The sequence below is a fragment of the Miscanthus floridulus genome, chromosome 17, assembly GCF_019320115.1.
Source record: "Miscanthus floridulus cultivar M001 chromosome 17, ASM1932011v1, whole genome shotgun sequence".
NCBI classification, from domain to species: Eukaryota; Viridiplantae; Streptophyta; class Magnoliopsida; order Poales; family Poaceae; genus Miscanthus; species Miscanthus floridulus.
The window spans coordinates 10136390-10208478 of NC_089596.1; the positions used below are offsets into that span (position 1 = coordinate 10136390).

Genomic DNA, 72089 nt, shown 5'->3' on the forward strand with positions numbered 1-72089 from the left:
GTGAATATGTGTATATATATCTGCGGGTTTTGGGTATCCATTCGGGTTTCGGGTATCCGTTCGGGTTTCGGGTATCCGCGGGTTTGGTTTTGGTGATGGATTTCCACCCGAATCGGTTTTCGGGGCGGATTCGGGTTTTGATTTCGGGTTTCGGTTTTCGGTGCACGGAGACTCCACCCGATCTGAACCCGACCCGTTACCATCCTTACTTGCTACAAGCATAACCAAGTGCCAACTCAGTAAGTGCACGTTCAAAGTATAAAATCATCTGTTCATGCGAGTTCGCAACATAGACCTATCACGTAGTCTTTGTTATGCAATCTGTTCTTGTTAAAGGTGTTTCTTGTGTAAACAAAGACCAACACCAACAACACAAACCACTGATTCCTTAGGTATGAACTACAATGAGGACACAACCACTCATTCCTCAAATATGAACTACAACAAGGACACATATAAACACTGGGAGGGGTGAGCGGTGCGATGAACTCACAGTGAGGACACAACCACTGATTCCTTAGATATGAACTACAACAAGGACACAAGCAAACATTGGGAGGGGTGAGGGGTGCGATGAACCAATGAATGTCACATGCTTATATAGGCAAGATAAGCCTCGGTAGGCATGCGAAGTTGTAGGAGGAGCGGGCGTCGAAAAATCTCTGCATGTAAAGGAGAGGCATTAAATGTGCCCACTTGCTTTCGACCTACTTCGCGCGTGTAAAAAATCTCTGCATGTAAAGGATGGCATTAAATGGTCCCACCTTCTTTCGACCTTCTCCAAACATAAAAAAATATATTGGCATGCAGGGTGTAAAGTAAGTACTGTTAGTTTAGTTACAGAATATATGTCTCTCGTGAATTTAGCTGGAGAGATGTGTGGTAATACTATGATCCTAAAAGTCACGACCTGTTTTTACTCACTAATAATACATTTTTTTGAACTTACTCATAGTAAATTTCTATTTGTACAGGACAACAAGCATTAAATGTTTGTCCACCTGCTTACACCAAAGTTGTGGATGGTGGCGGTAGATGGCGTACATGCTCTTCTCGTTTATCCACCTGCTGCATTCAATGCGCATGCGCCCACTTGGATGAGTTGTTGGTTTATCTACCAATGTGAATGGTTCAATGCATGCAAGGACAACAGAGTGATTCATCTAGGCCGTGCAGTTTCTATCCAATGTACCACTCAAATGAAGCTTAGGACGATTGTTGTTACCGTAGTAGGACATGGACGGCCCCCGCGGTGCTGCTAGCAACGTCCCCTCACTGCTGATGCCACGCTGCTGCTTGCCGCAGCCATAGTTCATCACCTGCAGCGTGCAAGAAACAACAGCGATGGCAGAGCGATGGTGCGGTGTAGAGACGAATGGGATAGAGGGTGTGGTTTTAAAGGCGCAGCCAGAGATAGAGTGATGTGATACTACCTGGCAGTTCAATTAGCAAAGTATAAAGCATTCGTCCAGCCACTTGCTACAAGCATAACCAAGCGCCAACTCAGTAAGTGCACGTTCAAAGTATAAAATCATCTGTTCATGCGAGTTCGCAACATAGACCTATCACGTAGTCTTTGTTATGCAATCTATTCTTGTTAAAGGTGTTTCTTGTGTAAACAAAGACCAACACCAACAACACAAACCACTGATTCCTTAGGTATGAACTACAATGAGGACACAACCACTCATTCCTCAAATATGAACTACAACAAGGACACATATAAACACTGGGAGGGGTGAGCGGTGCGATGAACTCACAGTGAGGACACAACCACTGATTCCTTAGATATGAACTACAACAAGGACACAAGCAAACATTGGGAGGGGTGAGGGGTGCGATGAACCAATGAATGTCACATGCTTATATAGGCAAGATAAGCCTCGGTAGGCATGCGAAGTTGTAGGAGGAGCGGGCGTCGAAAAATCTCTGCATGTAAAGGAGAGGCATTAAATGTGCCCACTTGCTTTCGACCTACTTCGCGCGTGTAAAAAATCTCTGCATGTAAAGGATGGCATTAAATGGTCCCACCTTCTTTCGACCTTCTCCAAACATAAAAAAATATATTGGCATGCAGGGTGTAAAGTAAGTACTGTTAGTTTAGTTACAGAATATATGTCTCTCGTGAATTTAGCTGGAGAGATGTGTGGTAATACTATGATCCTAAAAGTCACGACCTGTTTTTACTCACTAATAATACATTTTTTTGAACTTACTCATAGTAAATTTCTATTTGTACAGGACAACAAGCATTAAATGTTTGTCCACCTGCTTACACCAAAGTTGTGGATGGTGGCGGTAGATGGCGTACATGCTCTTCTCGTTTATCCACCTGCTGCATTCAATGCGCATGCGCCCACTTGGATGAGTTGTTGGTTTATCTACCAACGTGAATGGCTAAATGCATGCAAGGACAACAGAGTGATTCATCTAGGCCGTGCAGTTTCTATCCAACGTACCACTCAAATGAAGCTTAGGACGATTGTTGTTACCGTAGTAGGACATGGACGGCCCCCGCGGTGCTGCTAGCAACGTCCCCTCACTGCTGATGCCACGCTGCTGCTTGCCGCAGCCATAGCTCATCACCTGCAGCGTGCAAGAAACAACAGCGATGGCAGAGCGATGGTGCGGTGTAGAGACGAATGGGATAGAGGGTGTGGTTTTAAAGGCGTAGCCAGAGATAGAGTGATGTGATACTACCTGGCAGTTCAATTAGCAAAGTATAAAGCATTCGTCCAGCCACTTGCTACAAGCATAACCAAGCGCCAACTCAGTAAGTGCACGTTCAAAGTATAAAATCATCTGTTCATGCGAGTTCGCAACATAGACCTATCACGTAGTCTTTGTTATGCAATCTGTTCTTGTTAAAGGTGTTTCTTGTGTAAACAAAGACCAACACCAACAACACAAACCACTGATTCCTTAGGTATGAACTACAATGAGGACACAACCACTCATTCCTCAAATATGAACTACAACAAGGACACATATAAACACTGGGAGGGGTGAGCGGTGCGATGAACTCACAGTGAGGACACAACCACTGATTCCTTAGATATGAACTACAACAAGGACACAAGCAAACATTGGGAGGGGTGAGGGGTGCGATGAACCAATGAATGTCACATGCTTATATAGGCAAGATAAGCCTCGGTAGGCATGCGAAGTTGTAGGAAGAGCGGGCGTCGAAAAATCTCTGCATGTTAAGGAGAGGCATTAAATGTGCCCACTTGCTTTCGACCTACTTCGCGCGTGTAAAAAATCTCTGCATGTAAAGGATGGCATTAAATGGTCCCACCTTCTTTCGACCTTCTCCAAACATAAAAAAATATATTGGCATGCAGGGTGTAAAGTAAGTACTGTTAGTTTAGTTACAGAATATATGTCTCTCGTGAATTTAGCTGGAGAGATGTGTGGTAATACTATGATCCTAAAAGTCACGACCTGTTTTTACTCACTAATAATACATTTTTTTGAACTTACTCATAGTAAATTTCTATTTGTACAGGACAACAAGCATTAAATGTTTGTCCACCTGCTTACACCAAAGTTGTGGATGGTGGCGGTAGATGGCGTACATGCTCTTCTCGTTTATCCACCTGCTGCATTCAATGCGCATGCGCCCACTTGGATGAGTTGTTGGTTTATCTACCAACGTGAATGGCTAAATGCATGCAAGGACAACAGAGTGATTCATCTAGGCCGTGCAGTTTCTATCCAACGTACCACTCAAATGAAGCTTAGGACGATTGTTGTTACCGTAGTAGGACATGGATGGCCCCCGCGGTGCTGCTAGCAACGTCCCCTCACTGTTGATGCCACGCTGCTGCTTGTCGCAGCCATAGCTCATCACCTGCAGCGTGCAAGAAACAACAGCGATGGCAGAGCGATGGTGCGGTGTAGAGACGAATGGGATAGAGGGTGTGGTTTTAAAGGCGCAGCCAGAGATAGAGTGATGTGATACTACCTGGCAGTTCAATTAGCAAAGTATAAAGCATTCGTCCAGCCACTTGCTACAAGCATAACCAAGCGCCAACTCAGTAAGTGCACGTTCAAAGTATAAAATCATATGTTCGTGCGAGTTCGCAACATAGACCTATCACGTAGTCTTTGTTATGCAATCTATTCTTGTTAAAGGTGTTTCTTGTGTAAACAAAGACCAACGCCAACAACACAAACCATTGATTCCTTAGGTATGAACTACAATGAGGACGCAACCACTCATTCCTCAAATATGAACTACAACAAGGACACCTATAAACACTGGGAGGGGTGAGCGGTGCGATGAACTCACAGTGAGGACACAACCACTAATTCCTTAGATATGAACTACAATAAGGACACAAGCAAACATTGGGAGGGGTGAGGGGTGCGATGAACCAACGAATGGCACATGCTTATATAGGCAAGATAAGCCTCAGTAGGCATGCGAAGTTGTAGGAGGAGCGGGCATCTCTGCGCGTGTGAAAAATCTCTGCATGTAAAGGAGATGCATTAAATGTGCCCACTTGCTTTCAACCTAGTTCGCGCGTGTAAAAAATCTCTACATGTAAAGGATGGCATTAAATGTGCCCACCTTCTTTCGACCTTCTCCGAACATAAAAAAATATATTGCCATGCAGGGTGTAAAGTAAGTACTGTTAGTTTAGTTACAGAATATATGTCTCTTGTGAATTTAGCTGGAGAGATGTGTGGTAATACTATGATCCTAAAAGCCACGACCTGTTTTTACTTACTAATAATTTTTTTTTGAACTTACTGATAGTAAATTTCTATTTGTACAGGACAACAAGCATTAAATGTTTGTCCACTTGCTTACACCAAAGTTGTGGACGATGGCGGTAGATGGCCTGCAGTACATGCTCTTCTCGTTTATCCACCTGCTGCATTCAATGCGCATGCGCCCACTTGGATGAGTTGTTGGTTCATCTACCAACATGAATGGCTGAATGCATGCAAGGACAACAGAGAGATTCATCTAGGCCGTGCAGTTTCTATCCAACGTACCACTCAAATGAAGCTTAGGACGATTGTTGTTACCATAGTAGGACACGGACGGCCCTCGCGGTGCTGCTAGCAACGTCCCCTCACTACTGATGCCACGCTGCTGCTTGCCACAGCCATAGCTCATCACCTGCAGCGTGCAAGAAACAACAACGATGGTAGAGCGATGGTGCGGTGTAGAGACGAATGGGATAGAGGGTGTGGTTTTAAAGGCGTAGCCAGAGATAGAGTGATGTGATACTACCTGGCAGTTCAATTAGCAAAGTATAAAGCATTCGTCCAGCCACTTGCTACAAGCATAACCAAGCGCCAACTCAGTAAGTGCACGTTCAAAGTATAAAATCATCTGTTCGTGCGAGTTCGCAACATAGACCTATCACGTAGTCTTTGTTATGCAATCTGTTCTTGTTAAAGGTGTTTCTTGTGTAAACAAAGACCAACACCAACGACACAAACCATTGATTCCTTAGGTACGAACTACAATGAGGACACAACCACTCATTCCTCAAATATGAACTACAACAAGGACACCTATAAACACTGGGAGGGGTGAGCGGTGCGATGAACTCATAGTGAGGACACAACCACTGATTCCTTAGATATGAACTACAACAAGGACACAAGCAAACATTTGGAGGGGTGCGATGAACCAATGAATGGCACATGCTTATATAGGCAAGATAAGCCTCGGTAGGCATGCGAAGTTGTAGGAGGAGCGGGCGTCTCTGCGCGTGTGAAAAATCTCTACATGTAAAGGAGAGGCATTAAATGTGCCCACCTGCTTTCGACCTACTTCACGCGTGTAAAAAATCTCCGCATGTAAAGGATGGCATTAAATGGTCCCACCTTCTTTCGACCTTCTCCGAACATAAAAAAATATATTGGCATGCAGGGTGTAAAGTAAGTACTGTTAGTTTAGTTACAGAATATATGTCTCTCGTGAATTTAGCTGGAGAGATGTGTGGTAATACTATGATCCTAAAAGTCACAACCTATTTTTACTTACTAATAATACATTTTTATTTTTTTTGAACTTACTGATAGTAAATTTCTATTTGTACAGGACAACAAGCATTAAATGTTTGTCCACCTCTTTACACCAAAGTTGTGGACGGTGGCGGTAGATGGCCTGCAGTACATGCTCTTCTCGTTTATCCACCTGCTGCATTCATTGCGCATGCGCCCACTTGGATGAGTTGTTGGTTCATTTACCAACGTGAATGGCTAAATGCATGCAAGGACAAAAGAGTGATTCATCTAGGCCGTGCAGTTTCTATCCAACATACCACTCAAATCAAGCTTACGTGGACATGCTGGGAGGCCGCCTAGACGACGTGCCTTCATGTCTCTAACTATATACAACAATTTATGTAGAGACCGAATTAAAAATTTACAATAATTATTCAGATCATGTAAAAAAATAAATTTATTCATGAAAATGCTCTCTGGCCACGTACGTACGTCGTCTTTCTCCAGCTCCAGCACCAAGATTACCGTCAGGGCGTAGCCGGTGTCGTAGTGGCCCGAGCCCGACACGGGGCTCCAGTCCATCTTCGTCGTCACCTCCGTCAGGTTCCTGTCTGCCTTCTCTCTCTCTCTCTCTCTCTCTATATATATATATATATATATATATATATATATATATATAAATAACATCGACACAAGCATGTCGGTCGTATATTGACAGAGAAGGATGTGAAAGCAAGGCAACCATCACTAGAAACACAACACCTCCACCAGAGTGGCTTCAACTGCATCACAACTTCTACAGTGATGCCACCAGTTTCACCATCGTCCCTCTCTACATCAATCAATGGGACTGAATCATGAGTATACCTCGACATGGAGGAACTGGCATTGGAAGTACCTCAGTAGATTCATTCTACTGGGATGGTCGTGATCCTAATCCTAGCAGCAGTAGCAGCAATACTGGGAGCAGAGGAAGCAACAGTTTGGGATTTGAACCACAGAGCACAAGCTCGATTCTGGAGAACAGTGTCTTCCCATGGACAGGCATCAGACAAGAAAGAGATACAAGGGCTCACCTAAGTAGATGAACTTAAGTGGTCTGACTTGCCCCCATATGATGACGTGATCAAGGCAGAGAGCCAATTCAGCATGGAAGGGATATCGGATATGTGCTTCTTGGCTCCAGAATCAGCGGCCACAGCACCGGTTGCAGGCAGCACCAGACATGTATGACAATGTCATGGACTTGCACAGAATGCAACTGTCTTTTGAGATATTTTATAGGCATTATGTTCCATTTCACCACATGGATCTTCCAACATCTTAAGAACTTGGGAAATTATCCATCCAAGAAAAACTAGATTGAAAATTCTGTTTTACCCGTAGATTTCTACAAAATAATCATATCCTAGGGTTCTAGGAAAACTAGGGATCCAAGAAAAACTAGATTGAAAACTGTGATACTGCAAAATAATCCGCTAACTTGCAAACCATCTGCAACAATCTACACAGATTATGTACAAGTTAATTGACCAATGCGTCCCCCTCTAGGCCCTACTTGATCTGTCAATCCCTCCCCCCCCCCCCCCCCCCCCCCCCCCCCCCCCCCCCCCCCCCCCCCCCCAAAAAAAAATGAATAAATAAAATCGTGAAACAAGCTCAATTAGAAAGCCAAGGATTATGGACAAACAACAATAGAGTTGAGGGTCGTTGCAAAGCTGACAGAAATACTACCAGTCATATGTTTGCCAGGATTAGTTTTAGCATACATATGATAAACTTCATATGTGGTACATAGCAATATCATTGCATACGATTAGTTCAACACATAAGGACTCGTAGTTATAAAGAAAAGCTCATACACTTTTTTATCCTTCTTCACCCTAGAATGGAGCATCGTCAACAAAAATCTCATTTACGACCGCACCGTCGTCAACGATGTCAACAATGTCTGCACCACCACCAACCTAGTCAAAATTATATTAAGAGAAACAATTAATTTCTCTTCCAAAACGTTCAAGATTATGCAGAGCCATACACATACCTCAGTAGATATTCTTTCAACAAATGCTCGCAAAGCCTATCAGATGATAAGCATAGCAAAATCAGTTAAATAATCATCATAACAGGTCAGATTGGCTTACAAATAACAGCAATCAAGCACAATAAAAAGATGTTCCAATCACTCTAGTTAATTAGAGATAGGAGAAGGATGAAAGGCTGGCCCCATAGTCGGCACATCATGTGCAGATCAGTCCATTTACACGTCATTATCCCTAAGATTATATATAAACATCAAATAAATGGCAATACAACCCCAAGTTATGAAATACTGCAAGTCTAAGGTTGGAAATGGTAGCTAAAAGGTAGCAGAGCTCAGAAATGCCAGAGAATTACAATCTTAGAGCAAGAGTATGTTGTTTGTTGCAAATTAAGGACAATGTTTACATAGCGCAGCTCAAGACACAAAACAAAGTGTGAATGTAGTTAAGCAGGAACTGAGCCTAGCACAGTTGTTGGGACGCCACCACCGAAGTTTAAGTGCAATGCCACCTAGGTTATTATGTAGTTAACCCCTCATAACTCGTAGATTATTTCACGCTCATTGAAGACACAACTGTGCTATATATACTAACAAACAGTCAAACATGATTGAGAATTACGATAACAAGAGGGGAACCAATTATACCTCTGAGTTTGCTAAGACAGGATCCATTGATGCGAACTGCCTCATCAGTGACAGTGAGGTCTGGTTCCTGAAGTCATCCTCCGAGGGCATAGACCAAAACTTACTGCAGAAGAACAAGTGAAATCTGTAAGACTCAGAGCTCACCATCTACCAAAAGAAGAAACAAACGCGACAAAGCGACCAGGGAATCGAAGTACCCAAAAACTTGATGAAGGTGGATCCACAAGGCTATCTCCGGCCCATCAGGATTCCTCCTGAGAAAATGCAGCATCTGCGCCGTCATCAGCACAGTCTTGGCCGTGCGCTTGTACATATTCCAGGCATTCGCGAGGCACAGCCAGCCTCCGCCGTATGCTGGCGTGAGCACCAAGAACCGGGGCTGTTCGCCATCGAGCTCCAGTCTCCAGGCCACCACCTGCTTCAACAGCTTGAGGCCCCCAGCGGTGAACCCCGACAGGTATAGCGCCTTGTTGCCTTCGGGAACATCGGCGGCGGCAGCCCCGAACCGAAGCGGCAGGCTGGAGAAGCACACAAGCTCGTAGTTGTCCTTGGCACGGAAGGAGTACTCGTCAGCGATGCCAATAATGTCTGCGCCACCAACCTAGTCAAAATTATATTAAGAGGAAACAATTATCGCGTGGTTAATTTGTCTTCCAAAACATTCGAGATTATGCAGAACCATACACATACCGTAGTAGATATTCTTTCAATAAATGCTCGCAAAGCCTATCAGATAATAATCATAGCAAAATCAGTCAATTAATCATCATAACAGGTCAGATTGACTTACAAATAACAGCAATCAAGCACAACAAAAAGTTGTTCCAATTACTTTTTCTTTAATTATAGAGACAGAAGAAGGACGAAAGGCGCTGTGGTTGACATATCATGTGCAGATCAGTCCATTTACACGTCATTAGCATCTAAGAGTATAAACATCAAGAAGCAAGCATCGAAATAATGGCAATACAAACCCAAGTTAACAAATACTGCAAGTCTAAGGCTGGAAATGGTAGCTAAAAGATAGAAGAGCTCAGAAATGCCAGAGAATTACAATTTTAGAACAAGAGTATGTTGTTTGTTGCAAATTAAAGACAATGTTGACATAACCCAGCTCAAGACATAAAACAAAGGTTGAATGTAGTTAAGCAGGAACTGAGCCTAGCACAATTGTTGGGAGGTGTGGGTGTACACCCCCAGCCCACCACCTAAGTTTAAGCTCTCTTCGCCTCGACTTGGGTGTCAAATTTTCTACTAATTTACAATGCCACCTAGGTTATTATGTAGTTAACCCCTCACAACTGTGCTATATATATATATATATATATATATATATATATATATATATATATATATATATATATATATATATATACATATATATATATATATATACATATATATATATATATACATATATATATATATATATATATACATATATACATATATATATATATACTAACAAACACGATTGAGAATTCCGATAACAAGAGCGCAACAGATTATACCTCTGAATCTGCTAAGACAGGATCTGTTGCCGCGAACTGCCTCATCAGTGACAGTGAGGTCTGGTTCCACAAGTCATCCTCTGAGGGACTAGGCCGAAAATTGCTGCAGAAGAACAAGTTCAATCTGTAAGCCTGCCTCAGAGAGCTCACCATCTGCCAAAAGAACAAACAAACACGACAGAGCGTGGCATTGCTGAAGTACCCAAAAACTTGGCGAAGGTGGATCCATAAGGCTGTCTCCGGCCCATCAGGATTCCTCCTGAGGAAATGCAGCATCTGCGCCGTCATCAGCACCGTCCTGGCCGTGCGCTCGTAGATATTCCTGGCCTTCGCGAGGCGCAGCCAGCCTCCGCCGTCTGCTGGCGCGAGCACCAAGAACCGGGGCTGTTCGCCGTCGAGCTCCAGCCTCCAGGCCACCACCTCCTTGTGCAGCCTGAGGCCCCCGTCAGTGCACCCCACCAGGTACAGTGCCCTGTTGCCTTCGGGAACATCGGCGGCGGCGGCGGCTCTGAACCGGAGCGGCAGGGTGGAGAAGCACACGAACTTGTAGTTGTCCTTGGCATGGAAGAAGTACTCGTCGGCGATGTCAATAATGTCTGCACCACCAACCTAGTCAAAATTATATTAAGAGAAACAATTAAAGTGTGGTTAATTTGTCTTCCAAAACGTTCAAGATTATGCAGAATCATACACATACCTTAGTAGATATTCTTTCAACAAATGCTCGCAAAGTCTATCAGATAATAATCATAGAAAAATCAGTTAAATAATCATCATAACAGGCCAGATTGACTTACAAACAACAGAAATCAAGCACAACAAAAAGTTGTTCCAATCACTTTTTCTTTAATTATAGAGATGGGAGAAGGACGAAAGGCCCTGTGGTAGGCATATCATGTGCAGATCAGTCCATTTACATGTTATTATCATCTAAGATTACATTATAAACATCACAAAGCAAGCATAGAATTAATGGCAATACAAACCCAAGCCTGCGACTCTAAGGGTGAGAGTTGTAGCTAAAAGACAGTAGAGCTCAGAAATGGCAGAGAGCTACAGTTACAATCTTCGAGCGATAGTATGTTGTTTGTTGCAAATTAAGGACAATGTTGACATAACCCAGCTCAAGACATAAACAAAGTTTGAATGTAGTTATAAGCAGGAACTGAGCCTAGCACAGTTGTTGGGAGGTGTGGGTGTACACCCCCGGCCCACCACCTAAGTTTAAGTTCTCTTCGCCTCCTAGTAGGTTATTATGTAGTTAACCCCTCACAACTGTGCTGTATAGTTTATAGTATATATATACTAAAAAACACAATTGAGAATACCGATAACAAGAGCGGAGCAGATTATTATACCTCTGAATTTGCCAAGACAGGATCCGTTGCCGCGAACTGCGTCATCAGTGACAGTGAGGTCTGGTTCCTGAAGTCATGCTCTGAGGGCCTAGGCCAAAACCTGCTGCAGAAAAAAACAAGAGAAATCTGTAAGACTCAGGGTTCACCATATACAACAAAAGAAGAAACAAACGCGACAGAGCGACCGGGGAATTGCCGAGGTACCCAAAAGCTTGGCGAAGATGGATCCATAGGGCTGTCTCCGGCCCATCAGGATTCCTTCGGAGGAAATGCAGCGCCTGCGCCGTCATCAGCACAGTCCTGGCCGTGCGCTCGTAGAGCTTCCTGGCCTTCGCGAGCCGCAGCCAGCCTCCGCTGTCTGCTGAGAGGAGCACGAAGAACTCGGGCTGCTCGCCGTCGAGCTCCAGCCTCCAGGCCACCACCCTCTTACACACCCTGGGCCTCCGGCCGGCAAATCCACGCAGAAACAGCCGCTTATTGCCTTCGGGAACGGCGGCGGCGGCGTCCCCGAACCGCAGCGGCAGGGTAGAGAAGCAGACGGGCTCCTTCCTGGAGGACTCGAAGTAGTACCCGTCCACTGCGTAGATCTGGAACTCGGCGTCTGCCTCTTGAGACACCACCGCTGCTGCTGCTGCCAATGCTGCCATGTTCTGTGCGAGCGACCGGCCTCAGGTCAGCGTCCCCAAGTTTCTCGGCGAATCACTTGCCGCAAAATGCAACGAGAAATCCACGACGACCTGGTGAGGGAGAGAAAGAGGGATGAGATTTCGGGTTCGGTAATTCGGGATGAAACCCCAATGCCCCCCACAAATCCGTGACAGATAGCGAGCGAGCGAGGGTTCTTCCGTCTTACCGAGGGAGGGGAATCGATCCCCTGGTCTCCGCTCCGCTGCACGGCGACCAGGCAGCAGGTTGGAGGGCGGCGAGAGTTGGTGGCTGGGGGCAGCTTTGACGGCGCGCGCGGGCGGCGGGCGTGTGCACTGCCAGTGCACACTGTGCACGGGCGCTGGGGGCTCTGGAGAAAGGAGAAGGGGCACCGCACAGAGGAGAGGCAGGCTGAGAGGGACGGCGTGCTCTGCTCGGAGCTCGGGCGTCTCGGTCTCCTAGTCCTAGTGCGTTGCCGAGAGTGGGAGCGCTTTTTGGCCACGCGGCCGACGGCGAGGCACTCCGGGTGGGGACTGGCCGACTGGGGAGAGGAGACGGCGGCCACGCGGCGAGCTGGCGCGCGACGCGTGGGCGGCGCGCGCTTGACGGCCTCGGTTCAGCCCGCGGCCGAACATGAAACGGACCACGCTTTGGTGTGGGATGCTGGGCCGGTTTTGGGCCGGACCCAGCCTGAATAGTGAACAACAAACACACATGCTGTATAATATTTTTCTTATTGTTTTATTTTACAATAAAAGTTCCCCTAGCCCAGTAGCCCTCACAGAAGAAAGGAGGAATTAGGTTTTTTTTGGTAATTAACTGTTGTCAGCTGAAATTATCATTCACCAGAAAATAAAGTATTCTTTGTTTTTACTCCTAAATCCTGATACAGTATTATGAGATATTTGACACATATTCAAGTAAAATTGTTAAACATACCTAGAAGCTTTTAGGAAATTTGAATCTCTGCACACTCAGGGCAAGATCATGTTCTAAAATGTAAATGCATGCAAGCATCTAAGTTCAAACTTGGTCAATATGAAAAATACAATATTAAGGGACAATGAAATAGTAAGACAAAAAAAACTTGCCTTGTCATGCTATTGCAGCTAATCATAAGTTGATAAAAAAAAATTGCAAAAAATATATAACACGTCACACCTAGAGTTGTACAAAGTTACAAAAATTTAGAAGCTTTTTCATAATGGTTTTTACTTTTTTTTAACAAAAATCATTCTACACAGGGATCTTCGTGCTACTCACCCTACTACACCTCACTCCATTCCTTAAAGGAACCACCCAATTCACTAAATTAAACTGAGCTATCAACCATTAGAACGGTCTTATTACGCCGGTCGTCCCTGAAAGTAGCACGCTCGTTTGTTCTACTATGCATGGATTAATCATAGCAGCCATGTAACGTCACATAGCGCATCACGTGTTTTATTTGTACATAAAAGTATGGCAGAATAGCTATTTTAGTCCTTGGACTATTGCTCGAGGCTTATTTTCGTTTTTGAACTTTTATAAATGGTCGGTTCAATCCTTAAACTTTATCCTTTGCCTTAATTTCATCCTAGGACTATTAAAATGCTTGTTTCAGTCATCAAGCTTTAGAATGGCTTGGTTTCATCCATAAACTATCAAAATGCATTTCAGTCCACAAACTTTTATTTTTAGCTCAATTTGGTCCTTACATGGAAGGCTGCACTGTCGTGCCTGGTTACCTCCAACTCCTCTGATTGGCGATAGAAAAATAATATGCATCTAAACTCTTTAGCAGCCGTTAACAATTCTAATTTGTCATTAGTAGTAATTTTTTTACAGAGTGCATAGTATGGTCATTGTCACAGAGTAACTTTTTTTTATCAAGTAGCATGGTCAAGTAGTACTCCATCGGTCCTAAAATAACTATCACCGACGGTGTGTGTGCCACAAGTTTGACTCGATTTGTAGAAAATATGTATAATATTTTTCCAATAATAAATTTATTAAAAAAAACTAGACCCAAATATCTTTCCAATAATACTAATTATGTGCCATAAATATTAATATTTTTAATATATATTTAGTCAAAGTTGTTTCTCGGGAAGCGAAAACGACAGATATTTAGGGAGAGGGAGTAACATTTTTTTTCCAGAGTAGTATGGTCCCTGTCACAAAGTAACTTTTTTATCAGGTAGTATGGTCAAGTAGTAACTTTATTTTTTATCACAGACTTATGATCTATCTAATGAACGTTGAGAACCAGGAAACAAGACAAGTTTCTTCTGCCTGCCTTGCGAACCAGGAAACAAAGGTCCTATTTGTTTAGCTGAAATTTAATCGCTGTCGATGCTGATTCGTTACGAGAGAAAAATATTATATGTTCGCTGAAAAAATGATGAAAAAACATGGTGAAAATGACACGGCCGCTCACGCCTCCGCCTTTTCTCCTGCCGTCGTGGTCCCCACGCATGCATGCGCACGGCCCCTACGAGTCCACTCCACTCTCTCTCTCTCTCTCTGGTGAAGCAAGGTGCATGCACGGGCCCCGCCCGAAGCAGCAAACGCACGCGCCTCTGCGATCCCTGATGGCTTGGTTTCATCCATGAGCTATGGAAATGCATTTCAGTCCTCAATTCCTGAGGATGGCAACGGGTCGGGTTCGGGTCGGGTGGAGTCTTCGTGCACCCAAAACCGAAACCCGAAATCGAAACCCGAACCCGCCCCGAAAACCGATTCGGGTGGAAATCCATCACCAAAACCAAACCCGCGGATACCCGAAACCCGAACGGATACCCGAAACCCGAATGGATACCCGAAACCCGCGGATATATATACACATATTCACATGTATAAACAAGAGGCAACAAATAATAAATATTTTCATGAGTCAACTTTAAATAAATTTAATAATCTAAGTAAACAAATTATTATTAGTATATTATAAAACATGAGTTTTAATTCCAAATGATTTATTTCGGATATTCATTGGATATCCACGGGTGGAAAACCAAACCCGAAACCGAACCCGATTGGTTTCGGGGCCCCGAACCCGAAAACCGTGGGTGAAAAACCATCCCCAAACCCGAACCCGCAGAACCCGAAACCCGCGGATATCCGCACCAAACCCGATCCACTGCCATCCTTGTCAATTCCTGTGCTGCATGCGGGCACCTGGTGGCTACTGCCGCTGCGACTGCGAGCCAATTTGACCGAACGTTGGTCGGGGTCGTGCAGAGAAAAGATGAGGGGCCTAGATGCAAAGCGCTGGTCTTATATATGTTTTTCTTTTCCTTTTACGTAGAAATCGGCTGAGCTATGAAAATACTCAAGTTCTGTTGAGCTCCACGTAAGTAGATCTATGCAATGAATACATAATATGACATGTCTCAGTACAAAGTTTTTCTGCAGATTTATATCTATGTCTTTTTAAGGTTTCCTATGTTTAAATTATAGAGGTCGTGTCCATACTCCAAATGCACTGAAGTGACCATATTGTCCCTAGTATAAAAATGACAGTTAAAACTAGTTAAATTGTTCATACACTTGAAGGCTACTAAAAACGATGGAAAAATCACAGTATGTGAAACACACCAAAATAAGGCTACATTAAAAATATCATCCAAAAACAATAAAGTTTGTATATGGAATTTAATTTGTGTATGCATGTTTCACTTAAGCATATTGCATATCATTTAGGAATGATGATAAACCAATGGATCAACTGAAGGATGCTCGCGTCGAACGGGAAGATGGTATAATGGTGATCATCCTGAAGATTGGAATACTAACTTTCTATTATGCTATTTACCTAGATAAGCCCCGGTACATAACCTCTACTTTTCAGCACTTATATTATGTTGTTGTGCATTAACTTTTGAGCATTTGAATAGAATCCACCTGCATATATATTGCTTATCATATGAATCTTACTAGTATGACAGGATCATGTAGATTACCCCTATAGTACTCCGGTAGAAATCGACTGATTGCCTGTCACTCACGATAGATAGAAATACATATTACTTTTATTACTATCACATAAAAGTACGGTAGAATAGGCATTTTAGTTCCTAAATTATTGACTGGGGCTTAGTTCCATTCAAAACTTTTAAAATGGTTGTTTTAGTCTTTAAACTTTATTTTTTTGGCTCAATTCATCCAAGGACGATCAAAGTAACCATTTCAGTCCACAAACTTTATATTCTGAGCACAATTTCATCCATGAACTATTAAAGTGCATTTCAGTCCTCAAATTTTTATTTTCAGCTAAACTGCATCCTTTATCCTACATGGAACGCTGAACTTTCGCTCCTAGTCGCCTCCAACCCTCCAACTGTTGGTGATAGAAAAACAATATGGGTCTAAAAAACTCTTTAGTAACCATTAATGACTCTCATTTGTTATTCTTAATGTTACCTTGTAATGGTACCATTTACTATATATCCTACTATAATGTTTTGATGGGAGCAATTATAGTTGCTACGAACATTATTTAGTACCTTAAGAACACATGATAAGTTAAAACAATAGCAGATCTATGTTTTTTCCCCTTTGCTACTTCCAGTGTTAGGATCAACTAATAATAAATTACGGATAAAACATAACATTTTCCCCATAGACTGAAAAATAATCTATATTCAAGAATATTCAGATATATACATTTTAAAATCTAAATCTAAAATCACTGTCTATATAGTAGTGTGTTATTATTAATTAATCCATTTTTTGAGTAATGAACACTCGGTGCATAGCAAATTATCGCAAGTATAATGCATAATATTCTTGTGTTAAAGTACACATAGAGGCACGGTCCACCATAGTCTAACTGGAGGGCACGCACGCACGTCAAATGAGGACATGACATCATCGGATATCACTAGTCAAAACAAGTTGACGTCCAGAATCTGTCAGGGCGCTGTGTCGTCGTTTTTTGGGTCATTGGGCCTTGTAACATGTTGGGACACCTTTAGGACGTAAAGAGGGGGTCCTTGAACACCCTAGGCTATATAATATGTCTTTAAACAGTCGCCGTTATCGGCCTCTTCCGAACTCGGCGAAGAGGCCGTATTGGCCAGATCAGATTGCTTTACGAGCTCGGGACGCTGGTAATTACAACGAGGGGTCGCCCTCACTGAGCTCGATGATTTGATATGATATCTGCCTGGCGCGAGCTCCGCCTCCGTGGGTAGAAACTCGCCGTGTTGAGGACGCACGAGTTAATGCTGCCCCGCTCGAGACACACGAGACAAGAATGCCTCGTTTTGTTATAAAATACCAACGCCGGTGTAACACCATCGGTGTTACATTATATAGTTTTTGCTAGAACACAGCATGTGCATCATACTTGTGTGTAAATGTGTGTGATATAGAGTATAAATCAATGTACGGCACTCGAAACATTCATCTGAAACAAGAAACAAATGTTACATTTTATGTTGCTTTATATCGGTTAGGGTTATAAGTGATTTTTTATCGAACAAAAATGCTATAGAATGTTTATGCGAACTTTGGTAAAGTGCATAGTACGAACTTCGTAGGCAACGATGAAATATGTGCGGGTGAGGACGAGGTTCGCTAGTTAGTATATCAAGTAGCTCGGAAAAGGAATTCGACGCAAAACCGTTCGAGGTTAGTCATTTCGTGTAAGTCGGTGAATGGGTCGACGAAGCCATGATCGGCAATTTTTGTAGAGCGATCGGCTTAATAAGTGACGAGATGTCGTGGCTTAGGTCGATAGCCCTACGTACCCCCTTGAAGATAGAATGGCTGGATTGGTTTTCAGATCATCGAATTGGTCGTGGTAGCGGCTTTAAAAAGCGTGCATGGCATGTCTTTCACTTCCGGGCACGGTCACCACCTCCGCTCGGCCTGGCACCTCTGCTCTGGCCTGTCCAGCGCGCGCTGCCGCGCTGGCCCCGTCGCCACCGTCGCGCCTGTGCAGTCATGTCCGTGCATGTGGCTCCCTGCGCTGCTGGGCACGGCTTCTTGCCGCCATGTTCTAGCACAGCTCGCGCACGCTGCCCGTGCCCAGTCGTCACTTCCCGCCCATCGTCGCAATGCGCTGGCAGTTCGGCCATCACTGCTGTTGCGCGCCTGGCTCGTGACTCGTTCACACACGCGCTCACTGGGGTCCGACGGGTCTAGATGCTCTACCATCCCATCACGTCCGCCAGCATCACTGCTCATCGTCGCGTCTGTCGACATGTTCGGCTCGTCCGAACCAATGTCGCCACTCACCCGAGCACGCTCACGTGCACCGCCTGCACGGCCGCTGTTGCCGTTGACACTCGCCTACACACGCGTAGCCTTGCCCGCCTAACTTCGTAGTCCCATCTGCGCTTCGCGCCATGCCACGCTGCAGTTCCGGGGCATGCCAGCCTCTGCGACGCAGTGCCCTGCCGCCCTCGCCTTGCGTGTCATGGAGCTGCGGCTGCGCGTCGGAGTGCCGAACATGTGCGCGTGTCTAGAGGTCGCATTGATGTCCAGCGTCGTGCCAAGCCCGCTGCTGTTGCAGCCTTACGTTGCCAGGGTCTCAGTTGGAGTTTTCCCCGCCGCCGAACCCATTTAGCCGAGCACCGGCACCCACCAAATTAGCCGAGGTGCAGCCCATCCCTTTCAATTCACCGTGCGCCTAAATAGCTAGTGTAGTTAGCTTCCTATTGGAGTCATCTCGACGGGTTTCCTCCTTCGGTGAGGTAATGGGGAGAGTTTTCCCCTCGGCAGGCCGTCATGGCCGGCGAGATGAGTTCTTGGCTGGGATGCTGCTCCTTGCTCTTTTGTTTCAATCAAGCACGACTATTGCCTCCCCTTGACTCTTTTGTCTCGCCCATGCAGTGGCTTCGCCGACGGTGCTGCAGGTCGCCGGGAACGTCTTCTCCACGGCCGGCGTGAACCCAAACCACCTCGCGCGCGTGGCCAGCCCATTGCAGTCCCTTGCGACTTCGTCCAGCTCGTCCGTCACACCGCTGGTGAGGTCCTCTTGCTCCTAGGGTAGCTAGTTGACTCAATTAGGGCCAAGGTTCGCCGAAGCGCGTGGCCGTCCCCGGTGGATGTAGATAGATGCTGTTTTCGTGGCCGACGCATTTGAATGTAGTAGCGGTTCAATTAGGACTTCTACATTATTTAACGCAGTCCATAGATGGTTAAGGAGTAGCAGTTGAGGCGTTAGGCAAGGTTTATTCACCGGCATTGGCGCCACCGTAGCCAAACACCGCCATGGTGCGTGGGCATGCCTCTGTGCATCACCAACCAGGTTGTTTAGTACCTCTATCGGATGCGCTTAGGTTGAGGAGTGTCATGGTGGTATGAATCGGGGCCGTGGAGTTGCGTGCTCACCGGCGTTAGGCCGGGAGGGTCGCGGTCTCTGTTAAGTCCGGCCAAGGACCTCGCATTGTAAATTTGAAGCAAACCAGGGGGTTAAATGCTAGAGTCAGTGAGAGAAGGGAATAGTGGCATGGACTGCGGTTCCATTTGTTTGGAACCAGAGGGCTCTTTTGATTAATGTAGCGCGCGTGGGGGCTTTCCTTCCATGGGCCGTTGGCTCGCGTGGGTTGTCCCGCGCTGGGCCGCGCCGATGGGCTACGCGAGTGCATGCGCGAGCGTCGCGGGTTGGGCCAAGTCGCTCGCGTGGGCCGCAAGTTAGAAATCAGTTTCATCTTTCCAGTAAAGTGTAAATGGTTATTCGATTTAATTTTCAAGCTGAACTTTGATAATTTGTAGTAAATTATGTAGTTGTCCAAAAATAGTAAAACCAATTTTATTAGGTTCACAAAAATACCATCTAGTTATTAGTATAGTTAGATTACAACTAGTTATGACAATGGTAGGTTCATAAATTCAAACTAAAGAGCTTAGTATTATGTAGATTAATAATTGTAGGAATTTTTGTGGTAAATTGGTGATAGATATAGCCATGAAAATTTTATAGTAGGCTCACTAGATTATTGTGTACTTGTTGTAAATTTTGTATCCCTAGAGTAGGTTGATAAGTAGAGTAGCTATTATCCTTGCTTTATCATATATAGCGTAAATCAGCATCAAGAGTAAGAATACATGTAGTTGCTCTAATAATGTATGCCACACTTCATACTTATTAGTGGTAACAATAGGTAATTTAGTACCATGGCCGATAGCGCTAGCTTAGTAGTTAAACAGATGTACTTTTAGTTTAAGAGTTGTTGTTGCTATATTACTAAGCATTGCGTCGTTATTTCATGCATGTAGATCATGAGCTAGTAGAATTTGTGCTCGTCGACGAACAGGAGTACGATGAGGTGATTGAGGAGTACGAGGAGGAGATCCTCGTGCAGGAGGGAACCCCGAAGCCTGTTGGTGCTGACCTTACTAACCCGTCGCCTGCCCAAGGCAAGCCCCGGTGCATAACCCGTATTTTTAATCACTGAATATATATATGGTGTGCATTTAAGTTACAGGCATTTTATGGAAACTACATGCATAAATATATCTACCTACGAGTCCTACTAGTATAGGTTGAGTAGCTGCTATGCTCAGGATCTCGGTAGCATGAGTAACCTGCCGTTACTCACAAGTAGGTGATAAATATGAACACTCATGATAAAATGTTGTAAAGGTAAATGGTGATCGGGCAGTGATATGGTTTGAGTATTGGTGGGTGTAAGGGGTTGTGTCCTATGGCCAACAGGGCATAGCTCGGTTACACTTTTCCCTGTTTGTGTCGATTAAGGACCGGTCGTTGCATATGGCTCTAGGCAAGTCACAGATCTATTATCCCGAGCACATACTTGGGTATGGGCGCAGAGAAGACTTGTTGCTCTCTTGTTGTAGATCCGACTCTTTCTGGACTGATTGATTGGAGGCGGAGATGGTGGAGGTCCTTGCACCGCACTAAGTCTGGGACTTAGGAGTGGGGGCTTGGAGTCCAAATTTGGATGGGGACCTAGACACCCAGGACATGAGAGTGATGGGTTGGTCCTACTTGTGCCTAGGGTATAAGCGGGGCGTGTGTCTTTGGGGCTGATGTAGACAAGGCCCAATCTTTCGAAAGGTATGATAGCGTCGATTGGTGGAGACTCAACGTTCACGATCTAGGCTTTGAACCAAGACTGATTCAGACCCCCGCAATCGTTACACCACTGCTCCATTGGTTATCAACCACGCGAACGCGATTGACCTCGCCTAGAAGGCTTTCCTATAAGTGAGGCTTATGAAAACAAGAAGGAGTTTAAGTCTTTATTCGAAAGGACTAATCGCCACATGCAAACAAGATCAAGAACTAGAGCCCTGGTTCACAGCAAGCAGTCTTGGCGACATAGTTTGTAGCAAAACGATGTCTATTTTATGAGAAAATCAAGAACTAAACAAACTCAAACCCTAAGGAGAGCGACAGCTGCTATTATAGAGTCTTGGGCATCACCCCCCTAGACGCGCCCCCTAATGGGCCCAAACACGATACATGGTCTAATGGACCAAAAGACGGTGTCGTAGCACCCTGGTAGATTCTAGACGCTGACTTGTTTTGATGATTCCCATTGATTTTGAAGGGCTTTTGACGTGAGACCACCTGCATTGGCTTCCTTATCAAATTAGCTTTCCAACCATATATGGATCATTGAAAATGGAGTCCAAATGCGTCCTGGGTGACCAGTTTAAGACAGACTGGTCCTGAAACCCGAGATGGGCTCCAACTTCAGTTGGACTGGGCCTCCACCATGAGAAAGATAAATTGGACGCCCATGCTGGATCTCCTCCTCTCCTTGGCTTATATGCGACGAAGCAGTGATGTCCTCATTATCCTCCCTTTCTTAAATTGAAGTCGTCCTCGACTGAAGTAGATCGTCTCCTCCATTGGATGACAGCAACGATGGCTCTAGAAGAAGACATTCATCTTGGCACCCAATCCTTCGCAAAGGTGCCTGCCATGGTGGCCTCCTTGCTAGAAATTTATCCTCCTTCTCCTGCAAAAGGTTAGTACCAACAAGAGGCATAGCACTAGAAGCAGGACCAAGTGGACATATAAGCGACGTACAAGTTAAAGCATAACATGGTTCATCATGATCAACAAGAACAGATTTAAAAGCAAATAAAACTTCTTTCATGTTACTTGATGGTTCATTTGCTAGTTTACTAAAGTCTTTATCATGACTTTTCTTTTTCTTTTCAGCAAGTTCCTTTTCATATTGCACAATTTTAGCAGGAGTTTAAGGAAGTAAAACAATGGTCTTTCCCTTAAACATAAAAGTATATCTATTTTGCCTACCATGATGTAGAACATTATTATCATATTGCCAAGGGTGGCCTAACAAAAATGAACAAGCTTGCATAGGCACGACATCAAAATCAGCATAATCATGGTATGATCCGATAGAAAAATACACACGAGCAGATTGTGTTACCTTTGTCTTACCACTATTGTTGAACCACTAAACATGGTATGAATGTGGAAGAGCACGTGTAAATAAACCAAGGGTCTTGACAAGCTCAGAATTTACCAAGTTATTGCTGCTCCCTCCATCAATTATAGCACGAACACATAAATTATTGACAATGAGGAACATTTGAAACAAATTGTGGCGTTGTAGCTTGTCTACTGTCTCAACTTGTGTACTTAAAACACGCTGAACAAGAATTGATTTGTAGTTTGCAATGCATGTCATACTATCAATTACCTCATCAGGATCTTCAGCAACATCAGGATCTTCAGCACTATCCGCAAATTTATCTGCATAAAGATCAGTTGCAAGTGCAAATTCATTCTCCTCATCACTAGCACTAGCATACCCACCATCATCAGTAGCAATATATGCGCGTTTGCTGGGGCATTCCTTAGTAATATGTCCCATGCCCTTGCGGCGGTGGCAAACAACTTTAGAAGAGCTGCTAGAGGAAGGTGTAGCAGATCCACTAGAAGAAGCCATGATAGAAGAACTCTTCTTTACAGGCACTGGTGGTGTCTGCACATTAGAAAATTTACTCACCTCGGTTGGATGTGAAGGAGTGGACGGAGTCGTGGAACGCCTAGGGTGTCGCCCCTGTACTTCTCTTTCAGCTTTAAGAGCATAATGATATAATTGGAAAAATCTAGTCCATTCTTTATAGTCAAGAACATCCTGTATTTCACGACGCAAACCTCCAAAAAATCTAGAACACTTATCCATTTCATCCTCTTGTATGTTACTACGTGCTAGACCAATTAAAAGCTCCTGATAATATTCCTCAACAGTCTTACTACCTTGATTTAAACGTTGCAGTTTTAATCGTAGATCACACTGATAGTATGGAGGAACAAATCTCAATTTCATTCGTTGTTTAAGTACAGTCCAGGTTTGAGGTATTTGAGCATTAGCATTAGCATTAACATTATTGCAAATATCATTCCACCAGAAAAGAGCAAAACTAGTAAACTCACTAGTAGCAAGTCTAACTCTATATTCTTCCGGTACTTGATGGGAGCTACATTTTTGATCTACAACCATCTCCCAATCTAAATATGCTTCAGGATCAGCAGAACCAGAAAAAGAAGGTATCTTAAACTTGGTTTTAGAGAAAGGATCATTATTACCTTGGTTATTATCTCCCATACCGCGTCGGTTAAAGTTCAACCAATTACGGTTATGTGCATCCTCAGCACGTCGTTGAGCTTCAACTTCAGCCTCCGCGTCGCCATCCTCCTCCTTAGAGAGATCATCATCATCATCTTTAGGACGTGGTTCAGGATGTTGTTGTTCAACATCTTCAATCCTCTTGGCCAAGTTGGTGATTTGTTGAAGGATCTCATTGAACTTGTCATCAAGAATGGCACGAAGCTCATTCTTAGAAACATAGTCATTGAAATCTGTAGGTGTGTCCCCGTTTCCTTTACCGCTGCCTTTGGCTTTTTCTGACATGGTTAGTAGAAAGAAGAAGATAACACAAATAGTATTATCCCTACCAACTACTTAGGTTGTGGATAAGGAAAAATAAGGCACTCAACTCTCAAGCGTCTTACCACGGTCTTACAAGTGTTCTTACCAAAGCAACAGACGGTACAATCGGTTGGTGATTGTGATACTGTTGTAGCTTGAGTATAACAGTTGCAAGGCGAACATGTACTTGGTTAGAAGAAAGTGGAGCTTGGATAGGCACAATATAGTAGCAAAGAATAGCAATATTCGTAACTAAATAGCAAAGCTGAATAAGTATCCCGAGTACTTGTCTTAGTTGCTGGCCTACTCACGTTCCAAGTACTAAATGTATCAAGGATGTGAATAGCAGGAATATAATTAGGAACAAGGCAGCAATCAGCACACGTAAACACAGCTCAAATGGCGCTCTCTATGTGCTCCTCTAGATATTGTTCCTCTTTTGCCCCTTTCTTTTTTCTATTTTTTGGGCTGTCGTTGTTTTTTGAAAAATTTTAACTTTTTCTTTTTATTTTTTTGATATTTTTCCTTCACTTAGGAGCACAAAAGAAGTAACCACAGAAAATATGAGCTTAAACAAGTGAAAGGTGTGGCCTGTGAAAATTTCAGAAGACGTGCTCAAAATCGACAAAAAGCTTGTGACCACGAAAAGAGGATCTTGTGACCAGTTTTTGACCAAAATAAAAAAATTTGACCCCGACAATGCGGGGATGGATGGATCCAAATTTTTTTTCTAATCGATTTTGATATATGGAACGTTGAAATCTGAGTTCGTATGCGAAAACTAGACCAGTTTTACGAACTAACTTCGAATTAGAGGACAAAACGAGAACAATGCGCGTAAAATTGGTCACGGCAGCAAGGATTTGATGGAAACAGTGAAGACAAGTGTAACAAATTAGATGACGTAGACTAGAGTTTGATGGATACAAAGGAAACACAGGAAGACTTGAAGGTACTCATGGATTATGATAAAAAACAAAGAGAAAAACACAAACTGGACTCAAAACGATCTAAAACCAGCAACCAGAACTTGACCTAGGGCACAAACTCAACAACACGAAACAGAGATAAAATTGCACGGTACAACAAGGATATAGGACAGGAAATATGTGGTGGTGTATATTTTTTTTAGCTTTTTGTGGACTATAGATAATGCAAAAACAGTAACAATCTAAAGGAGAAAACAAAGTTATACCTAACGGACAACAAGGTCTCTGATACCACTTGATGTAGACAAGGCCCGATCTTCTGAAAGGTATGATAGCGTCGATTGGTGGAGACTCGACGTTCATGATCTAGGCTTCGAACCAAAACTGATTCGGACCCCCGCAACCATTACACCACTGCTCCGTTGGTTATCAACCACGCGAACGCGATTGACCTCGTCTAGAAGACTTTCCTGCAAGCGAATCGAGAACACAAGTAAGAACGGGATGAACACAATCTAAAATTGCAAATAAATATGAGGCTTATGAAAATAAGAAGGAGTTCAAGTCTTTATTCGAAAGGACTAATCGCTACAGGCGAACAAGATAAGAACTGGGGCCCTGGTTCGCAGCAAGCAGCCTTGGCGGCACAGTTGTAGCAAAACGATGTCTATTTCACGAGAAAATTAAGAACTAAACAAAACCCAAACCCTAAGGAGAGCGAAGACTGCTATTTATAGGGTCTTAGGCATCACCCCCCTAGACGCGCCCCCCTAATGGGCCCAAACACAATACACGGTCCAACGGATCAAAAGACGGTGTCGCAGCACCCTGGCAGATTCTGGATGCTGACTTGTTTCGATGATTCCCATTGATTATGAAGGGATTTTGACGTGAGATCACTTGCATTGGCTTTCTTATCAAATTAGCTTTCCAACCATATGTGGATCATCGAAAACGGAGTTTGGATGCGTCCTGGGTGACCAGTTTAATGCAGACTGGTCCTAGAACCCGAGATGGGCTCCAACTTCAGTTAGACTGGGCCTCCACCATGAGAAAGATAAATTGAACGCCCATACTGGACCTCCTCCTCTCCTTGGCCTGTATGCGACAAAGTAGTGATGTCCTCATCAAAGGCACCCAGCTGGGGGCATTGATTCACGAATCGCCGGCGTTCCGGTACGGCTTGTCTGTGGTTTAGCGCCGTAGTAGAACAGAAAGTTGAAAGGAGAAGAAACGGAACTGATTGCTCAACTCTTGCTTGAAAATAGAACAAGTGCTTATATAGACTGGCTAGATGATAACTTAATACGGCTAATAATAATACATAAATAAGGACTCATGATTAGTATTGTTTTCTGCCAAAAGAAAACCAGCAAACCATAAAGCTTATCATGTTCCTTGGAGTCGGGAAATTATTCCCACTAGTCGGATAAGTCTTGCGAGTACATTGTGTACTCAGGATTTATTTACCCCTGTTGCAGGTAATGCATGAGAAGCACCCTTGTGTGGAGGATTCTTCTGGTGAGCTCAGACGGATCCTCGTTCCTTATCGCTAGATGTTACTTTTAAATTTCGCTGTTTATTATTCCGCACTCTGATATTTGGTAATGTAATAATGTACTTTTTAAGAAACTCTGATGTATGAAATGGACCAGTATTATAACTCATTCTCATTATTGGATCCTTGGGAAAAATGTGGATCTTTCGGGTGCTCCCTTGGGGTGTGCCCGACGGATACCGCCCGCTGTAGCTTGCTTTCGGGGTGCTTAGTGTCTGGTGGAAGACAAGCACCTCCGTAAGCGTGTTATTTCGGGCGGTTCTACCACAGTTGGTACCAGAGCCAATAATGGTTACGAGTTTCATCACTCTTTTTCAAAACTAAAAATTTGACCAACAAAAGCTTTTGCGAAAAGTAGGATGCAATTGCATTATGTAAATAAGTATAAGCCCTAACAATATGGTCTATCTAGGATAGCGGCATGGGTTGATCTAATCAGTTTTCTGCAGGTACACTGACTTACGTTGCGTAAGAAATCGCTTAGTATACGAAAAGTGAGTGTGTGATGTGCCGAAAATTTTTATGTATGCCGCTATATTCCGGCTTGAGTGAACGTATAGGCCGAAGCATGCATCATGATAATAGCATCTTACTTAAACTGAAATCCCCCTACACGTATAATTAAATTAGTAAATTGATAGGACCAACTAAAGGAATGCTTTAATAAATGTGTTGTCATTTCTCTAATCCCTTGTTTCTGGTCGGGAAGGTGTTCTAATGGATGGTCCCTATCTCTTACAGATGAATCTAAGGTCCGGACGTGGGAGCACCAGTACTGGGGCGGCTCACGGTCTTGGCGAGGGCCAAGGCGAGAGTGGTCGGGCCATTGAGCACGGCAGCGGGGGGATGTTAGGAGGTTCAAGCAATACTTATACCGCTAATTTGTTGCGGAATTTTCTACTATATGTGATCATCTACGTCTAGTACCGACGAGGCTAGACGGAACTCTAGGCCAAGTGCCAGCCGAAGGCGAGGTCACTACTCCATCTACACGTCCCAATTAATGGGATTGGACACATCGTTGCTGGGCACCGACGAGGCAAAGGCAACTTATATACGTCCGTGTTAATGAAGGCCGGCGTACATGACTGGACACCGACGAGGCGAAAGTCATCCCCTTCATTATCAACATATTCCATTTACTCCGACATGGCGATGGTGATGTCACGGCCGAGCTTCGGCGCCGAGCTTCGGCGACATAAAGCCACCCATACTATTGTTATGCCATATAAATATCGCATATGGTTGACTACGATCAATTGAATATTTGACGACCATAAAGCGCAACTTAATCCGAGGTTTTTCGCAAGCTCAGTCTTGCGGATATAATTAACCGGACGCGCCCAACAGGCCCTGGGAATCGGCGGACTACGCAATTTTCCTATAAGTCAGACCTCTCCTTAAGCATGACGCTGAAGACGGAAGAAGACATTTTTTTCGTTGATCATGTATTTTGTATATTCAAGAAAGAATTAATGAAATATGTGGTTCTTGAAACGTGTGCATATGTCTCCCTTGCATTACATTATTTTTATTTATGTCTTCGTTCATGTTTTCGACCAAACAATCTCCAAAAATTCTTTAAATGGACATCTACCAGTCAGATTTTGGAGCTCCATATTTACAAATTGTAATTCTGTTCTCCAATTGTATAACAGGGATTATTCCAAACTCAATTTGTCAGTGTCCTCAACTACGGGTCTTAGATCTTTCAAACAACTTGCATTACACGGGGACTACCTAATTGCAGTGCAAAAGAGTTGAGACAACGGAATCCATCTAGCAACAGCTCTTCAAGGGCCCGTACCACAAATTCTTATGGTTTACAAATCCATACTCTCCTTCTAAATAATAATAATAGCCTTTCAGATCAGTTTCCTTTATGCCTAAAACAATGCCAAAATCTTATGTTCCTCGACCTAACTCTAAACAGATTTAGTGGAAAGTTGCCTATGTGGATAAGTGAGGCTATGCCTATATTGGTAATGTTACGGGTAAGAAATAACAACTTTTATGGTCATATTCCAGTTGAAACAACAAAGCTTTATTCTCTTCGTGTTCTTGATCTAGCAAATAACAAGTTTTCAGGGGGCATACCACAACCTCTTGTGAACTTGAAGGCCCTGACTACCACTGTTGTGGCCTCGACAGAAAATCCTTTCCAAGAAGTTTATCAATCTGGGTATATGTTTCTCTGAAGTTGGTCTGTCTAACGATACCTTATCAGCTAGTAATTAAAGGGCAAGTGCTTGGGTATAGTAAGAATACCATATTTTTTATGAGCATTGATCTATCTTGCAACCGATTAGTCGGGCAAATTCCACAAGAAATATATTCACATATTGGACTGATAAATCTGAATTTATCATCAAACTTATTAAGTGGAAATATCCCATATAAGATTGGCAATTTACAATCATTGGAGTCTCTCGACTTGTCCAACAACCAACTTGATGGCCAAATTCCTTTGAGCATATCGAATGACTTCGCTGTGCTATCTAAATTTGTCCTACAATAACCTATCAGGAAGAATACCCTCAGGACATCAGCTAGACACTCTCAAGGCAGATGATCCTGCTTCAATGTACATTGGCAATCCTAGTCTTTGTGGGTACCCACTTCCAAAGGTTTGTCCTGGAGAACAGCCAGTACAAGAAGATCCCTTCAAATGGAATCAAGATGACATGACTCAAATGGAATCCTAGTCTTTGTAGGCGTTTGGATAGTATTTGTTGGCTTTTTGTTTAAGAAGACCTGTAGATTCACCAATTTCAACCTATTTGACAAATTCTATGACAAGGTGCAGATCTTCTTTGTAGTCACTTGGCAACAATGGTTCAAAAAGACAAATACAAACTGAGCAAGCACTATTATATAGGTATATATGGGAAAACAACCTGCGGCTTGCATCTTGTACTGTGCATGGAATGTGTGGAAAGAGAGGAATCGGCAGAATTTTTGAAGGATCAGCAAGAACTCCAGCTCAGGTGTTTGCTCCAGCAAGAGAAGAAATGGCGCTGCGTCGACAGGCCTGTGGACGCCCTTGGATTGACTAATGAATCACCTATCTCCTGTTTCCCATGTGTACTGTGCTTTTCTTCCTTCTATTTAACAGCACCCTGTAAGACGTGGACTTTCTACCTTCTTAAATGATTTGGCACTTGGCAGCGCTCCTGCCCGGTTTTTCAAAAAAAAAAGTAATTTAAATCCTTTGTCAAAAGAAAAATATACATGCAAACCACACGTGCCTCTTCATAAAACAACTACGATATCAAAGACAACAAATATATCATACAAACTCTGTACACATGTGCTTCAGCTCCCTTACTCACAAACAAGAAAAAATGGATTGGGCTGAACCGAAAGAAAATAATAAAAAAATATATATCTAAAGCTAGCTACCCGCGCTATTTGAGCAGGCCACCTTGCTAGTTATAATTACTAGTCTGTATATGAGTGTAGGTTGATGGGCATGACAATATAACTAACTAGCAGGAACCCAGAAGCGCAGGCCAATCGAAAAAATAACTGTAAGATATGGATCAAGCTACAATTCCTTGGTCTACAAAACCAAACTAAGATTGCCTCCTAAACTCCTCTAGGGTGACGAGTATGTAGTTTATTCTGGTAACCAACATTTAAAAACACTGGTTGCAATAGGAAGTGAATGGAAAGAATTTGAATAGCCCAACAGAACGAAACTAATCGCCATATTGGTCTCTTGCCGTCCAGGATGGAACACTGTAGCCATGTCTACGGGCATGGCTAGGCATCAAGTAGCTTGGGTGATGATGAGGCGACGAAACGTGGTGCACTTTAATGGGGCCTGAGTCATTAAATAGAGAAAACACTAAGTTTGTAGAATAGTAGAATGTTGACACAATGATCATGTAGAAGTGTGTCCATGATATACCCAAGTACATAGGATGAAATCATCATGAGACGCAAATAAGCATAAATGCATCAATACGGTCATTGGAAAATACTAATAGCAATGATAAGATAGTTTAAGATACCTAGGATTGTGGATAATGAACATTGTTTTAGCTATGGCAACATGGAACTTGTACTGTATTTAAATCCAGTGAGCACCATTTTTTCCTCTACCCAATAGAAACATGCAAAGCAATTTTTTTGTTGGCCAGCAGAAACATATGAACCTATGGATGAGTGAAGGACGGTAACTGATGATGTAGTGTTGCAGAAATCTATGGTAGAAGCACTTGACTTTGCAAGTCGAACAGAACAAAGGATATATGTGGATGTGGAAAATCTGTTTTGTCAATGTAAAATCTGTAGTAGTAAGGAACCAAATGATTAGACGTAGCAGCAAATGCACAGTTAATTAACTGACCGTCATTCTTCAGAAATGGCGTACATCTGCGACCCGCTGTAGAAGTAACAGATGTTTCAGATGTTGGGAACTCTGCAAAAAGGACGAAAAGGCAATGGGTCGATTGAAGAAGTCTAGAAGATAATGCAGTTGAACATGCATCACACATGGCATAAATACGTAAGGAAAAAACAGATGTGAATACCATGAGGAGAGGCGGTATCATGGAAGCCGCTGCCATACAACGACACCTCAATGCTAGAAGCACCATACAACGGCGCCTCAATGCTTCTCGGTGTGGTATTTAGCATCTTTTTGGTAGGAGATGGCCCTAAAGTGTAGGCTAACAAATTAGGCTATGTAGCTTCACACTAAATAATGGAAGCAGAATGCACAATGGAATTGGAAGGTAAGCATCTCCATAACATAGCAGCGCACCAACATGCATAAACAAACTTACCACACTGAAATTATTCATTATCTAAAGAACTTATGTCAAACCTTGTGCAAATAATTAATAGGAAAAATATCAGACTCGCCACACTTCTTAATGGTCAGCATAATCTGACAATTTTGCAATGGCACTCTGCTACACATGGGCGAGGATAGACATAGCGAAGAACTGGAATGCGCTGCATCCCACTCACTCAGCAACCAACTACATATATAAGCAGCTGAGTCAACTAAATATTCTAAAAATTAAAGGATGATTTAATTTTGTGACCGTAAGTAGAACCCAGGAAAAAAAAAAGTGACGTCCTCATTGAAATAACTAAATTATCATATGATTCTGACAACAATGTATAAATATCTATATTAATTTGAAGAAATATAAAAATACATGTCTACATCAGTTAATCCTTTACTCAGGAATTCAAAATATTCATTATGTAAAGAACTTATGTCTCAAACCTTGCGCAAATAACTAATAGGGAAAATAACAGACTCACCATAGTTATTAATGGTCAGCGTAATCTGACAATTTTGCAATGGCACTCAGCACTTGAATACCATCTGTATCTGGAACTTAGCGAGCAGAATGGCATACGGTCCCAAATTAGATGTGGTAGAGTGAGATTATGCACCTGAATCGTAGCAATGGTAAGCGGATCTGTTAAACGGAAAATTTAGAGGGCTACATACAGTTGACATTGACATCCAATTGCACATACAGTCACCTGTACATTAACATTTGAGGGGGAAAATAAAATATATGTCTACATCAGTTAATCCTTTACTCAGGAATTCAAAATATTCATTATGTAGAGAACTTATGTCAAACCTTGCGCAAATAACTAATAGGGAAAATAAGACTCACCACAGTTATTAATGGTCAGCAAAAGCTGACAATTTTGCAATAGCACTCGGCAGTTCAATACCATCTTTATCAGGAACTTAGCAAGCAGAATGGCATGCTGTCCCCAATTAGGTGTGGTAGAGTGAGATTATGCACCTGAATCATAACGGATCTGTTAAACGAAAATTTAGAGGGCTATATACAGTCGACAGTGACTTCCAATTGCACATACAGTCACCCGTACATTAACATCTGAGGGGAAAAAAAGAAGAAGAAGAAAAAGGTATAGCATACCTGAGGTGGAGGGGACGTTGGTGCAGGGGCCATGCGAAGGAGATGGCCGGACGCTTGGTCGACGGCCATGTGCTGCCGCAGCTCCAGGGGCGGCGCGAGGGAGATGGCCGAACGCTGGTTCGGTGCTCTGCGGTGGCCGCGTGAGGGCGAGGGGATCTGGAGGAGGCAAGCCGGCGGCCGGGTCGCACTGCCGCTGGTGCAGGGGCGCACAAGGCAGAGGCCGTGACGCAGTTTGGGGAAGTGTGCATCGGTGGTTCTAGAACCTGGGTGCGTGGCCGACATCTAATGGCAACGTGGCTGGAGGCATGCACTGGTAGTAGTCTTACAGGCAGCAGAATGTACCAACGGTTGCATCTGCCGCATTCACGTGTGGTATGTGCTTTGAAGACCTGCTCCTCCCTACCCCTCCAAATCAAATATACACACACTACGAATGTGACTGACAAGGTGCCAGTCAGGCCCTGCCCCTAGCTTGTAACGCGCCGCCAAACCAGGGCAACCATTAATGAGCAATTCCTCGAGAGCAGTTAGGCGTTGTATGGATTGGGGCAAGTATTGAAGGGCAGGGGAATCCTGGATAAAAGCGAACGAAGCGCAGAGAGTTGTCCAATCCACTCCGGCAGCACCGTCAGTGCAGGACCTGATGACATGTCGAGATGTTCAAGCGAGGTGAGGTGCTGAATCGCCTCTGGGAACTGCTTCAAATCGCCCATACTCAGTTCAAGGCGTCGCAGAGAATGCAGTTCTCCAAGCCAGTCAGGCAACGTGCCAACGGCGGGGCATCCGCTGATGCAGAGACGCTCGAGAGAGGTGAGGTTCCGCATGCTCTCTGGTAGCTGTGCCAGGTCATTGCAGCTGTAAATAGACAACTCTTTCAGCTTAGTGAGGTGCTGCAGCAGTTCCCAGCCAGATGATGATCCTGTAACTTCGATTAGCACTAGACTCTTGAGGCGAGGGACCAACACATGCATGCTGGGCAGCTGATGGGAGAACCTTCCTGTGGATAGCAGCTGCACATTGCTTCTGTCTAAAGCCATATGCTCCAACGATGGTGGAAAGTAGGGGCTCCCATTTAATTTCGGGCAGCCACCTATGCGTAGACTGGACAGGACAGGGAAAGGATATTGTGCTGCCAATTCTTTCTCCCCAGTTTCAAAACCACTTGATGTAGTCCACAGCTCCTCTAAATTAGGCATTTCGTCCAGCACAAGGTCTTCAGTGAAGGCAACTCAACAAATCCTCTCATATGCCTCAAGTTTGGAAATCTTTCCAGCATTAACCTAAGTTAAACGAAGGAAATGGGATGCAGTAGTTTGCTTCAGCATTATGCCACCTTCACAATATGAAGAATCATTTTGCTTCATCATCCATCCTGGCAAGCAGGGGCCTCTGTAACCATAGATATCCAAGCCTCAATTTGCGATGGTGGCTCAAGAGCGTTCAGCACACCCCAATCATGTTCCATATCTGATACCAACTCTTCTTCGGTATCACTTAAAGACCAGTTCAGCACCAAGCTTTGTATGCTAGTCTTCCGCTTCAAGCAAGCCTTCTCTGCATCACTTGGATTCTTCAAATACTTAAGGTTGGTAATTACCAAGCGACCACCTATCATATCAAGGTTTTCTAGCTCTGAGATCCTCGCATCATCTGCACCACACCCAACAACAAACAATCCCAGCTTTCTTAAACGGGTCAGCTGTCCCAATCCTGATGGTAAGCAGCACAGTTTACTACAACCCCTTATGTTCAAAACTGCAAGCCTTTTCAAGTTTGCTATGCCCTTAGGCAACTCCCGTAGCTCCTCGCATCCCTCAAGGTCAATACATTCTAGAGTATCAATCGATGTAACCCATTGAGGTAGCATGGTAACTTTGGTTCCAGAAAGGTTCAGAGTACGCAATGTATGACAGGATAATGTGCTTGGCAGGTCTTGCAAACCCGTACAACCATTAAAGTTGATAGTTCGCAAGTTTTTGAACTCCCCAATGATGTCTGACGGTAGTTGTTGCAGAGATGAACAACGCTCTATATCAAGTACACATAGGTTTCCAATTCTACCTAGAGAGCTTGGTATCTCTCGGAGCTTCGTGCAGGCATATAGTTGCAAGGACTGAAGAACATAAAAGTCACCAATGGACTGAGGCAAACTCTCAAGATCAGTAATGCAACGCAACTCTAGAGTCCTTAGCTTCCGAAGCTTTCCAACAGACTCAGGTAATGTCACAAAACCTTTGCAGTTAACAAAATGGAGTGACTGCAAGTTCCAAAACCTCGAGATAGCTTCTGGAACTGTTGTAAAACTAACATTGTGGATTTCAAGATACCCAAGATACTCAAACTTTAATATGAATAGTGAAAACGGAGTATCAATTGCATAGTCCAAAACAACACTGCGCATACAACAACTATTCTTCACTGTGGTATCAAAAGATGGCTTACTGTCAGAGATATATAGAGCACGGACCTTGTCAAATAAGCCCTTGTCAACATTCTCAGTGAATGAAGTCAAAGATAAATATCTATACCTATGAGTAAATTCTTCTGTTGTATGAATTGGCACACAAGTCACCAGTTCATCCTTTAGTATCTGTCGAGTGAGATCATGGATCAAATCGTGCATGTTGTATATATCAGTATTCCAGCTCCCATAAGCTTCCTGAAGAAACCTGACTTTTACAAGAGAATCTAAGTAGTCTCTTCCGATATCTTCAGGTTGCTCTCCATTCATTGCATTGATGAATCCATGAGCTATCCATTGGGCAATCAAACGATCTTTCTGGATTCCATAGCCCTTCGGGAATATGGAGCAAAATGTAAAGCACTGCTTCAGTTCATCTGCCAAGTGAATATAGCTCAACTTCAAGGATGCAAACACTCTGTCATTTATCCTCGGAACATTCCATAAATTATTATCTCTTATGGCCCTCCACGTACTTATTTGCTTCTTGTCACGAAGGACTGCTCCAAGAGTTCGAATTGCTAGCGGCACCCCACCACATCTCTTGATAATCTCTTTTCCGACTTGTACATAATCGGAGCTCAAATCTTGCTCTGCCCATCCAGAACCCTTCAGGAATAAGTTCCAACTCTCAGACTCTGATAAGAATGCCAAATCAAATGTATGTCTTGATTTCACAGCATCTGCAACCTTTTGATCACGAGTGGTTAACATAATCCTTGTTTCAGGTGCACCACATTTTAGCTGCACCATGAACTGTTCCCAGTCATGTCTGTCCTCATGCCAAGCATCATCAAGGATAAGAAGAAACTTCTTATTGCTCAACTTCTCGGAGATTTTTTGGGCCATGTGCTGCGGGGGATGACGATCTGAATTATCTCCAACAATTGTTTGAAATAGCTTGCCGTTGAGCTTCTCAAAATCAAACTCTTGAGACACATGGACCCAGAATATTTCATCTCCGAAGTGCTCCTTTATCTTGACGTCATGGCAAATGTGTTTGGCCAAAGTAGTTTTGCCTGACCCCCCTAATCCGACGATAGAAACTACCATGCTGTTCTCTCCAGCATTACATTCTACAAGCTTAGATATGATTGCATCCTTTTCTTGATCCCTACAGGGTATTTCGGACTCCGGAACCTCGCTCAACCAGTACATTTTTCCAACTGTCCTGTAGCTAGTACCAACATGTTGATCCCTTGGAACTAAAGTATTGACATCACTTCTTTGCTTGACGATTGCAGCAAATCTCACCTTGATTGCCTTGATCTTATGAGCCATCTTGTATCGGAATGCAAATGCCTTTGGTTTTGCACAGAAGCAGCCAGCTATAGCACTCTTGTCATCATCTCTTTCCATCTTCTGTTTCTCAGCTTCTAGCTGGACTTCTTGTAGTACATCGTCAATGTCATAAGCCACATCTTTCAATTTTACAACCCAGAGAGACTGTGGCTCACTCTGTATTGCTCTGTCACGTGCTGCCGACAGCCAGCCTGTAATCTCTGCGTGTATATCCTGGAGCTCGGAGAGATCTCTTTGTACACCGGTTATGGCAGCAAACTCAGTGGCTAACAGTGAAACTAGCTTGTCACCTGCAACCTTCAACACTCCAGATGCTAAAGCAGCCTCCATCCCACTCATTATGTCAAAGAAACTCTTGCCTAAACCCCTGCGGATGAAATTGAAAGCAAGCGGTTACATTGAGTTTCACAAATCCAAAACAGGATTGTGCGTGTTGGGCTTAAACCAAAGCAGATTAAGTACCTCAACTCAACTGCGGCGAGGCTACAACCCAACGAGAAAGAGGAAATGGGTTCTTCGGGGGTCCAGCTCCAGGATGCAGAGGCCTGCAGATCTGAGGCAGGTGATGAAGAAAATGAGCAGGTGGTCGAACCCAACGAGAAGGAGAAACAGGATTTCGGCCGAGATCATCCTCATTACCTCGGTCGCGTCGTCGTCGGCGACGAGAGGCCTCCCCTAGTCGGGCTGTGAACTCAACTGCGGCGAGGCTACAACCCAACGAGAAAGAGGAGATGGGTTCTTCGGGGGTCCAGCTCCAGGATGCAGAGGCCTGCAGATCTGAGGCAGGTGATGAAGAAAATGAGCAGGTGGTCGAACCCAACGAGAAGGAGAAACAGGATTCCGGCCGAGATCATCCTCATTACCTCGGTCGCGTCGTCGTCGGCGACGAGAGCCTCCCCTAGTCGGGTTGTGCGCGGTGGTCAATGGTCACTGCTGCTCACTTCTCACGCCCATGGAGACGAACGGAGAGAGGAGAGTGAATGTCCACACCGCACTTGCCATAGAAAACAAAGAGAGAAAGATTGTCGGATCGGATGCAAAGTGGAAGGAGATAGCGACTGAGGACCGAACGATGCTTGCTTTGTGAGTTGGTGGTGGTGACTGGACCCCAGCGGCCACTGAGAGCATGATTGCTTTTAGCCTCAGAAATCGCGTGGCAACTGGCAAGAGCATCTATCTACAGTGGTTCCAGAAAATCCATCCTCTTTCCCTGGAAAAACAAGCTCCAATAGATCCCTTTCTAATCCTCTTTTCCAAAAAATTTCTTTCCTTGGAAAAACAAGCTCCAATAGATCCTTTTCTAACCCTCTTTTCCAAACTTTTTTTCTCAATCTCGTTTGGATATTGTCGAATTTATCTCAATCTACATATATTAAGGTAAAAATTAGTTCAAGTTTACTTCAGTCCACCTAACATATATCGATTAAGACGAATCCCACTACATCAAAGAAGACCTAAAAGGGGATTGCTCACCCATACCCTTTCCTACTAGAGGCTGTTTTTCTACCACTCGTCGTTTGTTAGTCACCAGGCCTCGCCCACGGTCCACCTCGCTAGTCGCTGCCAGTTGCGCCCCAGTGCCAACCGTGTCCTCCACACGCACGTATCGTTAGGCTTAGGCCTGGACAAAAAGCTCACAGCTCGATACCTCGCTCGACTTGCTTGTTAGTGGCTCGGCTCAAAACTCCAGCTCGTACCTCGCTCGGCTCGTTTATATTTTTCAATAAACTGAGCCAGCATTAGTTAACGAGTTCAACTCGAGCTGACTTGTGAGCTTAACGAGCTAAAACTATTTGCCTTAAACTTATATTAGTTTTGTATAGCTTGTTGACGCATTGCACTTTATAATTGGTTGATTGATGGCCGGACCTGGACCTGGACCTGCAAATTCAGGATTACTATAATTTTATCACTTTGTTTTAAATAGATGTATAGATCCTTAATAATGAATTATGGATGCATTATATATATAAATATAGAGTGCAGGCTATTGATGTATGTTTGGTACTGTAGTATATTGTTATACTTGTATATATGTCGGTACATATTAATTTATTTGTTTGATTTAAGACTTATAAATGGGTTATTTCTGTATTATTACTATTTTCAAGCTTTAAATAAATATATAAAATTAAATTTTTTATGTTTTTTTTTGTCAGGCTTGCGAGCTCAATGAGTTGAGCCGAGCCGAGTTATCCAGCCATAGTCAGGCTGCGCTCACACTATCACATGGTTGAAGAAGAGAGGAGAGAAGGAAAAGAAAGAGAAATAGTAACCCGCTACATGTAGGTCACATGTGTCCGGAGAGGAATAAAGAGGAACTGATACAACATCCATCTCCTGTATTTTGAGATTTCTTTATCTCAGACTTAGGAAAAATGAGATGTTCTGTCTATGGGAGATGCTCTAACAAAGTAAAAGGGTATCAAGTTATGCATGTATCTAGTATATGGGTACGGTGTAGTTATAAATGGGTTCGAGTTGTAACGGGGAGTTACGGATAGAGTTTAAACATACTTTTTATCGATAATGCTCGGCCACGGGTGTCCGTCCGTTCGGATGCGATTCCCAAGCCTGTGCAGTGAACCAGCCCCCGTCTCTCTTAAAAAAAATCCCTACTCCGCCTTACAACGCACATGCCAAGCTAGAAAGGCATTCCCAAATCCCAAGCAATGACTCCGCCGCTGTCGTCGCATGACTTGCAACTCGCGTCGGCTGGGTTAATCTTCGCCGGCTGCTGCTACCTCTCTCTTCTCCGTTCGTATCCGGCGATCAGCATCCCTCCGCCACCAGCAACAGGTAGTAATGACTCCCGCCGCCACCGTTGCACCTACATCTTGTGCTAGCCGGGCTAATTCCGCCCTGTCGCACCCCCATCCCCCACGAGCGGACGACGCTAGATGACTGCGGCCAAGCGAGCAGCAACACTGGAGTAGCAGCAGCGGGGCCACGCCGACGGGTGCTAGCTTGGGCCGTGAGCAGGTGCGGGAGAATCGTTTGAGGAGCGACGGGCCATGCCGACGGGCGCAAGCGTGCGGAGCGACGTACCCGAGGTTGCTGGATACCGTAGTTTCTCACCAGGTAGGCTGTGGCTGCCGGCGACGCCGTGTTTCAAGTGTTTCAGGCATTTCAGACTTATGTTTCAAGTGTTTTGTCTGGATGTTGCAAAAGTAGATATGGGATGTTGCAGATGTTGCAATGACAATATATGCATGTTGCAAGCCTATGTTTCAAGTGTTTTAGGTCAGATGTATGTTTCAAGTGTTTCATCTGAATATTGCATATGTTACTATGGCTATACACGTATGTTTCAAGCATATGTTTCGAGTGTTTCAGATGTTTTAGACTTTATGTTGCAAGCGTTTCATCTGGATGTTGCAAAAGTAGATCTAGATGTTATATATGTTGCTATAGCTATACATGCATGTTTCAACCGCATGTTTCAAGTGTTTCATCTGTTTCATATGTATGTTGTAAGTGTTTTATTTGGATGTTTCAAAAGTACTCCCTCCGTCCACAAAAGAATGCAATTCTCATTTTTTTAAGAGTCAAACAGTCTGAACTTTTACAAAATTTATATAAAAAGTGCAAACATTCATGGCACAAAATCAGTACTATTAGATTTGTTATAGAATTTATTTTCATAATAAGTTTATTTGGAGACATAAATGATAAAACCATTTACTATAAATTTTGTCAAATTTAAGCGATATTGACCGGCACGGATACCCTAGTTGCATTCTTTTTTGGACGGAGTGAGTAGATCTCGCGGAGCATCCACATATTGCAATGGTGTGGTATTGCTGCTACTGTGTGGATCACCGTATGTTTCAAAAGTATATTGTTACTGCTGCTGCATGGGTCACCGTGCCTACCCTGGTGCTGCTATGTGCATGCGAGCGTGTGAACGTGCCGCATGCTGGTGCTGGTGCTGGTGCTGTTGTGTGCACCTGCTGGTGCTGTTGCTACGTGCATGTGGGCGCGTAACCGCGCTGCCTGCTGGTGGTGCTGCTGCTATGCGCATGCGCGCGTGAAAAGGAGCGGGCTTGGGTGGTCCCCACGCATGCATGGGCATGGACGAGTGGGCCGTTGGTGGCGTGGCCTTTTCTCATGGGACGCGTGACGGAGGAGGCGCGGGAGTTGCATTCGTGCGTGTGACGGAGGAGGCTCGGGAGCTGTGTCCGAACATGTCATCCGTCCAAACTTCCATGCGCTAGCCATTCGCCCTGGAATACTTTTATATCCCTTAGTGGGAGGTTTGAGCGTCTAGATGTCATGACCTCTGACAGTATCTACTACATAATAATAAATTTGGTTTTATTTTGTATCGTGGGTTAATTTTTTTATTCTGGACTAGGCTACAGTTAAGTGGTACTACGCCTTTGAAAAACGGAACTGGTGGCGCCCAGACGTCGGATCTGATATTGATCCGTGGACGGTATCGTGGAGTTTGGCAACTGCGCCCTGGAGCTTGGCAACGTCAAAGTTCGATCACGACCCGTTACCAGCAACACTGCGATCTCCCACACTATTGTTCCCCACATGCGCCAACGACCCCTGCGTGCAGCCCTCTCTCTGGGGAAAAAATTGTATGGGCGATGGGAGCACCCTGCTGCTGGTGCGACCCCCAGCGCGATGCCTGCCGCGTGGAAGCCCGTTCCATCCAAAGGCAGCGGTAAACTTCTCGCCCCATCGGATCCACTTCGCAGATGGCTCGGCTCCACGCGGCGGACGGCTCGGCTCCATCGGCTACACATCGCAGATGGTTCGGCTCCGTATAGCAGACAGCTCGGCCTTCACATCACAGCCCAAATCTCCTCTGACTCCGCCGTAGCCAGAGCACGGCGCGGCCTGTACTCGCGGTGTGTCCGGGGAGGTCACGAAGGACCACCGCGCGGCTGAGCGAGGCGCATCTGCTGCGGCGCCTGCAGCAGTGGTCGCCTGCACAGACGAGCAGGGAGAGGAGAGGGAGATGGGAGTGGCGGCGGTGGATTGGGAGGAGATCCAGAGGTGACGGCGGTGGATTGGGAGGAGCTCCAGAGGTTTGTGCCGTCCTCTCGGTGACCTGGGCCTCAACCTGGGCGCCCTCGCCGTCTGCCGCGCAGACCCCATCGATTTGGATCAGGTATGTTTCATCCAGCACTCTTGCTGATTCATGTACAGACTTTATCTGTATCCATCCTGATGGCTGCTAAAATGGCATGCAGTTTGGATACTTTGGAAAATTGGAGCGATATGTATTTGCAGGAAACAGGATGTATGGTACACTGCAGCAGCGTGACCCATCTGACAAATGATTCAGGAACTATGGGATTCCTTGAAGAATTGAAAGTGTGCCTGAATGTAGATGTTTCAGAATGACAGAGAGGTTGTCAACAGTTGTATCAGTGTTGAGTTCATTTATACCTGTGAAAATAGTGGTTCGCAAGAATAATGTAAATGTGAAGGATGGTTAGGACACCTTCATGTTTAAGTAATGTCATAACTGGGATGTCCTTTCACTGCCTGAGGAAGTGAAGAAGAAGAAGAAGCTAAGCACTAAGACTGGAACTTCAGGAAGTGGAATGGCCTGGGTCAGTCTTGACCTGGGGAGCTATGCTTATGCTTAGTGCTAGTAGGTGTAACTAGCTTGGGATTGCCTGCTTAGTTTCTATTTTCAGTGAGGTTTCGTCAGAGAACTGTATTGTTGGGTGTGATCCACCTGAATGTTGTAATCCGGATGATTTGTGTCTTTGCTAATGCTAAGATAGGGCTGGTGCCCTCAAATTCTTAAAAAAATATTTGGATGTTTTGAAATCAGCAGTGGAATGTGTCTTAATAATCTGAAATGCAAAATTCTAAGCAAAGCCAACAGAATATACATATTTCATTTCATAAGGTGACTTGACAGCAAATGAGCACAGTTACATAGATTCATGATTTTGCACTCCATCAAAATGTAACTTCCTAACAGCAGTTTGCATTGTAGCATCTTGATCAACTCTCATTAAGAGACTTGTGTATCCTCCTGGAATATATGGAGCAGCCATTGCAGAAGGTTCTGGAATTACATTGAAGTGTGTCCTGAAATGCATAAAAAAATGTAGGATCCTGTAACTGTTTATTTCTCAGATATTCAGATAGTGTTTGTGCATCGTTGGCTTCTAAGTATTGTCTGCACTTGCGACCAATCTCATTATTGCAATCCATCTTAGCAAATGGAGTATTCTCTTCTCCTCCATAAAACTCCTTCATGAACTCATAAATTTGGGCTGGCTTCATTCCAGCTTCCCGTATCTGCCCAATTAATTTCTTGTCTGCCTCTATAACCTGTCGTTGGGACCTTAGCTTGTGTGACTTATTTGGACTAGCAAGATAATGATTGTGCTGTTCTACAACCTTTTGCACCGTCCAAATCTCCTCTTTGCTGATACTAAACTGGACACGAGCATCACAACCCGTCCTTGTAATGTCCTTTTGTGATGACTCATTTTCTCGTTGTCCTTGACTACTGCAAACTATATATTTCTGACATAGACTACCATCTTGGCGGCGCTTTGTCTTGCTCTTTCTAATACTGAACCCAACCTTGCCAGCATAGGTGTTGTACATCTCATAAGCTTCTTCCTCAGATTGAAATGTCATTCCAACTTTAGGAGTGATCAAATTGTGCCCAGCTTTACGAACCACCTCCTGTACATATAAATTTTCAATTGAAGGTGTACTAAAAATAAACAAAATATCATATATTCTGTAAGTTTGTTAAATACTTTTTTACCTCGTCAGGTACTTCATTCTCCACTGGTACTTCATTCTGTGAAATGGTGCCGATAGTCTCTACTCCCATGGTAACCGACGTGGTGTTCTGTGAAATATGCACACTATATGTCAGAAAGCAAACAACATAGAAGAAAAGACACAACGATCTAATCAGATAACTAACATGTGTTATCTGTTGTTCTCCTTCGAGACGACCACCGTCAACAGCATCAATTCCTAGTGCACGTGAATCCTCCATGACAGAAGAAGATGGCATTAGGTCAACTGTAGGTTCATCCATGGAATCGGTGGCGGCGGCGACGGCGTGCAACAGCCGCACTAGTCTAGGGCTCAAGGCACGATCTATTGGGGCATCTTGTATTCCAGCTGAGCCGATGAGGATCGAGGAGCCGAGCTGTGTGCCTATTTGCCTTCCATCGGAGCGTCGTTTCCAGCTACCGTAGGATGAAAGGGCCGTACACGTGACGTCCATCCGGCTGGGGGTAGCACGTGCCGCACGCTGGACCCATCGTCCATGCAATTTTTTTCCTCTCTCTGAGAAGATCAGCCTACGCCACGTGTCTTGCCCATGCCACATGTCTTGCCCACGCACAACTGCTCAGCGCTTAGCGTGCCACCTCAGGCGCGCAACGCAATATGGCCGACTGGTGGTAGGGAGTCCGAGTCACCATGGATTTGATAAGAGAGACTCCGAGAAGATTAGAGAGAAGGTGAGGGTGGAAAAAGAAACGACCTCTAATGACCTATATCATTATTAACCATGCACCACAGCTTGTTACTCTTGACTTTACTGAACTCTTAACTTCACTTTGATTCAGGCATGTCCACTAGTCCCCATTTGGAATCAAGAAACTCTGACAGAAAAGAGTCAAGGCCACGCTTGTTGCTGGTAACTGTTTACATCAAAATTTGGAAGAAGGGTCTTAGGGGCTCGAGAGCTCCCAAAATTATGACAGCAGGGAATCAATTGCGTGTAGACTGAAAACAGTTGATTCGGATGCAGCACTAGAATCAGCTTTCTTCAGATAGCGCCAGCAGATAATGTTAGGGGATACGATCGACGTTGGGATAAGACATGCTAGACTCTACAAAAAGGGAAAGATTAGAGTCCAAGTTATCTTAAAGTAGTAATGTTTTCATTTATGCCAAAGATTGTAACAAATCATGCTCGAGTAGGATTCATGTTTAGACTCTGGGTATAAATATCAAACCCCGGCTATTGTAAAAAGAACCAATCAATCAAATACAAGTCAATTACTTTTTTCGGCTCTGGCCACCCCTTAGGGGTAGGAGTAGAGTAGATCTCGGCGAGTTCTTCAGCAAGTACGGCTGCATCGATCCGATCGACCTCCACTGCTTGTTGTAAGTACCGTCATGGATTATACCTCTGTTCGTACGACTGCATCGATCTAGTCGACATTCACTACGACTCTGGTATAAGTTAGTTATCGATTCTTGTCTAGTTCAAGTATGGCTGCATCGATTCGGTTGACCCCCACTGCATGAATTAGATCAATGTCAAGTTATCGGCTCTACCTTAGAATGTCAGTCTTTAGTAGATTCATTAAGTTACCGATATTGCTTATTGCTTACATTGTTTATCTAATTACAACAATGTCACTCTGCCCGATTGGGATTGATTTGGATCGGCCTTATATCTTATTTAATCCATCGTTTGCCAATCTAGAACTGACCTAATCTACACCCTAAACGATGAGTTACGTTTTTATCAGCTGTTTTATATCAATCTTAATCGTGCATAGCGTGCGATTAAGGCATGTTGCGTCTTGAGTTGATCTATTGGCTAGCGAAAACCGTTCCATGGCCCGCTATAATGGCCTGTGTGATTCTACCTCACACCCCACTGTTAGCACCGTGTAGTGGGGATCGTTATTTAGTAGATCTATTCCTGGTAAGGCATGACCCTAACTGTGCGCTATGCCTGAATCGGCTGTTTTAGCCGATATCGAATGCTTTCACGAACAGTTTGCATCACGAGACCATTGAAGTAAAGATAGGTTGAAAGATGTGTTAGCCCCATGATCTTATTATTGTATTACGATCTGCATGATTCTGCCTTATGCCCCACTGACATTAGTAATGAGTTAGGGTCGTCGAGTCTATTGTTGTTTCTACGGCCTGCATGATTCTGCCTCATGTCCCACTGGTCATGGCGATAGATGAGATCTAACATGTTCATTAGATTTATCTTTATTAAACGGTTAAATGGTGTTGAATTGTTTCTTTATATAAATGGGGTTCGGTTACTCATAATCATTGGCTCAGTATAAACCAATCATTGTTGACATCTTATTGCCATTGATTAATATCTGTTCGATTAGTGATATTTACCCTGAATGATAACCGATTCTTCTTATATAACCCAATGAGCTTTAATCAATTTATTCTCATGAATATGCTGGAATCGACTATTTAGTCGTTCTCCTTTCATATCGGCTCTCATAGCCGCACATTCGGGACTGTCTGGCAACACCTGCAAGTTTCGCCCTTAATTACTGATGAACTTTCTCTCCTTGTCAATTACATGGTCAAATTGACTAGCATGCCTCAGGAGGATTGCGCAGGATCGACTATTCCTGCGCTGAAGCTAGGCGGATCTGCTCCATCGAGCGGACCCTTTCGACTTGCTGCGTGTGTCCTCGGCTTGCTGCATGTGTCCTCGACACACGTTTCTGGCACGCCCAGTGGGACACCACGATCGTCATGACGGCTCACAACAACGATGACATCCTCATGGTACATTATGAAGATCTACCTGATAAAGATAAAGATGTCATTGACAAAGCTACAGAAGAATTTCAAAAGAAGTATTTGTTGTCCTACACCAAAACACGTGACAACACAATTGTTCAGAAATTTCCATTATTGAGAGTTCTACTACACAGACAGACAGATACAGTCAAAGCTGAAGACATGCATTTCTTTATGGAAGCCATAGACAAATCTGTTCGTGATGCCATATCAAGCCGTAATAAAGCCTTCGTGGATGCATTTCACAATGCCATGAAAGAGGCGATTCATGGGATTCTAGTTGGTCAGGTTGGATCGACTCATTACAACATTCTAGATCCGTCGACCCAAGGGACTAATCAAGTCAGTACCAGTCATCAAGAAGCAGCACCAGCTGGTAATGGTGACAACCAGACAATTCAAGGTTCATCTGACCAAGCTCAAGGTACTACTACGAATCAGATATAGTATAATCCTGGACCATCAATACAGCACGTGCAACAGCCGATGAGGTGAAGTCAGAACCAGATGATCAATTTTGGCACATCAGGCCACATACCATCGTTGGCTCAAAAAATAGCACCATCAATTCAAAGGATCCGTAGATATATAGATCCTTATGTCTATAATCAGAGACTTCAAGCAGCAAGCCAGTAAAGGACCCAACAGATTGAGATTCCACAAGGCTATCACTATGGCACGGATTATAACACCCTCCACATGATGCCAAATCTAGGATATCAAGGCACGCAGGATTTCAATCCACAAATGGGTCAGCAGGTGTAGAGAAATATAAATCCACAAGCTGATGAACTATTGCTAAGGGTGACCGAGATGATAAAGAATTAGTTTAGTCTGAAGCCAAAATGGCTGACCTTCTCGTACAAACGCTCATATCCAGAATGGTATGATTTGGTCGCTCTTCCAATGAATTATAGGCTCCCAGAATTTGCCAAGTTCACTGGCCAAGATAGTACAAGCACAATAGAACATATCAGTCGGTATCTTACATAATTGGGCGAAGCGTCAGTCGAGGATGCCCATCGAGTTCGTTTCTTCTCTCTGTCCTTATCAGGGCCAGCTTTCATTTGGTTTTCATCATTGCCAGTCAATTCCATTGCCAATTGGGCTGACCTGGAGAAGAAGTTTCATACATATTTTTTATACTGGGACTGAAGAAAAGAAGATTACCGATCTGACAACTATAAGATAGAAGACTAATGAATCGGGCACTGAATTTCTTCAGAGGTTCCGAGAAACCAGGAACTTATGCTTCTCCTTAAACTTGGCCGATGACCAACTAGGTGCTTTAGCTGTTCAAGGAATGCTGCCGATGTGGAAAGAAAAGCTGCTGGGAAAAGAATTTGACAACTTGGGTCAATTGGCTCAACGGGTAGCAGCGCTCAATAGCCAATTCTAGAGTATGCGCAGAGATACCCGATTCTAGAAGAGTACCACAATAGCCGAAGCTTATGATCCATACTCAATTGATGATGGCTATGAATATGAAGAAGAAGAGGTTGCTGCGGCTGAATGGAATTGGGGTAAGAAGACAGCAATAGTGCCCAATCCTTGGGGAAGAAGAGTCGAGGAGAGCTATGACTTTGATGTCACCAAATTAGACAAACTCTTCGATTTCTTGCTTGAGAAAGGGCAGATCAAGTTACCCGATGGTCATGTCATGTTGCCTCCTGATCAGTTGAAGAATAAGAAGTTCTGTAAGTTCCATAATGCCACTTCTCATTCTACTAATGAATGCAGAATCTTTAGGTAGCATATACAGAGAGCTATTCAGCAAGGGAGGCTCAAATTTGATACGCCTCGGAAAATGAAAGTTGATGATAATCCTTTCCTAGGAGATCAAAACATGGTTGATGCTGGGCTATTCAAAGAAAAAACTAAGGTCCTAACATCAATCAAATCAAAAGAAGCTGGAATAGTCGACCCCAAGATGCAGATATCGGCTAACGAGTATAGAGAGATTAGAAAACATCGTGCCGAGCAAAAGAGCCGATACGAGCAGGGGAAGACGTTGAAAGCAGAGACGATAAAGCCGTGGATCACATCTCGGATTCTGTTGAATAAATGGCAGCGGCAGAAGGAAAAAGATTATCAGCGTTGGTTAAAAGATCAAGCATACCAGCATCAACTGGAAGAAGAGAGGTATGAAAGGAAACAAGCCGAATTACATTGGAACTGTCCTTTCTTCAGACATTGCTGGAATAAAGGTTTAAAGTTGCCTACCAGATATGACTATCCAGAATGCAACAATCAATATCGGGAGTATAGGCAGTCTCAAACCAACCGCCGGTCTATCCATGCTCAAGATGCATATCATCATAATAACATGGATCAGCGCTTAAAAAATAAAAGTGTTCATGATTGGCTTGGGAAAAGAATCGTTGATCAGGATTGGGCTGATCATGAAGAGGAAGGCACTGAAAGAAGAAATATATGGCAGGAAGGCCAGTGGTGCCCAGGAGGTTTAACAAGAAGACAGAAGAGAAGGGTGCAACGCCTAAAGAATAAAAAGATGGAACAGGCTTAGGCATCCGGTAAAATTCAAGTGTGGTGTACCAAACAAATAGCCGATAGGAAGCAACAATCGGCTAATATCCAAATGGCTTTTCTATTGCCATCAGAGTTCAGAGTCAATGGTGAAAACCAACAGCCGATCCAAGCAGTCGGCTTTGAAAATTTGTATTAATGGATAATCCAATAGATGGTACAGACGGGAAACTAGGACATGGCTTCACATCGGCTGATGAATTAGAAGAAGTAGATATTGGTCCTAGAGATAGACCTAGGCCGACATACGTGAGTGCTAAGTTGGATCCGGAGTATAAGCGGGAATTAATTGACTTATTAAAGGAATTTAAAGATTGCTTTGCTTGGGAATACTATGAGATGCCTAGTTTAGACTAGTCAATTGTTGAACATCGGCTGCCAATCAAACCTAGATATCGGCCATTTAAACAAGCTCCGAGGAGATTCAACCCGAACGTGCTTGATGATATCAAAAAGGAGACTGAAAGATTACTAGAAGCAAAATTTATCCGACCATGCCAATATGCAGAGCGGATATCGAATGTTGTCCCTGTGTATAAGAAGAATGGAAAATTAAGAGTTTACATTGATTTCAGGGATCTGAACAAAGCCACACCTATGGGAGGTTATCCGATGCCGATAGCTGATATGTTAGTAGATGCAGCAGCCGGGCACAAGGTTATTAGCTTCATGGACGGTAATACAGGATACAACCAAATTTTCATGGCTGAAGAAGATATAGCAAAGACCGCTTTCAGGTGCCCCGACACAATCGGTCTATTCGAGTGGGTTGTAATGACCTTTGGACTGAAGAATGCCGGTGCAACTTATCAAAGGGCGATGAATTACATTTTCCATAAGTTGATCGGCATGATTGTTGAGATCTACATCGATGATGTGATGATAAAATCCAAAGGGTACAAAGAACACCTGGCTAACTTGCGTGAGACTCTGGAATGCACGAGGAAGCATGGTTTGAAGATGAATCCTAATAAGTGTGCTTTTGGAGTATCAACCGGACAATTTTTAGGATTCATGGTCCACGTGAGGGGAATCGAAGTTGGTTAGAAAAGCACGAAAGCAATTGATGAAGCAGTTCCCCTGACTACCAAAACAGAGTTGCAATCTCTACTTGGTAAGATTAATTTCATCAGAAGATTCATTTCAAATTTGTCAAAAAGGATCCTGCTGTTTTCTCCCTTGCTGAAGTTGAAAAATGATCAAGAATTCAAGTAGGGTGATATGCAACAAAAGGCGTTCGAAGAAATAAAAGAATATATGAAATGCCAGTTGTGCTAGTCCCTCCTCAGCAAGGTAAGTCATTTAAGTTGTACATATCGGCTGATGACAAGACAATTAGATCGGCCCTGGTGCAAGAATTTGAAGGAAAAGAGAGAATTGTTTTCTATCTGAGTAGAAGACTACTGGATCCAGAAATGAGATATTCTCCCACCAAAAATTATGCTTGTGTTTATATTTCTCTTGCACTAAATTATGACATTACTTATTATCGGCCGAGTGTATAGTTGTTTCCAAGGCTGATGTGGTTAAGCACATGTTATCAATGCCAATATTGAATGGAAGAGTGGGAAAGTGGATTCTTGCGTTATCGGAGTTCGACTTGAAGTACGAATCAGCTAAAGTAGTCAAGGGACAAGTAATGGCTGATTTTATCACTCAACATCACAAGCTAAGTATTAGTTATGTAGAGCCGATGCCGTGGACGTTGTTCTTTGATGGGTCATCATGCAAGTAGGGTGGTGGCATCTGTATTGTTATTATTTCACCTTGGGGGGCAAGTTTTGAGTTTGCTCTTCCAACTGAGCCAATGGTTACTAACAATCAAGCGGAATATGAAGCTATTCTCAAGGGACTTCAACTTCTTCATGAAGTAAAGGCCGAAGCAATTGAAGTATTTAGAGATTCATAGTTAATTATTAATCAATTGATCGGCCTATATGAGTACAAAGAAGAGACTTTGAAAGGATACTATGATGAATGCCAAAAGTTACTCAAGGGATTTCTTCATATCTCTTTCCAACATATTCCGAGGGCACAAAACCAAGAAGCTAACCGTCTAGCTCAAAGCGCATTAGGATATCAAGTATTTCAAGAAGTCTTGAGTAGTGAAACCTCAAGTGATGATTAGAGAGTTGAAATAGTCGATTACCTTAGAGATCTATCTCGGAAAGTTACCAGGAGGCTAAGGTATAAATTGGATAAGTATATTTTGTTAGATGATTAGTTATATCATAAAATAGTCGATGGGGTATTGCTCAAGTGCTTGAACCAAGAAGAAGCCATGGTGTTGATGGGTGAGGTGCATGAAGGGATATGTGGAGCTCAATAATCGGCTTATAAGATGAAATAGATTATTCGCAGAACTGGATATTTCTGGCCAACGATACTGGAGGATTATTTTGAATATTACAAGGGGTGTCAGGATTGTCAACGTTTTGATAATGTTCAGAGATCGCCTGCATCGGCCATGAATTCAATAATCAAACCATGGTCATTTCGGGATTGGGGAATTGATCTAATTGGCTAGATTTTTTTGCCCTCAAGCAAAGGACATAAGTTCATATTGGTGGCAACAAATTACTTCACTAAATGGGTTGAGGCAATTCCTTTGAAAATGGTAACCTCAAAGAACATGATTGATTTTGTCAGGGAACACATTGTGTATCGTTTTGGGATTCCTCAAACTATAACTACCGACAAAGGGACAATGTTCACATCAGAAGAGTTCGGGTATTTTGCTGCTAGTATGGGGATTAAGCTATTGAATTCCTTCCCTTACTATGCTTAGGCTAATGGTCAAGCAGAGGCATCCAACCAGATTATGATTAAGCTGATCAAGAAAAAGATCGAGGAACAGTCAAGGAAGTGGCATTTGACGCTAAGTGAGGCACTATGGGCGTATATGATGGCCTACCATGGATCAATTTAAACATCACCTTATGAACTCGTGTATGGCCATAATACAGTTCTTCCTTAGGAAGTTCAGACTGGATCGAGGCGTGTTACGCTGTAGAATGATTTGTCAGCTGAGGTTTACAAGAATCTTATGATATATAATTTGGAAGACTTGAGTTGCCTTCGACTGCGTACTCTTGAGAATATCGAAGCCAATAAACCGAGGGTTACAAAATATTATAATAAAAAAGTCAAGATTAAGCAATTCTCCAAAGAAGACTTGGTCTGGAAAGTGAAATTGCCGATCGAATCAAAGGACAGTAAATTCGGCAAATGGTCACCTAACTGGGAAGGATCCTATCGGATCAAACGTTGTGCGCCTGGTAATGCTTATATTTTGGAAACATTAAAAGGAGAGGAAGAATTTGGCCGAGCAACCAACGAGAAATATTTAAAGAAATATTATCCTAGCGTTTGGATCAATACTTAATAAAAGATCTGTTCGGTCGATAGCTTTAATAGCCGATATTGAAAAGATATCGTCTCTAGTGCAAAAAATGAACCCAAAGGAGTAAAAGCCGATATGATGTGTATCGCCTATAGAAGCAAAGCAAACACAAACAAAATGATGGGTATGAAGCACGAAACAAAGGGAAATCACTCAAAGCGAGGAAGTTGTTTGCTAAACGTCACCTATTACAAGCTACGGGCCAGAAAACACTTTGCTTACTATATCATCGACCAAAGTATTGAAAGCTATAGAGTTGGCGACGTTCATAAAATCTTCAACCAAGCGCTCATGCTCCCTAGGGTGCACTGCGTCCGGAAAACCATGAGGAAGAAGCCAAAGATTATGGCCTGAATGGGCTTGTGCAGCAGTCAATGCCATGGCAGCACCATGACGAACGCCATGAAGGGCAACCTCCCTGACATGATTCGGGATGTCATGCAAGCGAACCACTGGAACGGCGCCCCTAGCATCGACAAATCCCGCTGCATGATCCACGGTTGATCGAAGACTCTCCAACTGAGCAGTTAGATCTAAAATATTCAAGGGAAAAGTGATCAGAAATCTTGAGGGTAAAATCAAGGAAAAACAGAGAAAATAATGGTAGACATCTCACCCATAATTCTAGCTTCAGCCCTGGCCAACCTTTCCCTCACCAGGCTGACCTCGGGGGGAGATCGGTCTTCAATCATGACCAAAGTTGATTCCGCTAGGGAGAGGCAGTTGGCTAGATGCTGGTCAGTCCGATCGATGGAGGCTAGCAGATCATCATTACTAATCTGTAGCCTTGGGTGACGAGGAAGCTGGCGGCGGATTGGTGCCAAAGATGACCCTGAGGGCTGGGCGGAATTAGCCCTTTGATCCGAAGCGATGGGAGCACCCCAAGATGCGTCCTCTTGACGCCGAGGGCGTTGGCGTGATGATGTGGATCCGTTGAGGGCTTCTTCAGTAGACCTCTTGTTGTTCTCCATGACCTCGAACCTATGGAAAAGCAGAAGATATACTAAAGACGAAGAGGGGTTGAGACAAAGAGGGTTGTTTTTTGGTTCACAGCCATAGCCCGTATATATAGCCCGGGAAAGCGAGAAGATAGATTTCAATGGAGGTGTGAATTTGAAATCGGAAACGGAAACGGATCAATACTTCAGAAATTCAAGGGACGGATAACGAAAAGATAACGAATTTGAATTTATTACTTCCCTAGAGTACAAAATATCATGGGTTGGATACATTGACTAGAGATTAACCCACCAGAACTTCTTTAGATTGAAGGGAGTCCAGATTTCCACAAGGCCGAAACTCATTATGAACCAAGTCACATCGGCCCATTAATAAAATTATACCAGAAAAGAAGAAAGGTCGTCTAACATATGCTCACATATTTCTTGATAAATTGAGGAACTATGGGAAAGAAGCATGAAGCTTTCCCGGAGGGCGTTTGGAGGAGCAACAAAGGGAAGGTGACCACACATTCTAGCCCTCGCAAACACTAGAACAACTTTGTGAGCGTGGAGAGAAGACTCAGGTGATATCACAAGAATTCTTCCAACTGCAATGGCTGGTCTTCTTGCTCAACGAGGCGCTAGGATAAGTGACACAATCACCCTATGCACAAGAATTCTTCTAACCACTTGAGATCTTCATAAGATAGACCATGGAGGGTCCAGCGGAGCCGAGAGCACTCGAGGGAGCAGATGGAAGAAAAACATGGCTAAAATGTTGAGTTGCTCTCGCCAGGGTCGGATAGGCGTTTTATAGCCGACCCGGGAAGATGAATCCAAGAGCCCGTAAAGCAGTGACGCTCTTGTAAAAAGTCTTGAGGCATGGGCTCATGAATGGACGCAAGCAGCAACAAATGGTGGACCCTAGATCAAGGTTCTCTACCCATGACTGTGGATCAATCAGGGATGCAGACATGATAATTTTGGAATAAAATTACTTTTATCCCAAAATTGGGGGGCATATGTTTACACCAAAATTTGGAAGAAGGGTCTCAGGGGCTCGAGAGCTCCCAAAATTATGACAGCAGGAGATCAATTGCGTGCAGACTAAAAACAGCTTATTCAGATACAACACTAGAATCGGCTTTCTTCAGATAGCGCCAGCAGATAACGACAGGGGCTATGATCGGCGCTGGGACGAGACATACTGGACTCTATAAAATGTGAAAGATTAGAGTCCAAGTTATCTTAAATTAGTAATGTTTTCATTTATGCCAAAGATTGTAACAAATCGTGCTCAAGTAGGATTCATGTTTAGACTCTAGGTATAAATATCAAACCCCGGCTATTGTAAAAAGAACTAATCAATCAAATACAAGTCAATTACTTTTTTCGGCTCCGACCACCCCTTAGGAGTAGGAGTAGAGTAGATCTCGGTGAGTTCTTCAGCAAGTACGGCTGCATCGATCCGGTCGACCTCCACTGCTTGTTGTAAGTACCATCATGGCTTATACCTCTATTCGTACGACTGCATCGATCCGGTCGACATCCACTGCGACTTTGGTATAAGTTAGTTATCGATTCTTGTCTAGTTCAAGTATGGCTGCATCGATCCGGTTGACCCCCACTGCATGAATTAGATCAAGGTCTAAGTTATCGGCTCTACCTTAGAATGGCAGTCTTTGGTAGATTCATTAAGTTACCGATATTGTTTATTGCTTATATTGTTTATCTAATTACAGTAATATCACTCTGCCCGATTGGGATTGATTTGGATCGGCCTTATATCTTATTTAATCCATCGTTTGCCAATCTAGAACTGACCTAATCTACACCCTAAACGATGAGTTACATTTTTATCAGCTGTTTTATATCAATCTTAATCATGTATAGCGTGCGGTTAAGGCATGTTGCGTCTTGAGTAGATCTATTGGCTAACGAAAACCATTCCATGGCCCGTTATCACGGCCTGTGTGATTCTGTCTCACACCCTAGTGTTAGCACCGTGGAGTGGGGATCATTATTTAGTAGATCTATTCCTGGTAAGGCATGACCCTAACTGTGCACTATGCCTGAATCGGCTATTTTAGCTAATATCAAATGCTTTCATGAATAGTTCGCATCACGAGACCGTTGAAGTAAAGATAGGTTGAAAGATGTGTTAGCTCCATGATCTTATTATTGTATTACGGCCTGCATGATTCTACCTCATGCCCCACTGATATTAGTAATGAGTTAGGGTCTTCGAGTCTATTGTTGTTTCTACGACATGCATGATTCTGCCTCATGCCCCACTGGTCATGGCGATAGATGAGATCTAACATATTCATTAGATTTATCTTTATTAAATGATTAAATGGTGTTGAATTATTTCTTTATATAAAAGGGGTTCGGTTACTCGTAATCATTGGCTCAGTATAAATCAATCATTGTTGATATCTTATTGCCATTGATTAATATATGTTCGATTAATGATATTTACCCTGAATGATAACCGATTCTTCTTATATAACCCAATGAGCTTTAATCGATTTATTCATATGAATATGCTGGAATCGACTATTTAGTCGATCTCCTTTCATATCGGCTCTCATAGCCGCACATTCGGGACTGTCTGGCAACCGACAAGTTTCGCCCTTAATTAATGATGAACTTTCTCTCCTTGTCAATTACAGGGTCAAATTGACTGGCACGCCTTAGAAGGATTGCGTAGGATCGATCATCCCTGCGCTGAAGCTAGGCGGATCTGCTCTATCGAGCGGACCCTTCCGGCTTGCTGCGTGTGTCCTCGGCACGGAACGAAAATTCTGTGTTGACAGTAACAAATTCATTGTTCGATAATAGCAAAAGATTCCCACCTCTCATGATCAGACGTGATGTTATTGTCATGCACTCATGCTAAGGATATAGTTGCTATTAACAGTCGCCCCTACACTCCGTGCCCCCAACTATACCTACATTTCACGCGCCCACCCGGGGGCTTGTGCACGTGGGGACCGTTGGTGACCTGTGCCCGCCACTCCTTGCGTCCGGATGGACGGCCGTGCAGCCCGCCCCCATCCGCCTAGTCCCCACCTCGCACGTGCACCCTACCCTCGTCCCTATGCCCCCGCTCGTTCTCTCAGACGGCCTTCTCTTTCTCTGCGTGGGCAAGACTCGAGAGCTGGCCCTAGCTCGCTGCGCCCCCGTCTGTTCGTCCCTAGCTCTATCGTGCCCCATCCCCCAGCGCCTGGGCCGTGCGCCCATCACTCATCGTGCCCCTGTGAAACACTTGCAACATGAAGCACTTGTATGCAACATACATCGGATACAAATGAAACATTTGAAATATACTGTTGAAACATATGTGTGAAACATATGCAATATTCAGATAAAACACTTGACAACATATGTGTGAAACATATGCAATATCTAGATAAAACACTTGCAACATGTGTGTGAAACATATACAACTCTAGATAAAACACGTGTTGCAACATAACCGAAAACACTTGCAAAAATATGCAACATGATCTACTTTTGCAACATCCATATGTAACAATTGCAACATACCTCTGAAATATCTAAAACACTTGAAACATACATTTGTAACATAGGGGAGTGGAAGGATGAGGCCGGTCAATTCCGGTCATCGGGGTGGGATCCGGCGGTGAGCGGCAGCACGCGAGCACCACTAGCACCAGCACCAGTGGTGGCGCGTGAGCACCACCACCATCCAGCACCAGCAGCACTGGCCTTGGCTCAGCCTAGCGGGCGACGCGCGCTACGAGAGGGAGTAGGTGGTGTAGCACACGTCCAAAGCGAGGACCGAGTGGCGCAGGTGGGGCGTGCGACGGCACAGGAGCGAGGAACGAGCAAGCAAGCGGCACAGGGTCTGGGCGCGGTGGGAGAACGCCGCCGCAGCGAGTCGAGCAAGGAGCGGCGTTCGGATGAGAATAAGAGACATGGAAATGAGCAAGGAATAAAAAAGGCAAAGTTGTGGTGCACGTCACGCCACACGTTTGTCTGGAGGGAGTCGCTAGCGTCGGACGTCCTGTTTGTAGCATTACCGTTTGAAAAATCTGAATACTAGTGTAAGCTACTCTGTTCGTCCCTAAATAACTGTCGTTCTCGCTTCCCGAGAAATAACTTTGACTAGTTCTATATAAAAATATTAATGTTTATTATATATAATTAATATCATTAGATATATCGTTGAATTTATTTTTATAATAAATTTATTTGGAGATATAAATATTGTATATATTTTCTATAAATTCAGTCAAACTTCCGACATGAAAACAAAAATAAGGATTATTTAGGGACAGAGGGAGCGGGCTCGGAAAGCAGAGCCGCGGAGACACAGGTATGTGTGTGATGGTTGAGGTAGTCTAATCAGTTCTTGATGAGTAAACCACTGCAGTCTACGTTGATGGGGAATTCACTTAGGAATTATTTGTAAGTTGAAGAATACTTTTTCATATATGCTTTTACAACGGTGTCTGATGCAAGCTTATATATATATATATATATATATATATATATATATATATATATATATATATATATATATATATATAAAGATCTCTAACCTTGGTGATGATAGCCAGTGGCGGAGCTAGGCTAGCCCAACGCCTAGGGCCACTCTATGGGCTCATTTTGATAGATTAATTGGGCCTCTTTGGGACAGTGTGGTACAGTGTAGATAAAATGGGACAACGCCTAGGGCTGTGGCCATAGTGGCCCTAGGCTTTCCTCCGCCCCTGATGATAGCTACAGTGCCGCTTCGTCTCATAGACTCAGAATCCTGTTCATTCATCCACAGTAAACCATCCCTGGCTGTCCGATCCTTTCTTCCTGCGCTGGATGCCTGCCATGCTCCCATGCAGCCGCTGCGCCCTGCCTGCCTCCTTGGCTCGGCCTTATCCTTTCCCCAGACCCACCGACGGCCTTATCCCTTCCCCAGACCCACCGACGCGGCGACGCCCAACAAAAAATGGGAAAATTGGTTCTATACCAGGGAAAGATGGCAAGAATCAGAAAATACCATCAAAAGAGCACCGTTACGTAAAATACCATTGAAAGATGAAAACGTTACCTGAGAATAGCATTCCGTCACGTTATGTCACGTTTGGAGGTAACGACGTCCACTTCCACCCGCTGGGAGCCTGGAACGCTCCTTCTTCCTCCTCCATCCATCTAATGCTCACCGGCCGAATTGCTTGCAGACAACCAACATGTGAGAGACTGCATGGCGCTTGCTTACCATCACCATTAGCTAGCTATCTACGAGCAGAGCAGAGCAGCGGCGATGCTGCTAGTGGTGCTGTGCATGACCGTGCTGTTGTGGTCCAGGAGCGGCGCCGCCGTGCAGCCATGCGACGCCGGCGACCTCGCCGCGCTGCACGGGTTCTGCGTCAGACAATGGGTGTTGCGTCTGGACCGGGGTGATGTGCGGCGAGGCCGAGGCTGCGGTCGCCATCATTGGGCTGGCGCTGCCCAACCGGACGCTATGGGGGCAGGTGGTTGCGTCGCTCCCCAGACTCGCCACGCTCCAGGTGCTCAACCTCTCCGGCAACATGATCCGTGGCGCGCTGCCTGCGGGGCTGCTCCGGCTCTGGACTACCGGAACCTCGAGGTGCTCGACATTAGCGGGCAACGTGCTCGTCGGCGGGCTGGCCAGACTGCCAGAGTCCTAGAACAGTGGTGATCGACCTCCTGGGCCTCCTAGTGCTCCTCATGTTCAACTTCTCGTCTCCGGCGGTGCGCGTCCTGTGGCTCTCGATGAACAGGCTCTCCGCCGTGTTCCCTCTCGGGTTCGAGAAACACCAATCGCTCGCCGAGCTCTCCCTCAATCCAGTCCCTATCGGACGCCGCCACCGCGAGCATGAGCAGCAACTCACACGACGACAGCGACTTCGACGAGCCATTTTCCCTACGAATCACCGGCCTTGGCACGAACTCTTACGAGCTGAGGCAAACCGAGGCGTGGCTGGCGCAGTTCGCGAGCGGGTGCCCCAACTTAAGATTCAAGTTCGAAGGCATCGTGGATGGTCCAGACTCCAGACAGTGGCTGCCATGTACGCATGAAGGTCGACAGCGACGTGACCGTGGTTGTCAACCTGGTGTTCCCGGCAGCACAGAGATCGATAACGAGCACAAGAGAAAAATTGTCCAGCGCGTTGGCTCGCATCCGCTCCCGTCAGTGTGCTCTTGGTAGAAAGATAGCGCCGCCAGCGGCGGCAATGCCATGTCGAGAGGACGCACAGGCTTGCTTCCGTGGTCCCGCCGTTCACGGCCAGCCTCCGGTACTTCGCCGTGGTGTTCGACTCGCTGCGAGTGCCTCCCCGCCGACAGCGCTGAGAGGCTTGCCATCTAGAGGAACCACCTAGGCATGGAGATCAGTGACACCATGGCTTCTTTCTTTGTTTTTATCTTTTCAATTCAAGTTGCGTGGATGCGGAAGGAGCTGACGACGTTACTTCCGAACGTGACGGAATGCTATTGTCAGGTAAAGTTTCCATCTTTCGATGGTATTTCACGTAACAGAGATCTTTCAGTAGTATTTTTTTATTCTTGCAGTATAGAACCAATTTTCCCACAAAAAATCCCCGCCGCAGTGGGAGGTGCTAGGCACGTCCGCCCCCGCGCGCTACAGGCGGACGGCTCGGCGCCATTCTCTGGCTATGCGACATAGCGTAGCCGCACGAACGCGCGCCGGTGGTGCCTGCCTCCCGACGCGGCGCGGTGCAGGCGATCCTCGCCGGTGGCCCCCGCAGTGCCCGGCCCCCCTCGCGTTGCCCGATGCCTCTTCGTCGGCCGTCCACTCTGCCTTTACCTCTGTCCTTCCCTCTCCTGACGCGTCCATGCTCCCGGCCACAGAACTCCACCCCAGGTTCAAGAACAGCAGGGGAGCGGAACGGGAGCACCCTTTGGTGCACGTGACCTCGAATGCGTCGGATCAGTTGGTGTGCCCACGAATTGTGAGTCCAACCTTCCTTGTCTTTGCCTCTCTAGACGGACTTGATTCGATTCGATCTATCTGTCTCAAACAGGACCTCCGATGGTGCAGACCATTTGGTGTTGGCCTCCAACTGCGACTCCAACCTTCACTCTTTACCTCCGATGTAGCGTGGACTTGCCTACCTACAGAGGCGAGGCCGGCATGGTCCCCAACGGCAAGGTGCGCAGCCGTGGTTTTGACCCACCGTGCCTCTATTGCCTCCTCATTTATTTCCCAGTGTTCATGCTCATCGCTGTATAGCCTACAGGACGCAATGCCATACTGATTTACTCTGCCTCTGCTCCATGTTGTTGTAAATTTTGTTGCATTTCTTAGTGTTGCCTCCCTTGACGTACTTGCTGAATTACTAATTTCACCAAGCTGATTACTGTCCCATTTTTAGGCACATATAGTATTCCATAGTACAGGTCTGTGATTTAGATAAAGCTGTGCAGCTTGGATTCCATCAGTGCGCTGGCAAGGAGGACTTCAGAAGATACAAATTGAGGTTTCTGAATTCAATTGTATTATTTCTGTTCTGACAGAGCAATAAAATGTTGCTCACATCCTCTTCGACACATTTGCACCAAAGCATCACCATGAAAATTCACATGAAACCTCCCAGGAATTATCTACCTAGGTACACGCAGCAATGCCACTACTGACTTCATATGTACACATATTGACTTTGCTGGCCAAAGTACAGCCACACATACTTTAGGCTGTTTATTTGCCTTTGGGACGCATAGACTATATCATTACTCATGCAGTTGTTTCGTACTACAACATAACTTCAGATTACACTTGGAAGGTTATATGATCATTAGGCTATAGGCAAAATAGTCTTCAGTCTTAACATGTTCTTACACAGAATCGCATGATTGTTTGTTTCTCCAGTGTGCGGACTTCAAAACACTATGCTGAATACATTGTTTCTGTACTAATAGTGTCATCCATATTCCGCCTTTCAATAGTGAAATTGAGATCGTCACATCTGCTTACTTAATGCTACAATTACCATACTTAGTGAACCATACTTTTGTCTACTGCTGCATGTTCTCAAGAGTGAATTTGGTTACTCCAAAATTTACGGCACCATGTCTGCAACTGTTGCATGTTCTGAGTAGTGAATTTGGTTACTGCTAAGATAACTAGGAGACAAGTAAGATGTAGTACAGTCTAGGCTCACAATGGTTGTTCATATTTGATTTTATAGTTGTAAATTACTTGACCAGATGCCTTTTTGGGTTGTATTGAAAATTTTGGATGGGTACCTACTTACACATGCAAAAAGCTTCTGTCTACATAAAAAATCTATCATTTATTTTGCATTTACACTTCCAAAATGATTTTGGTTCTACGGGAAACAAATTTGGCTGCACATGCGGATGCTTGGGTTCTCTGTTTGCTTCTCCTACTGTATGGTCATTCTCAGAAAGTTGCAGAATGCAGGTTCCTTTCTACCTGTCTCATTTACAAGCATATCGCCATACTATTACATTTTGTGTCATCTCCATATCAGTTTACTGCCTATACGATGATAGGTCATATATGCATCAAAGGCAAAGTATGGATTAACATAGTGAACGCTTTTTGTTCGCTGCTGGTGCAAAAAAAACACCTTTGCTTCTGCAGTTTGGCTGCTGTGAACATTGTCCTTTTAGGTGAATCTACTCTTCTACAGATGATTTCGCTTTCAGTGGATTGGCTTATTATCTACTCTTCCGTATCTTTTTTTCCTTTTTCTCAATCTTCGCTTCGTTCTACCTTATGTATTAATTTCACGCCATGCTATTGTCCATTCTGCAGGCTATGCTCAGCAGCAAAACAGGAATAAATGCTGTGACATTCTCTGCTGGTTATATCTTCAGGCCATGGCTCCGTTCGCTTCGCTGAAAAAACAAGCTGAAACACTGTTCCGACTGATTTGTTGTGAGAGAAAAACACTGTTCGGGCTGAAAAAACAAGCTGAAAAAGACGGATTATAAGAGAAGCGAACAGGGCCAGATTTGGGAATCATACTAGATGTAGGTCATTATCAACAAGATGTGAATCGATGAATACTTTTTTTTTTGCCTCCCTCTTCGTTAACTGCATCATACTGTTCAGCATTGTTTCATAACTGTCCACTATTTCTTCCTTTTTTTCCCTATCTTGACTACCTGTTATGTAACAAATCACCTTTTTCCCCACGCTACCAGCTAGTTCCATATATTTTTCCATTCATATTCAGATTCTTTTTTTTTTCTTTGCATCGTGCTTCCACATCTTTAATGTGTGTTTCGTTCAAACCTTAACTTGAGTAATGCGAGCTCTTGTTGCAGCACACGTGCCATGACATCGTAAATCTTGATTTTGGCTTTCAAATTTGAATCTTATTAGTTGCTATAATTCTTTTAGTCAAAAGTTCATTAAAACTCTAATGTTTTTTTGTAACTTTTATTAAAAATCATTTTAAATTTTATTAAAATGTATCCTAGTCCATAGACTACCCTCGCTCTAGGAATTCTGAATAGATATGTTACAATGTCTTAACCGGCAATGATCAAATTTTCATCGCCACTTAATCAGGTTGTGCCACACTGGCACTATCCGGGGAAGCGGCATGGGCTGGCACATGGGCCTCGTGCCTTTTGTCCAACCTAGCTCATATGGCCCCAAGGGGATAGGCGGCAGAGCGCAGGCAACACTGCTATATTTAGTTGCTTGGATCTAGTAACTCTGACCCAGTCGATATGGTGTTTGGTTGTTTGCACGAGAACCTACTGCGAAGAGATAAATTAGGCAATAAACATAATCACGATATTTTTTTATACATGCAACTATCTTTTATTGCTCTTCATTTATCATATTATTCCTTAATATTGTTTAAAATACACTAATATCAATTAATACATGCTAGTCGTGCAGTAATAATGTCATTATCTACATAATTGCTCTCATCGGACAGCCTAGCTCTGGTGAAGAACCCAAAAAAAAATCTGCGTATCTTAGAAGTCGGACTGAGATGGGATTTTTGCATGAGCAGAGAGATAGACCCAAAGTGCCATACAAGCAAACAGTCATCATAAACATGTATCCCGTGGTACTGACTCTGGCCCTATTCGTTTGAAACTTATCAACAGTAACCGTATTTTTCTTTCACAACAAATCAGTATCGGTCGTTTTTCTAGCAAGCCGAACATGACCTAAGTATCCGCAACCTATCAATCACGACCTATCTGTCTCGATCTAACTCAACAAATTCTGGATACAAACAACGCTCAGTTCGAACTCATCAGGCACTAGTAGGTATACTACCAGGAGAGGAGCTGTACAGCAGCAGTACGCCTCACGAGCGCGATCCTGACGTGGCCAGGTGGTGGCCTGCCAACACATAGCTTGCACGCAGCCGGGCTCATTCTCGGCCGTCCATGCTTGCACGGACCACACGCTCCGCGATCCTTCGTTTTGTCCGCGATCGTTCGTGTCCCTGGCCTGATGATCCAACAGCAGTACAGCACAGCACGCCAACGTACGCCAAGGAGGATAAAGGAGAGGAAGAAGACCAATCCATGGAGTCGCACGCGTGACGCGCCTCACGAGAGGAGACGATGACCTGTGGCCCCTCGTAGCTGTGGCAAACCAGGGGTGATGGGTGAATAGGGCGTAGCCCGTGGGGATTGCCGCCGATTTCGTGCCCTTGCAGCCACCGTCCGCCACCGCCCAATCTCCACTTCTTTATCTTCTCCGAGGTGAGAGAACCTGCCCAGGCGATCCTCCTCCTCAGTTCTCACACACTGCCACACACACAGCGGACCTGACACTGCCACTGCCAGTGCTAGGAAGGTAGGGCCAGGCCAGGATGCCCCGCGGCGGCTTCTCGGGGTCCCTCAGGTCGCCCAAGATCGACGTCGTCATCGACATGGGGAACCCCTTCCTCAACCGCACCGTCGACGGCTTCCTCAAGATCGGCGCCGTCGGCGCCTGCAAGGTGGCCGCCGAAGAGACCTTCGAGTGCCTCCACAGGGGTGCGTGCATGCGTTCGCCTCTTTCTCGTCCCCTTTATTCGTATTAAGTTTCAGTCACGCTGCATTGTTATTAGATGGGGAAAAAAAGTATCGATTTTGCCTCACGCATGTGCGTGTCTGATATTGATAATATCTTGCCCCCCCCCCCCCCCCCCCCCCCCCCCCAAAACGTTTGGTCACTGCAGTCTCTCTGCCTCTGCAAGTGAATCCAGAGAGCGAAACAATGGGCGCAGACATAACCCCAGACTGCGATTTGTAGTGCAGCCTGCATATCTCACATTCAGTTTTTTTTTAGACAAAAGGTCTCCCCTGCTTTTATATTTCAAAAAGCAAATAACGGTTCGAGATCAGACAAAGTTTAGGCGCATCACACAGAAGAACACAGTATAGCCCATCTGCTTATTACAAAACCCCAGCAAAAACTAAATCACTCCTGGCATTTGTTGAAGACCGAGACTCCGATGGAACCAATTGTGATGATGTAGCCGTTGCCATCTCCTCCTTCCACTCAATCTGTGCCGGGCGCCTTGACAATTCTTCCATCTTGACGATTCTGCTCTCCAGCAACACTCCAACCTCCTGCTTGAACATTGAAAGCCAGCCTCTTAGCATCTTTGTGATCCTGATCAGCACCATCCTTGTACCTAGCCAAAACACCCCCTGAAAGCAAATTTCATTTCTTAACTTCCATAAGGACCACAAAACAGCAGACGAAATCACATTAGTAACCAAATGTTTCTTATTCGCAACCCACAACTTAGCTACAGACTCATAGTCAGAACCGATATTCGCACATATCACCTCAGCAACCAACTTCCAAACATTCACAGCTACACAACATTCAAAAAATAAATGCGGAATGGATTCATGTTCACTACAAAAAAAGGCAAGTGGGATCCAAAACATCCCTTCTTTTTTGTAAATGGTCCCTCGTAAGAGTTCTGTTATGATAGAGCAATCACAGAAAGAACTGTACTCTAGGTGGAATCACAAGCTTCCATATGGCATGAATATAAACCGGAAACACACCTCTACAATTAATCTTAGCATAAAGAGATTGGACTGCGTATGTGCCATGAGAGGTATAGCTCCACAATATCTGATCCTCATCATCATTGAGGATGGTTCCCTCTATTACACCACAGAGTTCCCACCACATGCTCATAAGAGCCTCGGATACATTTCTTCTAAAAGTGAGCATAAGCTCATGCCCATCCCAGACCTGGCTTATAGCCTTACCATGCTGTTCATTAATGTCATACAACGGCCAGAACATAATGGCCAAACTTGTATTTCCTACCCATTGGTCTTCCCAAAACCTTACCTTCTTCCCATTCCCTACTACCCATTTGACGCCCATATGGGCAGCTTGAGCTGCCCAGAGAACCCCTTTCCAAAAAGGGGATGATCCTAGATCTGGGCAGCAAAAGATGTTAGGATCATTGGTATTATACTTAAAGTCTACAATTTTAACCTAAATAGCGTTCTTATGCAGATGGTATCTAAAGATCCAGGAAGCTAACAAAGCTAAGTTTAGGCTCCTCAAATCCGGGATACCTAGCCCTCCTTCTTCCTTCTTTTGAGCTACTAACTGCCAGCTGGCTAAGTGGTATTTATGTCTGTCTTCAGTGTTGTTCCACAGGAAATGCCCCATCTGAGAGTTCATCGTTTTGATAGCCCACTTAGGGAATTTTATAATGGACGACAAATAAATTGGAATACTAGCCAGACAAGCTTTGAGTAAAACAAGCCTCCCAGCATAAGACAGAAGCCTACCCCTCCAACCTGCTATCCTTTTGATAATTTTGTCCACCACAGGTTGCAGGTGTTTCCTTATCAGCTTATTATAATGAAGGGGAACCCCCAGGTACTTAATAGGAAATTCACCTTTTATGCAACAGAAAAGTCTAGCAAACTCATTAGCCTGATCTTCTTCTAAACCCACCGTCAACAAATCACTCTTATCATAATTAATTTTCATGCCTGACATTTGCTCAAAGCAAACTAGAAGCCATTTCAAATTGCAAGCTTTTTCCAGATTATTTTCTAAGAAAAGAAGTGTATCATCAGCATATTGCAAGCTGATGATACCACCCTCTATCACTTGTGGTAATAACCCAGTAATAAGGCCATGCTAGCTGCTTTCATAAGCATTCTAGAAAAAACGTCAGCTACTAAAGACATTCAGTCTTTATCGAGTTTTTCTGCACATTTCTGTAGACTGCATTTTACATTCAGTCATGATTGAATGACTGAAATGACGAGAAAATTCTGATTTTGCTACTGAAGATTCACTTCATATATACACACTAGTACTAGTTCCCAACCTTGGGCCCGAGCCGGTTCAAATAGTCCTTACCTCAATGGATCTTACTGAAGACTCGCCTCAACTTTGAATTAACCAATGCTATTTCAGAATAATAGCAGTACTGCTGACAAGGAAATCATATGCTTGCATTTTTTTTGTGCTACATTTTACTGGCAATCAGAGAAGAAATTGTTATGACAAAACCTCTTTGGTTTGCAGGGGATGTTTCAAAGCACAGAATTGAGCATGCCGTAAGTCATATATCCACAACCTTTGTATCGCTGATTTTTTAACTGTTCTAGCTCCAGGCCCCATTTCAATTGGGGATCTTAAATATCATGATCCAAATGCCTAGCGTTGCCAGTTAGGTGATTCTTTGCTTGCAGTTCCTAAACGTGGATCGTGACTTACTTGACATTCTAAAACGCACTCCATGACTTATGAATACTGCGGATCTCTAGTTGTAGTCTCAATGCAGTACTGTCATCTCAGGAATTCTATGTGTTACTGGAAATGTTGAACTAAAACCCTGCACCTCTCCTTAATGAAAAACATGTGAAGTCACGTTCTCGAAAAAAAAAAACCTGCACCTCAGTGAGCAACTTCTGGTTTACACATCAAACTGATACACTTTCTCAATATGTATGCAGCTGAAGAAGATGTGCCAGGAGGGTGCACATTGGGGTAACTAATTGACCAATTTGTGCCTTTTGTAGCTTCAGACTCAAATAATTTCAGTTGGCTTCTTTCCCTTCTTCATTTATATACTCGGACCAATTCAGATGTTTATTTGTCTAACACGCAGGTACCGTTGCTGGAGTTTATGTGGGCATGGTGTATGGTGTGGAAAGGGTCCGTGGTCGCAGCGACTGGGTAAGAATAATCAGAGTATGAATCTTTCAGTTTTATGGTGATTAGTTGAACATCATCTCAGGGGGGAAAATTCCGCTTGCCTGTTGGTGAAAAGTAACATCCCGTTCGAAATCTAGACCTTTTTACTGTTAGGCAACATTTCTTCTTCTTCGAATAGTATGATTGAAGGCTGAAGCTCTGTATGGCACTGGTACCTCATACATCAAGGTTTTTGCAACATCTGATGCTTATTAGAATTAGAAATTTTACTGATGTCCAGCTATGTAGAAGACTAGGACAAGATAGGTCTTCAGTCTTCATACAGTGTTGTTGTTGTTTGGAACCATTAAGCACCTCATCATAAAAATTGTTTAATCTGTAACCCGTTCATTTTCATTCCACCCATGTTCTGAGTCATGTTTTGGTGTTCATTAACCCCTTCTGCTCTCATGACCCTGCAGAAGAATGCGATGATCGGAGGCGCCTTATCTGGTGCCCTCATCTCCGGCGCCAGCAACAACCACAAAAACAAGATCATCAAGGATGCCATTACTGCCGGCGCGGTCGCAACAGCCGTGGAGTTCATCAACTGCCTTACCTAGTTGAGGAAGAGCAACTGCATTCGCAGTGCCATTGTCGTACAATAAGAATAAGTACTTGTTCAGTGGAGTCATGTCTAGTTCAATAAACCACCACCTTCAGTCTTCGTTACTGACCGCGGTTTTGCCTTGTGAATGTTCTGAGCAACCTTTTTCGTTAGCTCTGCGGTTTGGTTACAGTCGTCAGTTCGTCGTTGTGATTCTGTGATGGTTTGGTTTGAGTGGAGAAGTAAGTTGCAGCAACTGAGGTCAAAGCCGTGCGTGCAAAGAATGCTTTTGTACTAGTGGATCTTCATGAGAAGCAAGTGTCGTGAAAAGAGTACGATTTTTTTTTCGGGTTAGGATGTCCGTCGGTCCGGCGCCTCCTTGCTGGCCTGCGGACGGGCGGCACAGGCAACCGCAACGGTTCATCCATGACTCTCATCCGTACATTTCAACGGCCCACTCTCCTATTCCGGATTGTTTCGCCGCCCCCACACTCTCTCCCATTCCCCTTCACCCTCCACGGCTCCGTCCCCCACCCCGTCGTCTCTGACCTGCGCAACGAACCCGTGATGGCGCGCCGCCTCCTTGCCACCCTCCTCGTGGCATCGCTCCTGCTCGCGCTAGCCCATCCGGACTCCACCTCGTCACCGCCCGCCACCACTACGTACGACGAGCTTCGCCTACGAGGCTTCCCGCGCGGCCTGCTTCTGGCCAACGTGCGTGCCTACACGCTCGACGCCGGCTTCGGGGACTTTGCCGTCGACCTCTGCTCCAGGTGCCACATCGTGCTGCCCGCGAGGAGCTACCTTGCCACCTTCAGCGACCGCCTCATAGGTTGCCTTGACGACCGTCGCATCTCGGGCCTCAACGGCATCTGCGTAAGGGCCTTCTTCCGCTGGTCGTCCATCACGGGCACCGGCGACCTCCTTTCACTCTGTGGCATCGAGCTCCACAATGATGAGCTCCATTCATCCAAGCAGCAAGGTGATATTGTGCTGAAAGCGCATCTTGCAAGCGTATGTTTAAGTGTTTCAGTTGTTTCTGAAGTATGTTGCAAGGGTTTCGTATGGATATTGCAAAGGTAGATTGGGATGTTGCATATGTTGCAATGGTTGTACACTTATGTTGTAAATGTTTGTTCACAATGTTTCATCTGTTTTTTCAAACGTATGTTGCAAGTGTGTTTATCTGAATGTTGTATATATTTCACACATATGTTGCAAGTGTTTTATCTGGATGTTACGTATGTCTTGCAATGGTTTTTAAGTGTTTCATGTGTTTTTTTGCCAGTATTTCAGATGCATGTTTCAAACGTTTCATCTGTCTTCATACGTATGTTGTAAGTGTTGTATCTAGATGTTTTAAAAGTAGATCAGGTGTTGCACCTCTCTCCTCGCCTTCTGCTGCTTTGCCTTGGTGTCTCCTCTTCTCGATGCTGGTGATGTTCGGGCGGCGTGGGCACGCGTGGAGGCAGGCGACGTGGGTAGGGCGCGAGTCATTCGAATGGCGCGGAACCCGAGCGAGCAGGGCGTGCAGCGCGGGAAGTAGCGTCCGGACGTGGGCCTAGGGCCGGACGTACGGGCGCTAGCCACTCCTTTTTTCGGAGGGGGCGTGGGCGAGGTGGGGGGCGGAACCCGTCGCTGCCGACCAATCGGACGGGTTCCTCGTCCTGACCCCTCCTCCCTCTGCGTACGATTTTTCCCGCCGTCGGCCCAGCCGGCCCAGGTACGTCAGGTTTTCTTTTTTTCTTTTTCTTTTTTCCTCTTTGTTTTTTCTTTCCTTTCTTTTTTGTTTTCTCTTTTATTTTTTGTTTTGTTCTATTATTCTTGTCATATTTTAATCTTTTTTATTTACCTTTTCATATATTAGTCTTTTTTTATTTTCTTCTATTCTTTTTTTCCTTTCCTTTCTTTTTTGGGTGGTCTTTTATTATTCTTTTTGTTCCTTTTCTATTTTCATTTTTTATTATATGTTTTCCTTTTCTTTCATTCATTTATTTTTCTTTTCCTTTTTTCTATTTATAATTTTATGTTTCACTTTTTTATTTACAAAAACACGCGATGTTCATGTAGTATACATGTAATATTTATGATGTATTTTTTTTATGTCCACGAGTATAAATGTGATGTTCTACGACGTATTTTGTGATGTTCAGTAAGCATACATTGATGTTCTAGGACATTTTTTGTGATGTTAGGTAGCTTCTTTTATTTGACTCTAATTAATTACTTTACTAATTTTATTATTTTATTTTATATTTTCATGATATTTGTGATGTTCACGTAGTATACATATAATGTTCTACGCTATATTTAGCGATGATCGTGTAGTCTTAATATGATGTTCTACGATGTATTTTTGATGTCTGGTAGCATTTTTTCTTCTTTTTATTTGACTAGAATTAATTACTTCACTAATTTTATTTTTATTTTTTTATATCTTTTTATATTTTTATGATATATATGATGTTCACGTAGTATACATATAATGTTTTATGTTATTTTCTACGATGTTCATGTAGTGTTAATGTGATGTTTAATGATTATCTTTAAATACAAGTTCATCATGAGATAAATGTTTGTTAGAAAATTTTATCGAAATATATACATGTGGGATCTTGTTTTGAAGAGTTTATTGCAAGGAACATGATGATGTAATTAGATTTTAAATAGGATACTTCGTTTAGGATATATGACTTTTATACTTCAAAAAGTATGGGATATGTGCTGATGTCAGCAATTTTGGGGTTTACTGCATGGTTGCCGGTATGTTCTTTGACCCAAGAAAACAATTGAATGGGGTCCAATTTGGCGAAGGAAGTGGGAGAGGAAATTATTTTTTAGATGGGAGCCGGAGGTAAGTGGGATTCAACAGGTGGGGGTCGGTAGCTAGGCGCCCCCAATCGGGGAGGGAGGCGGTGTACTGAAGGTTTGGCATATGAGTTAGGATTATGGATGAAAATGGTAAGGATATTTTCTGACCGTATTCGAAATCGAATCCGTTTAGAGAGGTTTAAATGTGTTCGTATCCGAGTCCAGATATTCAACATCCGATACCGTATCCATATCGAATACTCAAATCGCATATTTATGATGTCGATATCCAATCGTATATTATCCGGCACGGTTGACACTATCCGTATTTGAATCCAAATCCAGACACAAATATAAAAACAAATATAATATCAATCATATATGTCCGTATCCAATCCGTTTTCATGCATAGTTAGGATGGACAGTTGTTGGCCCAATGACCATGCCGTCTCGGCGTCCCCGATACTACGGGCCATGGTCCAGGTTCAAGTGGATCTGATCATGCCACCAACCAGAACCGTTAGGCGTGTGGTCATGACTTCAAAATACGTTTATCAATTAGAATGCTTTAAGAATTCTCAGAAGAAATTAGATTTTTTTTACTTTCCTAGAACTAAATCTTTTTTAAACAGCTAGACATATTTTCATGAGTTATAAATATTTTATTTTGAATTTTCTATATCAATCATTCTCTATAATAGTTTTTGAAAATTTAAAAACTTAGAAGCATTTTCTTTAGTTTAAAAACCTTTAGGCCCCGTTTGGATGCTAAAATTGAATTCATTTTAATAATCATGATTTTGACACATATTAGTTAAGCTAATATGGTTGCATATGAAATGTATTTGTATATTACAGTGGGCCATACGAGAGAGATACTTGTGTGTTGCATTTGTATCATAGGGGAGCGAGATAAAGAATGTATTATAAGTTGCAAAGTAGAAACATAGCATGGTGATCGATAGAATCAATTTTCAACCCCCACACTATGAATTTGAGATAAGCGTATATGTGAACTTTGGAAATTCGTGAAATGTCAAATCTATGCAAATAGCCTAGTCTATTAAGTAGATTCCAATTTCAACAAAATGAAAGGATACAAATGGTTCCTTATAGATTTTCTTTAACTAAAAAAGACAACCGCCTTCAAAATTCAAAACCACTCTAAATAGGTCTGGAGGTAATTTAAATAAATTTAAGAGTTCAGAGGGAAAGATCTCGGTTTTGAAGTTTAAGGAGAAAAATCAAATTATGACAACAGCTAGGGAGGTAGAATAGATGTTTTGGAAAAATACGATGGTTCCAAGAGCCTCTCTAAATCTCACTCTCTAAATTATCATTTGGAGAGTCATTTACGTAAAAATTATTTTCTATATCTTTTCACTCTCCAATAGTTTTTTTATATCTCGTGAGCAGTCTAGAGAGCCAGTCTCGTCTTCTATTTTTGGCTAGTGAAAAAAATCTAGAATAGAAGATGGCCATATTTAGATAACCATTTAGATAAGTTGTTGGAGGATAGTTTTTCACCAAAATCTCTATTCCTAGTATTTAGGAAGGAAATAGAGAGTCTCTTGGAGATGCTCTTAGTTGGGCAGTTGCATGCTGGGCTACATCGATGTGGCTGTTTTCATTTTGATGTGTCGTTTGAATAAAGAAAAAAAAGTCCTTTCAACCTCCCACAACTTTTGTGGTACTGATTTTCCCTCTTTATTTATAAATTGGATTTTCTTCTCAAAAAATTATAAATTGGATTTCTAATCGTTCTCAACTTTTAAAATCGTTTGTTTTTCACCCTAAGTGATTTTGGCGTTTTTGTGACGTGACGTAAGTTGTAAGGGGATAAATCAGACTTTATCATAGTTTGGGTTGGATCATAAATATCTGTTTTTTTTTTGAAA

At 43.8% G+C, this 72089-nt stretch overlaps 2 protein-coding genes, 1 long non-coding RNA gene and 2 pseudogenes across 9 annotated transcripts; 2 read left to right on the forward strand and 3 right to left on the reverse strand.

Annotated features, from left to right (window-relative positions):
• Nucleotides 1-6777: 6777 nt before the first annotated feature.
• LOC136515196 (uncharacterized) lies at nucleotides 6778-7300 on the forward strand (annotated as a pseudogene).
• Nucleotides 7301-7649: 349 nt separating this feature from the next.
• LOC136518132 (uncharacterized) lies at nucleotides 7650-12712 on the reverse strand. Of its 3 annotated transcripts, none has more exons than XM_066511799.1 (11): nucleotides 12385-12712; nucleotides 11736-12268; nucleotides 11532-11631; nucleotides 10871-10906; nucleotides 10376-10782; nucleotides 10174-10276; nucleotides 9353-9388; nucleotides 8860-9263; nucleotides 8663-8765; nucleotides 8018-8053; nucleotides 7650-7940 (listed from the first exon to the last, which is right to left on the reverse strand). In XM_066511799.1, the coding sequence occupies exons 2-11, from the start codon at nucleotides 12176-12178 to the stop codon at nucleotides 7857-7859; spliced, it is 1752 nt and encodes a 583-aa protein (XP_066367896.1). In that variant the 5' UTR covers nucleotides 12179-12268; nucleotides 12385-12712; the 3' UTR covers nucleotides 7650-7856. The 3 variants fall into 3 exon arrangements, with proteins under 3 accessions (XP_066367896.1, XP_066367897.1, XP_066367895.1); XM_066511800.1 differs by having other exon boundaries at nucleotides 7650-7924; nucleotides 11532-11634; XM_066511798.1 differs by having other exon boundaries at nucleotides 11532-11634; nucleotides 12385-12711.
• A 17072-nt stretch (nucleotides 12713-29784) lies between these two features.
• LOC136517990 (uncharacterized) lies at nucleotides 29785-32729 on the reverse strand. 3 transcript variants are annotated; one of them, XR_010774413.1, is made up of 6 exons: nucleotides 32458-32729; nucleotides 32185-32319; nucleotides 31817-31951; nucleotides 31072-31197; nucleotides 30888-30923; nucleotides 29785-30359 (listed from the first exon to the last, which is right to left on the reverse strand). It is a non-coding gene; the product is annotated as an uncharacterized lncRNA (long non-coding RNA). The 3 variants fall into 3 exon arrangements; XR_010774415.1 differs by having other exon boundaries at nucleotides 30888-30959; XR_010774414.1 differs by having other exon boundaries at nucleotides 32185-32335.
• Nucleotides 32730-32881: 152 nt separating this feature from the next.
• Nucleotides 32882-37307, reverse strand: LOC136516509 (disease resistance protein RGA2-like; annotated as a pseudogene).
• A 25815-nt stretch (nucleotides 37308-63122) lies between these two features.
• Nucleotides 63123-67521, forward strand: LOC136517397 (outer envelope pore protein 16, chloroplastic-like). Of its 3 annotated transcripts, none has more exons than XM_066510953.1 (6): nucleotides 63123-63358; nucleotides 63449-63634; nucleotides 66162-66193; nucleotides 66593-66626; nucleotides 66748-66815; nucleotides 67256-67521. In XM_066510953.1, the coding sequence occupies exons 2-6, from the start codon at nucleotides 63469-63471 to the stop codon at nucleotides 67394-67396; spliced, it is 441 nt and encodes a 146-aa protein (XP_066367050.1). In that variant the 5' UTR covers nucleotides 63123-63358; nucleotides 63449-63468; the 3' UTR covers nucleotides 67397-67521. The 3 variants fall into 3 exon arrangements, with proteins under 3 accessions (XP_066367050.1, XP_066367049.1, XP_066367048.1); XM_066510951.1 differs by having other exon boundaries at nucleotides 63125-63358; nucleotides 63443-63634; XM_066510952.1 differs by having other exon boundaries at nucleotides 63124-63634.
• Nucleotides 67522-72089: the final 4568 nt, after the last annotated feature.

Coding starts and splice junctions, on each gene's coding strand:
- LOC136518132 (XM_066511798.1), bottom strand. CDS start 12,178: ATGGCAGCATTGGCAGCAGCAGCAGCGGTGGTGTCTCAAGAGGCAGAC. Junction 8,766..8,859: donor CACCTTCATCAAGTTTTTGG/GTACTTCGATTC, acceptor GTTCTTCTGCAG/TAAGTTTTGGTCTATGCCCT. Junction 8,054..8,662: donor CTGTCTTAGCAAACTCAGAG/GTATAATTGGTT, acceptor ATCATCTGATAG/GCTTTGCGAGCATTTGTTGA.
- LOC136517397 (XM_066510953.1), top strand. CDS start 63,469: ATGCCCCGCGGCGGCTTCTCGGGGTCCCTCAGGTCGCCCAAGATCGAC. Junction 63,635..66,161: donor CTTCGAGTGCCTCCACAGGG/GTGCGTGCATGC, acceptor TTTGGTTTGCAG/GGGATGTTTCAAAGCACAGA. Junction 66,816..67,255: donor TCCGTGGTCGCAGCGACTGG/GTAAGAATAATC, acceptor ATGACCCTGCAG/AAGAATGCGATGATCGGAGG.